At 36.6% G+C, this 72,089-nt stretch overlaps 5 protein-coding genes, 1 long non-coding RNA gene, 1 other non-coding gene and 1 pseudogene across 8 annotated transcripts; 3 read left to right on the forward strand and 5 right to left on the reverse strand.

The window, feature by feature from the left end:
- Positions 1-1,167, reverse strand: part of LOC130590652 (uncharacterized) — a 3,165-nt pseudogene extending 1,998 nt beyond the window's left edge.
- Positions 244-350, forward strand: LOC125496151 (small nucleolar RNA R71). The gene has a single exon (XR_007272854.1). It is a non-coding gene; the product is annotated as a small nucleolar RNA R71 (small nucleolar RNA).
- A 22,474-nt stretch (positions 1,168-23,641) lies between the features above and the next one.
- LOC125495925 (uncharacterized) lies at positions 23,642-24,525 on the forward strand. Its single transcript, XR_007272311.2, has 5 exons — positions 23,642-23,671; positions 23,867-23,911; positions 24,019-24,084; positions 24,240-24,284; positions 24,481-24,525. It is a non-coding gene; the product is annotated as an uncharacterized LOC125495925 (long non-coding RNA).
- A 9,008-nt stretch (positions 24,526-33,533) lies between these two features.
- On the reverse strand, positions 33,534-37,842 carry LOC130590653 (protein FAR-RED IMPAIRED RESPONSE 1-like). Its single transcript, XM_057393149.1, has 4 exons — positions 36,861-37,842; positions 35,651-36,528; positions 34,285-35,293; positions 33,534-33,916 (listed from the first exon to the last, which is right to left on the reverse strand). The coding sequence occupies exons 3-4, from the start codon at positions 34,843-34,845 to the stop codon at positions 33,722-33,724; spliced, it is 756 nt and encodes a 251-aa protein (XP_057249132.1). The 5' UTR covers positions 34,846-35,293; positions 35,651-36,528; positions 36,861-37,842; the 3' UTR covers positions 33,534-33,721.
- LOC130590842 (protein FAR1-RELATED SEQUENCE 5-like) lies at positions 36,157-37,762 on the reverse strand. The gene is made up of 3 exons (XM_057393420.1): positions 37,645-37,762; positions 36,861-37,072; positions 36,157-36,528 (listed from the first exon to the last, which is right to left on the reverse strand). The coding sequence occupies exons 1-3, from the start codon at positions 37,760-37,762 to the stop codon at positions 36,157-36,159; spliced, it is 702 nt and encodes a 233-aa protein (XP_057249403.1).
- A 461-nt stretch (positions 37,843-38,303) lies between the features above and the next one.
- Positions 38,304-41,989, reverse strand: LOC104884151 (shikimate O-hydroxycinnamoyltransferase). Of its 2 annotated transcripts, none has more exons than XM_010668748.4 (2): positions 41,200-41,989; positions 38,304-39,088 (listed from the first exon to the last, which is right to left on the reverse strand). In XM_010668748.4, exons 1-2 carry the CDS (start codon positions 41,861-41,863, stop codon positions 38,421-38,423), a joined length of 1,332 nt encoding a protein of 443 aa, XP_010667050.1. In that variant the 5' UTR covers positions 41,864-41,989; the 3' UTR covers positions 38,304-38,420. The 2 variants fall into 2 exon arrangements, with proteins under 2 accessions (XP_010667050.1, XP_010667049.1); XM_010668747.4 differs by having other exon boundaries at positions 41,191-41,988.
- An 8,246-nt stretch (positions 41,990-50,235) lies between these two features.
- On the reverse strand, positions 50,236-52,226 carry LOC104884152 (berberine bridge enzyme-like 8). Its single transcript, XM_010668749.3, has one exon. It carries the CDS (start codon positions 52,084-52,086, stop codon positions 50,524-50,526), a length of 1,563 nt encoding a protein of 520 aa, XP_010667051.1. The 5' UTR covers positions 52,087-52,226; the 3' UTR covers positions 50,236-50,523.
- Positions 52,227-54,018: 1,792 nt separating this feature from the next.
- LOC104884164 (uncharacterized) lies at positions 54,019-54,901 on the forward strand. Its single transcript, XM_010668763.1, has 2 exons — positions 54,019-54,135; positions 54,542-54,901. The coding sequence occupies exons 1-2, from the start codon at positions 54,019-54,021 to the stop codon at positions 54,899-54,901; spliced, it is 477 nt and encodes a 158-aa protein (XP_010667065.1).
- Positions 54,902-72,089: the final 17,188 nt, after the last annotated feature.

Here is a 72,089-nt window from a genome sequence, read left to right on the forward strand (position 1 = left end):
AGATACGTGTTATCAGAGACATTATACAAGCCACCTTTAGCACTAGAAATCTTGGCAGGAAGGTTACTACTATCAGCTCTAGTGGTCTCCCATTGCAAAGTCTTATCAGCTAAATCTTCTAAAAATTCCCATGCTTCATCAATAGTTTTACCCAAGAAGTTCCCCTGACACATAGATTCAAGCATGGTTCTAGAGTTAGGATCTAACCCTTCATACACAATTTGACACAAACGGGATTTTTCAAATCCATGGTGAGGACATTGAGCAAGTAGATCCTTAAATCTGTCTAAATATTTCCAGAAACTTTCACGTTCTAGTTGAATGAATTGGTTAATTTCATTCCTAAGTCTTACAGTCTTACCATTAGGGAAATATTTTTTTAAGAAGACAAATACAAAAGCATCCCATGAGTCAATTGAATTAGGTGGAAGACCATACATCCATTTTTTAGCATCAGTTTTAAGAGCAAAAGGAATAGCCCTTAATCTTAGACCATCATTAGTTACTCCAGGATACTGCATTATAGCACAAATTTCATCAAATTCTCTAAGAAACAAATAGGGATCTTCAACACCAGAAAACTTAGGGAGTAGGACAATATTGTGATGTTTAAGCTCAAAATTAACATTACCACGTATAGCAGGAAGTACAAAACAGGATGGTTGAGAGGACCTAGCGGGATAAAAGATGTCATTTAAGGTACGAGGGGGTGTCTCATCTCCCATGTTATCGTTTCTTAAGTCACTAAAAAAATTATCTAAGTCTTGATCCAGTTTGGTACTAAATAAGCGAAAGGTTTTAGGATCGGTACTCCAAACTTTCATAAACTAAATAAAGCAAAGTGGCACGAATTAAACCAAATATATTTTTTTTTTTTAAGAAAAAGAAAATAACACAGAATATGAAATGAAACAGATTAGAATAAAATTTAATTGAGATAATATGCAAAGTACTAAATAAGTAATAGAGCTAGAATTCACGCAAACAAACGATGACTTAAATCAAGTAGGTAATATAACTCAATACACAACATCCCCGGCAACGGCGCCAAAAACTTGTATGAATAGAAACTAATACCGCAAGTGCACGGTGTACAATATAGTATCACTAGCAAATACGGGTCGAACCCACAAGGATATTGTTATTAAATCGTATTACCCACTTAATTATATGAATTTAGCCACTTAGAGTTACTTAAAATTGCTAGAAGCAGAATAGTAGATGAAGCTAAAGCACGTAATTAAAGCAAACTAACTAGCAATAAGACTAAAATATCAATATATGAAATATTATGAAGAAATAATGCTAATGCTACTAATCCTACTGTAATTCAAAAAAACGTATGAGTACTAACATGGCAAAGGCAATCTAACATCATCATAAAAGCAACAAAACTAATTAAAATATGACAGAAGCTAAGACAAAACTTATCAAATACTAAACTAAGATATTAGAAAGAAAATATATTTGACTGGGATGGGTGATGATAGAATTGGAATAAGACAAATTAAGAGTGAATTGAACATCAGTGCCTAATGCGATAATCAACCCAGCGAATGATAAAGTTTGTTCAACAACAAACAATTGCAATATCTAAACAGACAATAAAAGTTGGCGCTAAACATAGAACTAAAGAAATTAAACAGATTGACAATTAAAAACAATAAGAAAATTGCGGTGAATTGATGAACGGAACAAAATTACCAGGATCTTGCAATTGAATTGGTAACAAAGAACAAAAGGCAAATTAGACCGAGTGTAGTATATAATCGCCACTGTCACCGGCGGATTACTTAACAACACAGGCTGAATTAAACTAACCCTAAACTATTGTTTGTGTTGTGCCAAATCTGTCACCTTCCGCCCCCCCTTAGTATTATGGAATTAGGGAGATTTATATCCCCACTAATGATATCCTCCCAAGGAAAGAAAATAATCTCCTAATATAAGCTTGATTGGTATCTTGAGATTTTTGCTTGGAGATGGAGTAAACTCTTAGACTTGGGCTCTTATTTTCTTGTATCCTTTTGACTTGGGTTGTTTATTACTTGGTCTTGTACTTACTTTTCCTGAACCGAACACCTATCACAAAATAAAATACTAATTAAGCTCAATAGGTGATAAAAAATAATAATAAAAAGAATAAGTACGTAATAATAGAAGTCATACTAAAAACCCAATTATAAATATAAAATATATTCAAATAACTCAAATATAGGGGTAAAAATATGCAATATAATGAGCTAATCATTAATCCTTCTCAAAACGGGAAAATGTGATCCCAGTTCTTTCACAATATCATTCCCAATCAAAATTAAAGCTCATAAAAGTTAAGAAATGGTAAATTAAGAATTTAACATTTCAAGTCAAAATTTTAAGCCTCTTGTTGTATCTTTCAGTTCGTATCCAATTGAAACAAAGGGCAAATGGGCTTGGAAGAAGCAAGATGGTTTCTCTATTTTTTATTTCTATCAAAACTGTTTGGTCTCACAAATAAGATTTAGGAGGTTTCAATTAGTATTTAGTAGTTAAAGAAATTGATTCTTCTTGACACTCTGTTGACATTATAAGTTGGTTGGAAGTTAGGAGGAAATCTAATTAAAACTCTTTATGTGTTTGCTATGTACATAGAATAAAGAATATAGGGGTTTAGGTGATATTTGTTCAGATTATATAGGAATTTGGTAACAGTATGAAAGTTGATCATTTTCATTTTTTTAAAAATGTTAGTACTTTCTTATATGTAAAGAAAAAGTTGTACTCTGATTTTCATGTATTTCTGAATTTTAATGTTGGATCTTTCTATGTTGTATCCATTATGTTTAAGCCTTTATTATGTTGTAATCCAAATGTTTATAGTTTCCAAGTTGTACCTTGAACCTTCTATCTATTCTATATTATACCACTCCATTAAGTTAACATAAAATTTAAAGTTTCTTATTTTCAGTTATTTAAACTTACGTTTCAAGGACATAAAATTTTCCAGCTTCAAAAGGTTTGGTTACAATGAAATAAGGATTTCTTTGCTAATTAAGTCTAACGAACTGAAAATAAGAAACTAGATAAAGAAGGGTACAACATAGAACAAGTAATAAGATCAAGGATAGAACTTGGATGGAAAAATTATTGGGGGTAGAACATTGAAATGCTAAGCTAATATACTGGGATAGCTTATAAAAGAAACCCTTTTGTAGTTTGTTGTTTATATTTTTCGAAAGGCCTAATTTTTTTTATCAGCACATGGCCCCTAAATGATGTAAGACAACCCTAATATTCTTCCTGATCAGATTATGAATCGTAGTATCCCTGTAATGATGCAAATTCTGGTTTGTTTTATATAAATGATCATATAGTGAACAAATGGTTTTGTTGTTGTTGTTGTTGTTATTCGGTCATTGTGGAGTCATCATGAACAAAATGAACAATTGGGGTTTGTACTCAGGATTGCTTGCTCCTAGAAGAACGTGTAACAGGAGGAGGAACAAGGGGGTTGGGGTCATGATCTATGACCAGAAAGAGGAAAATAAGGACAATGAAAGTGGAGAGAGTGATGATGAGGTCACCATCATGGAAGGAGATGGATATTATGTTGTAGCTGATGACTGTGATGATGATAGGACCAATTCTTATGAAAGCGACGAAGATGAGGTGATAGAAATAGACAGTGATAGTGGTAGTGACGATGAGGTTCCCCCAAGGAGCTTATTTCCTATCCGGTTTGCATAATCCAGGGCATTACTAATCCCGGCTCAGTATGTGTTCTTAGTTCTCACCCTCCTTTATTTCTCTGAATTTTATACTAGAATTTCTTCATAATATACTAATATTGTATTGATATTTAATTGAGTGGTTAATGGAGGATTCTTGTTTACTAGAGCAAAGGTTAATGGAGGATTCTTGCTTGCTTTCTTTTTTGTAGGTGTTTTGCTCTAACAAGAATATTGGCAGTTAACATATATGGTATATTATCATTTAACCTGATTACAATGGTTATCTATTTTATGCATCTATTTTGTTACTAAAATATTTGTAAGTTTTTCCTATTTGCAGATTTTTTTGGAAGATGTACAACAGTTTGGAAGATGTACAATAATTGCATATTTTGGAGATCTTTTAGGCATAGACTTTTGGGAACAGATTGGCAGACATGGTGCGTTGACTACCTAGCTTAAGTTATGAATTAGTAAAGCTTAGATTTTGCCTCCTTGCCGGGACTGATTATGTTAAAACCTTTTAGGTTATTATGTTTCCTAGATTGGATTTACTGTTGGCCATCTGTGGATATTATTTTGGATTGTGTACAGTTGTCATGTTCATATATATACATATTTCTTTCTTTAATAAATCTATAATTTTTTTTCTTCCATTTATGTTAATTTTCAGAATTATTTTGCAAAATTAGTAAATAAATAAATAATATGAAAAATTACGTAGCATTATTAAACATCATTATAACAATTTGGTGCATCTAAAAAGCTACTTTATAAAATTTCACAGTTGCATCTAAATATAATTAGGAGCAACATGTATAAATGTCCCTAAATGTGTTTTGAACCTACGAAATGTAATTGCCTCTAAATATATTTAGATGCAAAAGAAGTGGTTGCCTTAATTTAGAATCTGCGGCAAAATTTATAGTTGCATCTAAACATTAGTGGTTTTAAAAACAATATTTGTGTGCCCCAAAAACTAAGCAATAAATGCAATTTAAAATTAGAGACAAACTTATGGTTGCATCTAAATATAAATGGTCTTACCACCAATGTAACATGTGTGCCCTAAACATATGGCATTAGGGGCAACCTATAATTAGTGACTGAATGACGGTTGCCTCTAAATGTAAGTGGCTTTAGCAACACTTCAAGTTTGTGCCTCAAAAAGATGGCATAAGGGGCAACCAACAATTAGCGACAAGCATATGGTTGCCTCTAAACATAAGTGTCTTTAGCAACACCATAACTTGTCTGTCTCTAAAAGAGGGCATTAGGGGAAACCTATAATTAGCGACGAACTAATTAGAGGCAGCGAGAAAATTGCTTCTAAACACCGTTAGAGGCTACAAAAATATATATTTAGATGCAATTTCGGATTGTCTCTATATATGTAGTTTTAATTTTTTTTGTAGTGACAGTTTTCCCTTCATTTTGAAGGAAAATGGTTTTCCATCATTGTGAGAGTAATTTTACCCCAAAGCAAAATGGTTTTACACTCTTTTGCCAACCAAACAATGTAAAACTGAAAATAGAGAAAAACAGTTTTCCAGGAAAACGTTTTACGCCCTGCCAAATGAAGCCTAATTGTCTAATTCTAGTAAAAAGAAAAATAAAGAAGATGAAGCATAATTATAGAAGGATGTTTGTTTTTTTGATTAAGTTGTTTGATTGAATTGACTACATGAGAATATGGCAAAATTTGATTAGCTGGCATAATTGGTTAAAATACCCCACATTTTCATTTTTAAGTACTTTGTTTAGATGTAATATTTTTTTGGAAAATTTGCTTGGAATAATCCCACCTTTGACCGATCTTCCAAAAATTATCCTACCTTTGGATTATTCTGGAATAATCCTACCTTGGCTTACTAAATTGAGTTTTTGGTCCCAAGAACATAGTGACCAGTAATAACAAGTTACCTGCCCCCTTTTCCTGTTGCCCCACCCCCACCCCTACTCCTACCCTCTGTTGCAGCTAGTCTCCCCCTCATCGCAGCCCCCCTCCCCCTATCGCAACCCCCCTCCCCTCCCCATGTCACAGCCCCCACCCTTTCCCCCTCCCCCCATCGCAGCCTCCACACCCTCCCATTCGCACCATCTCACCAACATCAAGTCACCATTTGCACCATCATCTCCACCATTCGCACCACCATCTCCACCATTCGCACCACCTTGAAATCCGCAAAGAGGAGAGAGAGAAAGAGGAGAGAGACAGGAGAAAGAAAGAAGTAGCGACGGGTAAAAAGAGGGGGTGAGGGTCTGGTGGCTGGGGAGGGGCCTGGTGGATCGTGCGGGGTCTAGGAGGGAAAACTTACCGGTTTGCCAAGTTACAGGTTATTGGGACCAAAAAAATGATTTAGGGCCTGTTCTCTTCGGCATAAAACAACTGAACTGAACTGAACTTATTGCAACTGAACTGAACTTATTGCAACTGAACTGAACTGAATTGAACTTATTGCAACTGAACTAAACTAAACTGAACTTATTGCAACTGAACTGAACTGGACTGATTATATATAATAAGATTATGTAATTCAATATTTGTCAATATTTGTTAGAGAAAATGGGGAAATACATTCTCTGTTTTTATATATAATCAGTTCAGTTCATTGAAACGATTATATGTAAAATTTATTGTGACATTATAGGATTAGTAAAATATTGATTGTTATCAAATGTAAGTGGATCGAGATGACTATTGAGGTTGGTTGCATAGGATACATGCACATAAATAGATCATTATTGAAAAGTAGGTTCCTTTGCTTAAGTAGGTGGATGAGTCCTAGAAAGTATTACTTCATCCGTTTCTAAATAATTGCAACGTTTGCATAGTGTTTACTAATCCTATAATATTACACTTGGTGTTCGTAAACTTGGAGATCAAACATAAATATAGTATAAAAAAATGGACATCCTTTATTTCTCATCAAAAGAGCCATAAGAATTACATGAAGTCGAAAATTACATATGGATAAAAACAGAACGTCATATGAAACCGAAACACCTAATATTACCACATCTTTTCCTTTGGTTGCACATAATAGTAATAATAATATAATATTATATTATTTAATTAATAATAAATTCATAATAATGATAAGTTATTAAATAAAAAAATGATAAATCGCATCTTACAACCTAGACTTTTCACTTTTTTAGAAACTCACCTTAATGAGTTTTTTTTATAAATTTCCACCTACCATTTTCAATTTTATTAAAAACTCCCACCACTTAACAATTTTTGTTAAATTCCATTAATAAAACCGTTAAGTGGGTCCCTCATATACATTTTTTTAACAAAATCGAACTTGAAATAGTTGCAAGTCTCTACAAATAGTTATAATTCATTCCAAACTTGCTCCAAAATTGTTGAGATTTTGCCCTTAAATTGATGAAATTGACTTCGATTTCAACGTAAATTAATAAGAAAATGCATATGTGAGGTCTACTTAACGGTTTTGTTAACAAAATTTAACAAAAGTCGTTAAGTAGTGGGAGTTTTTAATAAAATTGGAAATGGTAGGTGGAAATTTATAAAAAAAATTCATTAAGGTGGGAGTTTCTAAAAACGTGAAAAGTTTAGGTGGTTTTGAACAAAAAATCCATAAAAAATTATTAAAATAATAATAAATTATTTTAATAAAATAGTAAATAATAATAAATTAGGTGATAATCACTTGTTAAGAATTGTTTCCTAAAGTTATGAACTAGCTAGTGTAGGGTTTTTTTGCCGGGAAATTTGTAAAATCAACTCTATATATATTGATCATCACCCGCAAGTATAGAACTTGCCTCCCTGCATGCATCAACAGGTTCGCGAACTATTTCACCATCATCAATCACTAAATTGCTTCGTATTATTTCACCATCATCAACGTAACTCTTTTTTTTTTTTTTTTGCAGCACCATCATCGACTCGATATCTGCTTCTTTTCACAATGAACTCATCCAAGTAAGTTGTAAAATTGCTGTTTTTTTATTTCAACTTCTGTTGTTTAAAACTCTGTTTTTTGAAACTCATCCAACGAACTCACAAAATTTATGTTTTGTTTAATTGAACAAACTTCTTTTTGGCATGAATTCTTTTGATGGAAAGAAGCAGACAATTTGAGTAAAAAAATAAAACCCACAAAATAATTCATATATCATACTCAAACAACAAAATTCAGGAGTAAATTGAGTAGAAAAAACGAAAAAAAATTCAATTTTTCTGTGAAAGAAAAGAAAAGAAATTTTTTTTTACCATATAGTGAGATGAATATGAAGGATTTGAAAATTTCATGGTTATCGATTTACACAAATTTTTGGTGGTTTAGGGTGGTATTTGATTTACTCGCCGGAGAGAGAGGGTTTTTTTGGTGGAGTGAAGTTGATGAAGGAGAAAGAGAGGTTCTGACGAAGGAGAGAAAGGGTTTAGGCGGTGGAGTGGGGTTCTGAATTTCTGATGAAGGAGAGAGAGGGGTCTGATGATCTGATGAACGAGGAAGTTTGACGGTGATTTACGGCGGAGAACTCGTTCTCTGACGGAGTTTTCTTTCGCCGGAGAGAGAGCCATTATGTTGGATGTTGCATAGTGGATTATGGTGTCTGATAAAGAAGGTGGGATTGAAGTTTATAGCAGATTGAAGTTTCAAATTTGTCCCTCTCATTTTCCTTTTTTCCTTTTAGAAGTGAGAAATTGGGTGTTTCGGATGCAATGTGTAGAAGTGACTTTTTCTTCTGTTTTCTGGGATTCAAGGGGTTTTTGTAAGAAAACAGGAGAGTAGAGAGGTGTTTGTTTGGTGGCAACAGAAAATGACAAAGGAGTTGATCATTATATTGGAGTATGGGACCTATGTTTATGTTAGTTCTACGTTACCCAATTGCATGAAGATGATTGGTTGGAAATAATTTTTATTACAATGGTCAAAGGAACCAATTTTCTAACTACGACGTTTTTTTAGTACTCATATTTACAATATCATATTGGATTATCACCGCAACTTCCTGATTTTTTTAATGATATTTGAGTTATTAAATAATATAATCGAAATAGATTTAGTTGATGGTTGTATTGATTCTTTGTGTTTTGTCATTTGAGGCATGTTTTCTTTGTGATAAAACAACGGAACTGAATTATATGCTTAATTGAAATGATTGCAACTGAATTGAGTTGAACTTTTGATTGTTTATCCTCCTCAAGTATCTAGTTTGCAATGAGTAATTCAAAGGCAAATTTCACTATGGATGTTGTTACCATACTTCTGGGAATCCTGTCCGAATATGTCTCTCCTGCGGGTGGGAGAACTAGTTGGGACCGTGTTGCAACTACATTAAACACTCGGATAGGAAAGTGCATCACAGCATTGTCCATTAAGAATTGGTTTACCAATATGAAAGAAAAACACAGGGCTTGGAATGAACTAAAAAAATGGACTGGTATCGGATGGAGCGAAGATGGTTGTCCTGTTGTTGATACGGAAAGTGAAAAATGGAAGGGTTTTGTAAAGGTACCTGTTAATTTTTTATTTCTTTTTGTTTTAGTATAATATTTACATTTAGCGTTTTCATTATCTTATTTATTTTCTTTGTACTATTATTTTAATGCAGCGTTACAAATCTACAGCAACTGTGTTTCTTAAGAATCCATTACAGAATGAGGCTGAATGGGATAAAATTTTGCGTAGTGGTTATGCAAAGGGTGATAGATCTTATACACCAGCATCTACAGTCAAAGGAAAGGAAGTAATTGCTATTGAAGTTGAAGGTTCTTTTACCTCTAAAGACACTCCACCTGATGATATTCAAACCCCCAATACTGAAAGCAAGTCTCCCATTATCTCTAGTGATATTAAAAAGCGTAAAAGCAGTGAGACTCGTAACATGCCCAAGAAAAGTACAAGGGCTGATGATATTGATACATGTCTTGATATTTTGAGGAAATCGTCTGTGAGTCAACCTCCTAAACCCATAAATAAATTTGATGAAGTTTATGATATCTTGGAGTCCATGGGGATTGCTGAAAAGTATGGGGATGTTTTGTTGTGATATTCTTGATAGCTTTCGCAGTACTCGGGTGCCAAGATCTTTTCATCTCTTTGCGTAGTGATGGAGGCAGACTTCATTTCTTGAGGAAGCATTATTGTGCACTTTCAGATGATGTCTATAGGCCAGATATGTCTATAGATAATGATAGTATGTTCTACGACTAAGATGGTTGCGAAGGATTCTCTAGTTAAAATTGCGTGACTTTATGTTAGATTGCTTTTAAGTTAGTGATTTTATGTTTAAGTCTATTTTGTGAGCTTTAATTATTATGGAACTTATTTGTTATAACTTTTAGTTATTTTAAGTTTAAGTTAACTTAACGGCTAGTTATTTAATGGTTATGTGCTTTTACATTTAGTTATTTTATCTATTTTATATGTTTTCTAGATGAATTGCATTAAATATATATGTGCCTATGTAGAATGGATGAAGATTTGGTGCAACAAAGTTTGACACGTTTAGCATTGCATGAGCTGAGGAGATTGACAACCCAAGTTGAACGGATGCCTTTGCATTTGGGGGAGAACGGGGCATCATTTCATACATAGGATGTTGACAGGCCATCGTAATTTGTGTAAAGAACAACTTCGGCTAAGTAGAGAGTATTTATAAGTCTTGCTAATATCCTTAGAGAACAACAACTCTTAGTAGCTGGTAGATTATAAGCATTGAAGAGCAACTTGGGTTAGGTTTGTACATGCTAGCTAAACCTGCTTCTGTTCGTGATGCTGCTGAAAGATTTCAACACTCAACATCAACTATTTCGAAGTATTTCAAAAAGGTATTACAAGCATTGGAAGCATTGTCGAGTCAAATAATTCGACCACATAAAGTATGTATGAGACACTCCTGAAATACAAAGCAACATCAAATACTGGTTTCTTAAGGTACTCATCCTACATTCATGACATTTATTATTAATTAACATAATTTAATATAAACATGTATAGTCTCAATGTAATGAGATATATACTTTTGTTTTTAGGATTGTGTTGGTGCCATAGATGGTACCCTTATACAATCATGTTCAAGATGATGTAGGCAGGGCTTTTAGAGATCGTCACGGGGACAAGACATGGAATGTGATGGTTGTGTGTTCACTCAATATGTTGGTTACTCACATCAATGTGGGCTACGAAGGGAGTGCACATGATATACAACTGTATGGAGCGAAGCTTAGGAGATGCCAGAATGGGATTCCCTCATCCACCATCTGGTACTAGCTAACTTATATTGCATGAATAATATGAGAAAATTCCTGGCACTTTAACAAACTAACATTATGATTGTTGTACAGGAAAATACTATGTAGTCGATTCAGCGTATCCTAATACACTCGGGTACTTGAGTCCATATCTAGTACCTGGGTTGAGGTACCATTTGCCTGACTTCAGAAGAGGGACTCCACCACAGGAATGTATGAGCAATTCAATTACCGACATTCTTCTTGTCGAAATGTAATTGAGAGGGTCTTTGCGTTCTCAAAAATAGGTGGAAGGTGCTAAAATCGATGCCGCAAATGGACGAGGCTAATCAGTTGAAAATTATTGTACTTGTTTTACCTTACACAATTTTATTCGTTTACATGATCTAGGGATTCCTTTCACACACCAAATTGAAGTCATGGAACAAAGAGCTGATCATAATATGTACGATGATAACAGAAAAATAGCTATGGATAGTGTGCGACAACAAATAACTGAAGAAATATGGGACTCAATGCAGAATAATCCCGAGGTGATGGAGCAAATATTTGGACAAGAAGAAGACGAAGAATTAACCGATTATGAAAACTAGTTAATGATTGATATTATTATTATTTTGCCTAGTACTTCACTTATCAAAACGGGTCTTCTTTTGTCATTTCAACAATGAGAAGTATTATTGTTGTTATTATTAATATTATTAGTGTTATCATCTATTAAAAACTTTGTACTTTGAACAATGACAAATAATATTGAAATGAATACTTCTTAGGCTTGAATTATCATTTCAATATAATTAGCCGAATCATATAGGAAAAAAAAGTATTTACAAAATAATAATTAGCAATATTTATATAATAAGAATATTATTATTATTAATAAAAATAATATTAAAAGCAATAGTAACAAGAGTAATAATAACAATAATAGTAATATAATAATAATTGTAATAATGATATTAATATTTATAATTGTAATAATAGTAATAATAATAATGATAATAATAATAATTATCATTGTTTTATTATCAGAGAATTAAATGACTGAATTGAACTGAACTGATTGCAACTGAACTGAACTGAACTGAACTGATTGGAACTGAACTGAACTGAAAATAAGCTGGGGAGAACAGGCCCTTAATAAGCAAAGGTATGATTATTCTAGAATAATCCAAAAGTGGGATTATTTTTTAAAGATCAGCCAAAGGTGGGATTATTCCAGGCAAATTTTCCTATTTTTTTCTTAGTAAAGATTTTGGGTCATTGTGGCCATTTTATATACTCTTACTTTATCTACCCCACATTTAAAAAATATGGAAAATTGGGCAAATTTTACTCTCTCAATCCTTAATTTTTTTTGAAGGAAATCATTACTTAATATTTGTGCAAAAGGGCATTTGTTGCAATGAAAAAAACACAAAGGTAGTATAAAATTAATACTTATCACGTATGAAGTTCATAATGGAGCGGAAAATGATGTCCAAACACTTGATGACGGGAAAACCAAAAGCCTATTTGACATATTCTAAATCAATTACTAATCCAACAAAAATGATTTACCTTTAAAAAAACTAAAATGATTTAAATTCGTCATACTTAGACTAAAAATAATCCATTGAGGTATGAAGTTGACCATATAAAGATAAATTTTAAGAATTTAGGACTAGCATTCAGAAACAAAAATCCTCAAGTCAAGTCATCTTTGGTCTCGCCCGACCAACTTATTCTTAACTTTATCGACTTTTAATAAGCTAATGATTGGCTAAGAACACTTGCAGCCAGTCTGCTACCCAGTGTTAGGATTCACGGGAGCGTCTAAGATCCTAGAGGGAATAATCAAGCTGTTGGTTAAAATCGAAGGAAAAGAGATGACCAGAGATGCAATGGCAGAATTCTTAGTAGTAGATATACCTAGGGCGTACAATGCCGTTGTAAGACGTCGATCCATTCACGAAGTCCAAGGAATCATTTCAACATATTGCTTAACCATGTTGTATGTATCCAATTAGGGTACGACAACAAAGTTGAGAGGAAATCAGGAGACAACAAAATCTCTTTCACAAACCATAAAGAGATAATTCACTAATAGATCGAAGGATAAGTAATTCGACTTATTCACATCCAGATCATGAATGTCTGTAATTGGAAGAGTCAATAAGAAGAATTTCAATAGAAGATTTGGCCAAACCCACAATGATGTTTGGGGAGCTAGTAGTATAGGTAGTACCCAAGTACACTAGCGGACACATATCATGTATGTCCGTCCACCAGCACCATACCAGGTTGCGGCCATTATACGATGATTGAGATCAGGTCCATAAGTGGCCCGACAACATTGTTGGCCGTCACCTAATATAGGACAAATAGGGGAATCTTTCCCCCAAGTCATGCTCATCATAGCCATACACGTGGATAGGGATTAGAATCACTAGACATCCTTTCAGAACAAGAATACTAGTATAAATAGTCATTTGGTACTATTCTATAGGTACATTCTAAACACACACACACACACACACACACACACACTTTGTCTTTACTTTCTCTTTCTAAATCCTTCATAGGCAAATCTCTGACTTGATCATTGGAGGGAATTTGCCCGCATTCCCCCCCCCCCAAGAGTAGTTTATGTTTGCTTCCGTGCAACTATTCCATAACAACAACCCATACCACTTGTTAGCGAAACACTTTTAATGTTTTCTTATTAAATAATCCTTGCTAATGACTCTTTTCCCCTAAAAAAAAAAGAAGTTAAACAAAATTTATACAATATAATTATCGGTTTTTTCACCAAATACCCCCGACAAATCAACAAATTCACAATATACCCTCAATGTTTCAACAATTCACCATATACCCCTGACTTTTCATTTTTGTGCACCAAATACCCTTTTTTTAACTGCCGTTAACTTACCGTTTGCATTATTTACGATATTGCCATTATTAACCCTTAACCCTAACTTCTAAACCTAATTCCTAACCCTAATCTAAAACCTAATCCCTAATCATAATCTAACCCCTACCCCACCCCACCCCCACCCCCACCCCTTCCCCTCCACCCCAGCCCATCCCCCACTGCCCCACCACCTCAGCCCCCCCACTGCCCACTAGCCTGCAACCCCCTCCCCCGTCAGACTCGCAACCCCCTCCCCCTCTGCCTCGCAACCCCCTCCTTCTGCCTTGCATTTCTGACGGACCAGCAACCCCCCTCCCTCTGCCTCACATTTCCGATGGACCCGCAACCCCTCCCCCCCTCTGCCTCGCATTTTCGACGGACCCGCAATCCTCCTCCATCACAATCCCTTTTCTCCCTTCAGACCTGCAACCCATTTTCGACAAACCCCCTCCCTCTGCCTCACATTTCCGACGGACCCGCAACCCCCTCCCTCTGCGTTGCATTTCCGACGGTTGCGCGTCTGACGGGAGGGGGAGGGGTTGCGCGTCTGACGGGAGGCTTAGAGGGTGGAGTGGAGGGGAGAGGGAGAGAGGGAGGTTGGGCTACGGCCTGCGCCGGTGGGGGAGGGGTGGGGGAGACCGGTGGTGTGGCTGGGGTGGGGTGGAGGCTGCCAAGGGGTTAGGGTTAGATTTGAATTAAGGTTAGGGTTAGATTAGAATTAGGGTTAGGGTTTAATGATGGAAAAATTGTAAATAATGCTAACGGTGAGTTAACGGCAGTTAGAAAAAGGGTATCTGGTGCACGTTTTCGAATAGTCAGGGGTATACAGTGCATTTCTGAAACATTAAGGTTATATTGTGAATTTTGCGAATTGTCGGGGGTATTTGGTGAAATAACCGTATAATTATTTATGTAATTGTTTTTCTTTTTGAGAAAAAATTTATAATAAAGTTTACAGGTTTTAGTCATCATGAAAATTTATATGAAAAATTATAGTGTATAATGTTGATTATATGCTCGTTCATCTTCTTCAATATATGTATATTATTGACGGGAGTCAATTAGTTGAATTCGAGTGGCATTAACTTTCTAATGTTGGGTCTTACATTCTATTATTGTTGATCTTCAAAAGATTCAAGGGAAACATTTCTGAATGAAGAAAACCTCTTAAAAATAATAACCTTGTGGGATTAGGTTTGTAGACCAAAAATATATGGAGGCCTTTGGATTAAAAAATTTCACACCTGTGTTAAATATATAGCTAAGAGAAAGGAAGAAATGAACAGTGGTGGAATAACTGATAATGAAGGTTGTATTTTCCACTAACTCAAGACACCAAATACAAGCTTATATAACATAAGCAATAATAAAGAAAACGCAAAAACAGTAACAAGTATCCCATAACTAAAGATCCACTAACTTCATTAAAAACCCACTAAAAACATGAAGCACAACCACGCTTTCCTAATATTCTGCCATAAACCCACTAACTTAGCCATTGACTTTTGAGTTAATTAACGAACAAACTTGCTGACTTAGATTAGCCTTAGAAACTAACACCCTAAAACAATGCAACTAATATTTGAATCATTATTCCAACACTCTCCTTAGATTCAAACTCTCATGCTACATAACTCAATCATTCCATATTACCATGAAATACAACAGCTGCCACAAATAAGGTACCACGAACACGACCCCATGAATAGGAACATGACTTTAGAACAGGTTACTCTTTTCTTCCACGACTTTTTGAGTGAAGTTGCTTTGTGTACCTTGCTCATATCTTTGCTTATCCCAACACCTATCTTCTTTATGCCCATACTGTTTGCAATAGTAACATTGGATGCTACTCATAAATTGATGTTGTCCTTCGTATTGACCTCGTCCTGCACTTTCCTCGTAACCTCGACTACTCATACCACGATCCCGACCACGACCACGACCATCACCACCACCTCTACCTTCTTCATAATGCCATTCATTTGACATTTCCCCCTTAACTTGGAAGGCTTTCTCCATGACATTTTCATTCGACCTTAAAATTTTATCTTCATAGGTTAAAAGAGAACCCATTAACTCATGAAAACTATAAGAGGACATATTTTTTGACTCCTCAATTGCAGCAACAACATGGTTGAAATTTTTTTGTTAGGCTCCTTAAAACTTTTGCACCATTGTTGAGTCACGAACATTTTCACCAAATGACCTCATTTGATTAACTGTACTTGACGCTTTAGACAAATAATCTTGCACATACTCTTTTTCTTTCATTTTAAGTGATTGAAAATTACCATGGAGGTTTTGCAACTTGACAGAAATTACCTTGCTATCTCCTTTATACTCCATTTTTAGGATTTTCCAAGCTTCATTTGCCGTCTTCACTATTGAAATCCGAGGAAATATATCATTATCCATTGCAGATTGGATGATAAATAAAACTTTCACATTTGACTTGCGATTGTCACGTAACTTCTTATCGGTTGCTTCCGGTGGCTCCTATGGTTCCTCATATCCGCACTCAACAAAATTCCATACTCCAGGGATTGAAACATAGGTTGCATCTCGATACTCCATAAATGATAATTCTCACCCTTAAAAATTGGAATTTGGGGCGAATTTGAATGAATACCATTAGTGGACGTGTACAAACACTTTCTCAAGATTTGTTTTATTTCGAAAAACCTTATCCTCCTTCTCCTTTTTTTTGTTGGAAAAATTGATTTTATCAGTCCCAACTATGGGCGCCCTGATAAAAACAGTCCCAACTTCAATTTATTATTGTTCAGTCCCAACTTTTGGGGGTATTTTACAATAATGGTCCAGGTTAACCAGTAACCGGTTTAAGAGGTTACCTCCCCTTCCCCCTCCCTTGCCACCTCCACTCCCCTCCCTGCTCTAACCCCCCTTCCCACCTCCCCTTCCCCTCCTTGCCACCTCCCCTGCTCCAACCCCCCCTCTCTCCCCTAACCCACCACCCCAACAACCCCATAGCCCCAACACCCGCCCCCCTCCCCCTCCCGCCAGTCGCACCGCCCCCTCCCTTCCCCGCTGTAGTCGCGCAACCCCTCCCCTTCCCCGTCACTCGCGCACCCCCCTCCCCTTCCCCGTCACTCGCGCAACCCCCCTCCCCTCCCCGTCCCTTCGCGCACAGTCCTTGTCGGCTCTTCTTAGTCGTCGGTCTTCATCTCCTCTCACTCAGCCCTCGTCGAGTCGTCGCCTCCTCTCGGTGTTCGCCTCGTCGCTTCGCCGCCTCGTCACCGTTGCAGCAACGTTTGCGGGGGAAGGGGAGGGGAGGGGGGTTGTGCGGCGGTTGCAGAAGAAGGGGAGAGGGTGTTACGATAGTTGCAGGGGAAGGGGAGGGGGCTGCGGAGGGTGGGGAAAGGGGGAGGGGGTGCGGCAGTTGCTGGGGAGGGGACTGCGGGGGGTGGGGGAGGGGTGGTGGTTGCGGGGAGGGAGCTGGTGGTGTTGGTGGTTTCGGGGGAGGGGGCTGGGTAGCAGGGGAGGGGGTTGGGTGGCAGGGGAGAAGAGGAGGAGAGGGAGCAGTGAAGAGAGGAGGGAGGAAAGAGGAAGAAGAAGAGTTTACCTGCTACAGCAGGTTAGAAACCTGCTGGGACCATTATTGTAAAATACCCCCAAAAGTTGGGACTGAACAATAGTAAATTGAAGTTGGGACTGTTTTTATCAGGGCGCCCATAGTTGGGACTGATAAAATCAATTTTTCCTTTTTTGTTTCCCTCCCTCGAATCTAACGTAAGGCTCTTGATACCATGTTGAATATATAACTAAGAGATAGGAAGAAATGAACAATGGTGGAAGAGATGATAATGCAGGTTGTATTTTCCACTAACTCAAGAAACAAAATACAAGCTTATATAACATAAATAACAAAGGAAACATAAAACAAGAACAAGTATCCCATAATTAAAGACCCACTTACTTCATCGACAAACCCATTAAAACATGAAGCACAACCACATTTTCCTAATATTCTGCCACACACCCACTAACTTAGCCATTGACTTAGAGTTGATTAACTAACAAACTTACCAACCTTAGATTAGCCTTAGAAACTAATACCCTAAAACAATGCAACTAATATTTGAATCATTCCAACAACTAGAATAATGTTGCTATTGGAGAATATGTGTGGCAGGTTGCAAATAAGGAGGATGTACTTTGGATAAATGTTGGAATATTATCCTTTAGAGTTAGTAGGAAGCTAGTTGTAGTAAGTAGCTTCCTAGTTTTACGTTGATCCGTCCTAAGAAGTAAGCTGCTATAGTTTAGGATTTGTTATTTGATTATGAAAAAGTAATTGTTTTAGTGGATTAAATGTTGAATCATTGTTTACCCGGCCACATTGCTTGTTAGTTGCTAAGTAGTTGTATATGTAAGCTTAGATATATGGGCCTAGTAAATTTTCTGATAGTTTATGGAGATGGAGGAGAATAAGAGAAAAATACAGAAAAACTGGAAAGTATTAACTCAAGTAAAATACTAATGATCTCCATAATGAAGTTCGACATACACAATGCATTAAATAGGAAAAGAAATTGACCTAACAAATAGTCCTATAGTTTAGGAACACAAACCCACTAACACTACTCCACTAACTTTCTGATACTTAACCACGTACTGATATATGTTCCAAGCTATTGACTTCCTAATTAATAGCAACTAACTTTGACTAATTTATTCCACGCAATACATTATTTTAATTAAGGAACTAACTCTCTTTGAAGCACAACCAACATTTTCCATTTAATTGAAGCAAGCAGAGTCGTACGTTCATTTGCAATTGTCTCTTGCTTCCACTTCTCTTATTTATTCAACAATATAATCGGTGCACTGTGTTTACTTGAGAGATAGAGATTGGTGGGAGTATAAGCCACCAACAAGTGCGAGCTCGTGTGAAAGAAAAGCTACAAAGTGAAGAATATGTTTAGACCTGCTTACAACAATAATAAATGGCTTACAGCTGCAAAAAATTAAGGAAGGTTATGCCTGGTTAGAAGATCTATCAGAGAAGGGGTCTGGCCAATATTGGGTCTGAAATTCTCTTAATATTCCTAAACGTGCTTTTATTTTCTGGTTAGTTGCATTAGGCAAGCTGTGAACTAGAGAGCATTATAGGAATCTATAAGTATTATAAGCGGAATTTCATGAATCTAATTCATAAGCACTTAAATCAGGATCGATCACATGCATATACAATTAAGGATCACATATAAGTTTAGAAATAACCTTTGTAGCGTGAATTCCACAAAGCTTGAGTAATCCAGATAGAGAACCTCACATGCGATTCCTCTACTTGGTCCACCAACCCGGATCAACACTCCACCAATGCTAGTTGGAAAGGAAGAAAACTTCTTTCTTTTTTCTTGGAGTTATACGTGACTTTGAAAGAGAGAGAATAGGAGAGAGAAAATAATAAGAGATATCTGATCATCTTTTTTCTTTTCTGCCTAACCCAATATATAAAAGTATTTAGGACAGAATTTTCTCTCCTTTTCCCATCTCTTGGCCGGCCACCCTAAGGCTCTTTCTTGGGCTCTAGGCTTATTTCGTTGATCCAAGTTTAATGTGTGACCTTGGAGGATCCGTTACATTGGGCTTCGGGTTTATTATTTACTCATCCGAAGTTATATAGCTTTCTCTAGCAAGGCGTATAGACGACCCAGTATAACGAATTACTCCCTCTGTTCCAATTTATTTGCTACATTTTGCCATTTAGGTATGTCCCAATTTATTTGTTACATTCGCAACTATTTCCATATATAGTACATAGGTCCCACACTTTATTTACAAATTTGCCATCACTCCCTCCTTGGTTTTTGTAAATATTTTCATGTATAGTACATAGGTCCCACAATTTACCTATTTGCTTTTTTGTTAATTCTTGTTATGGCAATGGTCCCCACTCCCTCCTTGGTCTTTGTGATAAAGCAAATGTAACAAATAATTTGGGACGAAGGGAGTATTATCTCCATAATACGATCCAATATATATTAGTAATTACATTTAAGTCGAGGACATAAATCCTTCAAACATCTGATTAGACCTGGTGTTATTCTAGACAAGGAGTGCTTGATTTGTAGAGTTGGTGAAGATTCTTGTCTCCATCTCTCTTTTATGTGTCCCAGTAGTCTTAATGTGTGTAAAGCTATTATGGCTTGGCTAGGAATTTGTGCTTCTCCACAAGAAATTCTTTATGTTTCATGGAAGAGATGGGGAAGGAAAAACAAGAGCAAGAGACAACAAAGTGTCTGCTATACTGCTTTGACTGCTCTGATATACTACATTTGGAGAAACAAAAATTTTGCGTTGTGGAATGCTGCTGTAAAGAATCCAGATGGATCACAAAAAATATTCGATGTAATGTTTGTGGTAGAATTAAAAGTTGTGTAGAGATTGAATAGTCAAATGAAGAAAAAAATCGGCTGAATACACTTGTTAATAGCTGTGTATAGTGTTATGTTTAGTGTTGTTTGAGAAGGGTTGTTTCTCTGCAATTAGTAGATTATACACCAAGGTGTAGGATGAGCATCCTGCACCTTGTACAAAACGCAGAAAAATAAGCTGAATGAAACGCACGCTTTTCGGGAGCGGTTTAGGCGTAATGTACAAGCCCTTGTTCGCAATGTACATGGGAAGATTTAAAAAAGTAACTGATTTGACCCTTACTGTTCACACATTAATAACTGAAGTGATGTCAACTGCTAATCACGTCGCCCAATATACTTTTCACACTCAACCTCCATATTTTTCATTCATCACTTTCTCTCTCTACCATTTTCGCTCTCTACCGATTTCCTCTCTCTTTCAGTTTCTCTCTCCGCCATTTTCTCTCTCCATTTTTCAAAAAGAACCAAACTTCTTACAATTCACACCACACAAACTCCGATTACCACCCAAAAAAATTGAATTGCACCACCACAAAAGAAGATTGGGCAGTAGTGTTTATGGACAGTGGCGAGAAGAAGAAACCAAGACAACGAAAACAACCGCAATCAAGGCAACCTAGGCAACGAAAACTTCCTTGCCCAACACCTCTGAGAATCATTCCTCCATCTCCACAACTAACAATGGGTGAAGATATTCTATAAGTTTCTTTATTGTAATTTGGCTTCATTTGGGAAAATCGTCACTTAATTTTGCAAATTTGGTCTTAATATTTTTGGCGGTTACAAGATGCACAATTCAAATTGGCTTGTTCTATTTTGGCCTGTTCATTGTGTGACTCCAATTGTACTTTGCATGTATATTATTGCATGATGGATTTTGATATAGAAGGCGAACAATTCCTATGGGTTAAATTCATATAATCATTGTACGATGCATTAATGCTTTTTGTACACCCTTGTACAATTCATTGTTCATTACCAAGGCTGATCTGTACAATGGACCTGTGGTTATTTATTGTACATTTTGTGACACACAATGTACATTGAACTTGAACTATACTGGTTGTACATTACAAAAAAAGAAGTATTCACCCCTGTCCATTGTGAATTAGGCTTCTTCATTATGTTCTGAATTGTGACAAATATCCTACTTTGGCTTGTACATTGTGTGACTCCAATTGTATTTCGCATGTCGCTTATTGCATGATGAATTTTGATATAGCAAGTAACAATTTTTATGGATAATATTCATCAAATCATTGTACATTGCATTATTGGTATTGTTCAGTACCACTGCTATTATCTACATTGGGCCTGTTATTGTTTGTTGTACATTTCGTAAAATTGCATATATTGGTTGTACATTACCAAAATAGTATAGTGCCTTTCAAGTGACTATTCTATTGACATAACAAGAATAAATATTGACTTCGAAATGTTAATTCTACAGTTGTGGTATATTGACTTCGAAATGATTGTTCTAGTGCACTGTATATAGTAGTTGTAATTTGTTGTACATTGCAATGCAAAATGCACCTAGTATCCCAAAGTGCACAGTTTCTATAATTTTGATTATATGATTGTTCAATAACTAACTGGACATGTACAATGACAGCCCTCCAATAGGTTCCACCCCTTCAGGTCCTACTGACAAGCAAGCTGATAGGCCCACCACTGCTGAGAAGTAAGTTGACTACTTCATATTAGTGTTGTACACTTCCCTATATACAATGTACATTGTTGTTTTGAATATTGTACATTTGTATATATTATGATAAGAACTACAACTACTATCCAAGGTGCATTGTTTGTACAATCTTATTTGCTTGATTGTTCAAAGACTAACTGACCATGTACATCAATAACTAACTGGACATGTACAATGACATCCCTCCAATAGGTACCACCCCATTAGGTGCTACTGACAAGCAAACAGGTCCCACACCTGTAACTGTTGAACAGTGAGTATTTATTCCTTTAGTACTAGGTTCTACTTTTGTCTTTGCATGACTGTTCATTTTTGGAATGTTTTGCCCACAAATGATAGGCCCACAGCTCAGAAGGACCCCATACCTACCAAACAAGCTGATCCCACCACTGCTGAGAAGTAAGTTGACTACTTCATATTATTGTTGTACACTTCTCTAAATGCAATGTACATTGTTTTATTCATGTTTGTACATTTTAATATATTATGATAAGAACTACAACTACTAACCAAGGTGCATAGTTTGTACATTCTAATTTGATTGATTGTTCAAAGACTAACTGACCATGTACAATGACAGCCCCCTCCAGTAGGTTTTGTTAAGACATGTTGTACACTGTCGGAATAGCAATGTACATTGCTTCAGACTTGTTTTGTACATTGTTCAACTTCCTATTAGTGTTGTACACTTCCCTAAATGCAATGTACATTGTTTTTTTAAAAATTGTACTTTTGTATATATTATGATAAGAACTACAACTACTATCCAAGGTGCATTGTTTGTACAATCTTATTTGCTTGATTATTCAAAGAATAACTGACCATGTACATCAATAACTAACTGGACATGTACAATGACAGCCCTCCAATAGGTACCACCCCATCAGGTGCTACTGACAAGCAAACAGGTCCCATACCCGTAACTGTTGAACAGTTAGTACATTTATTCCTTTAGTACTAGGTTCTACTTTTGTCTTTGCATGACTGTTCATTTTTGGAATGTTTTGCCCACAAATGATAGGCCCACAGCTCAGAAGGACCCCATACCTACCAAACAACCTGATCCCACCACTGCTGAGAAGTAAGTTGACTACTTCATATTATTGTTGTACACTTCTCTAAATGCAATGTACATTGTTTTATTCATGTTTGTACATTTTAATATATAATGATAAGAACTACAACTGCTAACCAAGGTGCATAGCTGGTATATTCTTATTTGCTTGATTGTTCAAAGACTAACTGACCATGTACAATGACAGCCCCCTCCAATATGTTTTATTAAGACATGTTGTACACTGTCTGAATAGAAATGTACATTGCTTCACACTTGTTATGTACATTGTTCAACATTTGTCTTGACATAACTGTTCATTTTTTGCATGTTTTGCCCAAAAATGATAGGCCCACACCTCAGAAGGACCCCATACCTACCAAAGAACATGATCCCACCACTGCTGAGAAGTAAGTTGACTACTTCATATTATTGCTGTACATTTCCCTAAATGCAATGTACTTTACTCTATTCATGTTTGTACATTTGTACATATTACAATAAGAACTCCACCTTCTATCCAAGGTGCATAGTTTGTACATTCTTATTTGCTTGCTTGTTCAAAAACTAACTGACCATGTACAATGACAACCCCTCAGTAGGCCCACTATTGAGAAGGAAACAAGTCCTACGAAGGGTGCTGATCCCACAACTGCTGAGAAGTAAGTAAACACTGTTCATGTTCCCACTGTTCATAATTCTGTTGTACACTCTGTTAGCTTTGTCTCAATTGTACATTTATATCATCTTATATGTAAGTAATTGTACATTAGATGACTGTTTGCGTTCATTGCCTTCATTGTACATTGATATTACATCTAATGTTCATTGCGTTTTCATCTAATGTACACTATCAGTCCCCCTATTCTTGGAAGTGAGAACATCCCAACAAACACTGATATGTAAGTGCTTGTACATTGATATTATACATATGATCATTGTATGTCATAATTGTTCCTCCTACATTGATATTATACTTGTATGTCGCATTTTTTTGGTACAATGCCAGGCCACATATTACTGATCCAAGCACCACTATTCCTGAAACTGAGAACATCCCACTCAATCCTGATATGTAAGTGCTTGTACATTGATATTACACTTGTGTTCATTGTAAGTCATAATGTTCATTGTTTATTGTACATTGGTTATTGCATAAATGTTTATTAAATATTGTACATTGGTAATTTCATGAATGTTCACTTCGTTATATTTGATGTACAATACCAGGCCACCCATTACTGAATCTGGCCCCATTCCACAAAATAATGAGATGTAAGTCGTTGTACTAATTGTCTTATTTTCACCACATACTAATTGTACTTGTGTTCATTGGATGTAATCATGTTCATTGGTAATTGGATACATGTTCATTTGTTTTGTACATTGGTTATTGCATAATGATCATTGAATAATGTTTATTGCTACTTCCACAAATGTTCATTGGGGTATATTTGATGTACAATGGCAGGCCCCCCATTAATGATTCTGGCCCAATTCCATAAAATATTGAGATGTAAGTCGTTGTACACTTCTAATTGACATTGTCTCCTTTTCACCTAATACTAATTTTTCCAGTTTCTGACTCTGTCACTCACAGACCAATTTCACAACCATCATCACCCCATCACAGTCCTGTAAATATACCTGCAGAAGATGAATCAAAAAATGAAGAAGAGTAAGGAATATGTTATATTATATGTACTTGCTGTACAATGTAAATATATTATTTGATCATTAGTACTGTATGCATGTTCATTTCACTTACTATAATGTACATTAATTATTGTTGTGCAGGGTTCCAATTGCTACTTTGAGGGCAAGGTTAAGGAAAAATGTCCAGCCGTAAGTTCTCCATGTACAATACAGTTATTTTATGTCAATGTTTACACCTACCTAAATATTAACCTAATTATATCTTGCAGCACCCAACCCAGCAACAGAATAAAGATCACAATGGCTGCAAAGGGGAAAGAAAAGATCCCTGAAAGAACTTCCAAGGCCCCACTTGAAGCAGCTCCAAGAAAGTCTGGGAAGAGGAAAGCCCCAGAGCAGGCCCTGAAGATCAAAATAGGAAAGGGTAAGGACAAAGCTACTAAGTCCAGGTAAGGTGCTCCATGCATGTACACTTGTATTCTTCTGCATGTACAATTATATTGGGTGCATGTACATATGTGTTCTGTTTTTGTACATTATTACTCTATTGTATGTTCACTGGTATTCCATGCGCATGTACATTAATATTAGGTGTATGTACATTGTGAACTGTAATGTACATTACCTTATTGTCACACATTCCTATTCAGTCTGATTCCATGTTCACTTATATCCTATGCATGTACATTCCGAACTGTAGTCTACATTAATTTATTGTTACACATGCATGGACACTATGTTATTCTGCATGAACAACAGTGTTCAGTCTAATGAATAATACTATGTTGTCACATATTCCTAGTCAGGATGATTTGGTACATATGTGTTTTTTTATGTCATTATTATTCTATTGCATGTTCACTGGTATTCCATGCGCATGTACATTAATATTGGGTGTATGTACATTGTGAACTGTCATGTACATTAACTTATTGTCACACATTCCTATTCAGTATGATTCCACGTTCACTTGTATCCTATGCATGTACATTCCGAACTGTAATCTACATTAATTTATTGTTACACATGCATGGACACTATGTTATTCTGCATGAACAATAGTGTTCAGTTTAATGAACAATACTATGTTGTCACATATTCCTAGTCAGGATGATTTGGTACATATGTGTTTTTCAATGTACTTTATTATTCTTTTGCATGTTCACTGGTCTTCCATGCGCATGTACATTAATATTGGGTGTATGTACATTGTGAATTGTCATGTACATTAACTTACTGTCACACATTCCTATTCAGTCTAATTTCCAACTGTGTACATTAGACTCTGCTTAAATGTTCAATGTATTTTTTACACATGTACAATGTAGTGATTCACCTCCTGATGTGAAGCCCCCACCAAAAAAAAAGAAGGGTTTTTCTACATTATGCCCTTGTGTTTCTTCAATTTCTACGTTTTACCCCAACTTTTTAAAAATTCTACACGGTACCCTCAAACTTACCTTTTTTAATGCATGATACCCAAACTACTGATTATATGTCATTAATTTCATTTATTTTTTTAAATTTATTGGATCTAATTTGACTTATACATATTTTAGCCCTTAGAAAGTTATTCACTAATTAGATTCGTTCCACCGGAATATAAAAAAAAGACGAAATTAAAGATGTATAATCAGCGGTAGGGGCATTGTCCGTTGAAAAAGGTAAGTTTTAGGGTACTGTGTGGAATTTTGAAAAGCTTGGGGTACAACGTAGAAATTGAAAAAATACAAGGGTATAACGTAGAAAAACCCAAAAAAGAAAATCCCTGCTGAGCCCTGTGTCAAAGTCAGGCAAAGTACTGCTCCATTCAAAGCCTTCCTTGCTGCTATTGCTAATCAACCACACAAGAGGCAAGCAATCATTGATATGGGCTTCGGCGGTCTACTGGAATTAGACATGCCAAATAATGACCCTATCTTCAGTGCTAGGCTTCTTAGCAGATATTCTGTTGGTAGTGGCTCCCTCATGCTTCGCCGAGGCAGGGAAATTGAAATCAAAGATATCGATGTGCACTTGGTGTATGGGATTACACTGGGAGGCTTGTTGGTTGATGACAACAAGGATAATGATAATGTTGACTATAGGCTTATGCTGGAGGAGTGGAGGGAATATGTTGGCGTCCAGAGGGGTTCCCCATACGTTTCTACGATGGCGACGCACCTTGCTGATGCTGCAGTGCCAGTAACGGACAATTGGAAGAGGACCTTCCTAGTCGTGGCCGTTAACTGCTGCATTAAATCAACGCTCAACCCCCAACCTCTCACAAGTTTCTTGTCAACTACCATTGACGTCAACAACATCCCAAACTACAACTGGTGCAAGTACACCATTGAATCATTGCTTCATTCAGCTTATTCTTGGCAAGAGGACACCACTAGATTCTTTGCTGGTCCTCTGCCTTTCTTACAGGTACACAATATCCCACTAAAAAACAACTTGATACTGTACATATGTACATTGCTTCATAACTAATTGTTCACTGTTATTATCCTATTGTACATTTATCTGAACATTAATCATACTTGTTCACCTAACTGTTCCTTGTACAGTGCCATGAATCTTATTATACCCTACAACGTCCCTTGTACATTGTGACTTACCTGATTGTTCAATTTTTTCCCCCCTAATTGTACATTGTTTTTGTTTCATGTGTTCTGAATTGTGATTATCCAATTACTATACTGATTTAAATGAACATTGTTGTTCTTTCATGTTCTCATTTGATTGTACATAATGATTGTTCACTGTTATTATCCCATTGTACATTACTATGCACATCTACTTGTTGTACATTGTTGTTTGCTTGCTTGTTCATTTGTCAACTATTTTATTGTTCATTGTGGGCAACCGCTCTTTTAATATACATCTACTTTCATGTACATTCGGATGTCAATTGTCTTATATATTCCAGTAATCATTTAATTGGTGCAGTTCAAACATTTATACTTCTACTATTTTCTAGGTCTGCTATTTCGACAGTCTACAGAAAGAACTCCACAAGCCTCCCCGTGCATTCTCGCTCCTCTCTGTATGGAAGCGGGAAATTATCCGCAGCAGGATTTCTTACGAGTTCCGGTCGGGACTTGGCATGGGGACTGTTCTGCCAAGGATCCCTGCTCCCATGCACGGGCAGCAAGATGATGAAGAACAACAACAACAAGTAATGCATCCTCTCTGCTCCTATTCAAATTGTGTTGTTTTTAATTGTACATTGTCCTAACAATATTCTACTTCACCAGCAAAACCAACAACAACAAGATGAACAACAACAACAACAAGATGAACAACAACAACAACAAGATGATCAACAACAAGTAATGCCTTCTGACTGAATAATAATTCTGCCTTATGTTGTGCACTAAACAATATATATATATTTGTACATTACCTTCCTTCTAGTGTACATTGGTGTCCAACTGCGTGTACATTAAACAATATACACTTCGTATATATTTGTACATTGCCGTCCGTATATTGTACATTGTGAATTTATGGATTGTATATTGTACATAACCTTGTTCTGCATTGTGATTGTTATATTGTACAAATTATTTATCAGGTTGTACAATGTTTATAATTTTCCGTGATGTGCAATATTTTACTTACAATATTTGACTTCTTAACTTCAGCAGCAACGTGACCAACAACAATAACACCAACGACACCAACAACACCAACAAGATGAACAGCAACAGGTAATGCCTTCTGACTGAATAATAATGCTGCCTTCTGTTCTGCACTATACACTACATATATATGTGTACATTACCTTCCTTCTAGTGTACATTGGGTTCCACCTGCGTGTACATTCAACAACATACACTTTGTATATATTTGTACATTGCCGTCCCTATATTGTACATTGATTATCTACTGTTTGTACATTGTGAATTAATGGATTGTATATTGGCCTCTTTCATTACCAACAGCAACAACACAGACAACAACAACAACCACACCATGAACAGCAACACCAACCACCCACTGACCTTGAGGTGGGCCCTTTCATTAGTACGAACTCTACATCTTACATATTTATCACAGTTTTTTTATATCTAACGTTTCCTTATCTTTTTTCAGACTTGGAAATCAAACTTAATGAATGTTTGTTCCAAGTTCACGGCAAATCTCATTGAGTTGACGGCATTACTCAACCAAGGCCCGCAACTCACTGGTGATCCCATGGTCAGAGCTTTGCCCAACCATTCTTCAGGCGATTTGCACTCGCTATAGAATGCCGCACAACCACCAAAACCATTCCTCTCCCCCTCTCAATGATCAAGACAATCCCTCCATTATGAGTCAAGACAGCGCTTTCTTCCTCTCATCACGACTTTGGGAAATTGTGGACCAACCTGTACAATCACGTCTCAAGCCAGAAGAACCAGTATGTGATATTGAGGCCCCAAGTTTCAACCTGAACTTGGAGTTGGGTGTCGGGAGGCCATCAGCGCGACAAGATCAACCATCTTCATCATTTTCCCCAATCCTATCACTGGCTAATATTTTCAAAGATCACGACGACATACATGTTGATAAAATCTTCCACACCAACAAGCCTAACACTGATCCGCCTATGGGGTAATCCCTATGTGGACTAATTTTCCTACTGTACACTTGACTCATTGTCCCCGGATTTTACTAATTTCCTAACATGAACTAGTTACTTTGTTCCATGACTATTTCCTTTGTGTGAGTGTTTTTCTAAGTAAACATATGCCAGTGATTTTTAATATATTTATGATTGAATTTACACCAGTTCCAACGCTGAAGTAGATGAAATTACACAACAGCCTCACATCCAATCACATGAAAGGTATTAATGTTTTTTTAAATTGTTGCTTGGAATTGTACATTCTTCTATTATATTATGTTCATTGGATTACTATGGTTGTTCACTGGGCTGTATGCTAACTGCATCTCCTGTTGTACATTGTGTTGGTTACTAATGATCACAAATATCTTGGTTGATCATCTTGGTTACTGATGTTCTGCATTATGATCATAATCTTATGTTGTACATTAAACTCCCCATGATGTTCACTTTGTTACCTTGGTTGTTCATTGTACTATTTACTATCATCTCACACAAGAATGGTGAATTGTGGTTGCTCAAAAAGGTGCATATGATCAATTTATTTGATCAATGTACCCTTCCTACTATACATTGTGTTGGTTTTCATGATCACTGTAATCAATTCTCTTGTCCCGAAAAACTACTAATCATATAGTTTTGTACATTGACCTTCCTTTCATGTTCATTAGATTATTAAGGTTGATCACTGTACAATGCTTAGTGTGTTAGTATGGGTTCTCTTGGTCATTGCTAATTTTAAACCCATAGTGTTGTGTATGATGATCCACTGCGACTGGAGGATTATCCAGCTGACTCGCTTCTGAGTAGTTCAATGAGGTATGCATTTGTTATCATTTTCCAATGCCACGTCATACGTTCTTCCTTGTCGCATCATAACTTCAACTACATGTGTTTCTTTATCAAAGAAGTGACGAGTCAGGGTCAGAAGATCATTCCCCCCCACCTCGGTAACTCATCTTCCCTTGTATCTCTTGTACAGTACCAAGCTGAATTTACTTGAACCCCAATTAACTCATCATCCCTCGTATCTCTTCTGTTTGAATATGCATAATCTAGAAATGAAGAAGCCTCGAGGCCACGCCGCACAATCATCAAACCCGCAATATTCTGATCCCCATATTTGGTCAAGTACTCCGACCTAATAGAAGAGAAAAGAGGAAAGCGACAAATAGACAACACCTACTTGGCAGACTTTGCTTTTGATGCTGGAGATAATGAGTAAGTTATAAACTACTCGCCAAACTACTTCCTTTTGACTGATTTACATTGGCTAATATCCACAACCTACTTACAAAATAATTTCACGTACTTTCTGTTATTCTATAATGTACATTGTCTACCTTCTGATGTACATTGCATATTTTTGTCTTCAATGTACACTAGCTAGTATACAACTAATGATATATGATGTACATTGGATTTGTTTTATCTATGATGTACTACTATTAAACCATTGGTATAATTTCCTTGTACTGAATTATTGATCAACCTCAGGGACTTGCTCTACGATGACGGTAACACATTCCTCAACAGATCCCATTTCCTTTCTTTGGGGGATGACGTCGAAATTTGGAACGGCTTCCTTGATGCATGGGCACGTATCCTCAACCAAAGGAACTCGGATCGAATGGCCGGCTCAACTCAGCGACTTTTCTTCTCATCCATAGCACATGTACATCTCTTTCATTTATTTCTTATTTTTTTTATATACTTGTATTATCTATTATGTATTAACAAATATTTTTATAAACTTGTATTTTTTTTATAAGCACTTATTGTTCCCCAATGCTTCAAATCCTCCCCCGAGCACCCCTGAGCAAGAGCAAGAAGATAGAAAGATTGTAAGGCTCACTGAGAATACAAGGATGGAGCAATTTGTTGAAAGGCTCACCTATGAGTGCAGAGACCAGGGCATTACAAATGTCAACCAGTTTGACTTGGTAAGCTCTTTCAAAACTGTCATTGTGTTTTACTCTACATTGCCACATAGTATTATGTACATTTTCGTTTTCTACAATGTTCACTGGTATTGTCTATATGTACATTGCTTTTGACACTTCTGTGAATATATCACCTCAATTACTTGTTGTACATTGACATTCGCATCATTGATCACTATGGTTCAGCACCTGTCTTACATGTTATCTTCCCTGTTCCAATAATGTCAACTGCTTGCTGTACATTGTCATTACTTAGTTGTACATTCTAGTATCCCATATGTACATTACTCTATCATTACTCTCATGTGTGTGAATTATTTACTTATCTTTTTTGCTCTCATACATGTCCACTTCCCTGCTCATTCACATGTTATGCTGTACATTGTGACTTACTTAATTGGACATTGTATTTAGCCACATGTACATTACTCTGTCCAGTATTCTCTACTCCAATATTGGTAACTGAACATTGTACATTATCCTTATATTGATTGTTCTCTGCATGATGTTGATTGTACATTCTTATGTCGCAGGTTTTCTTTCCTGTGTGCGCATCAGACCACTTCTATGTCTTTTGCTTAAACTTCACCAAGATGACTTTGGATATACTTGACAACAAAATTTTACCAGAAAATGTCTCCATTCACGACAAGTATAAAGACTACCCAGCTAAAATTGTAAGTTCCCACCACTTATCTCAAGCACTGACTCATGTTTTTACAGCATTCTCACCTACTGCTTGTGTGCAAGCAATTGCTTATGGTAGGTTCCTGGTATCCCTGGGCTACAACATGATAAGCAGCCCTCTAAGGCCTCGCATAGTGGAAATGTCATGGAGAACGAACGTCAACACTTATGACTGTGGCATTTATGCGATGCGCCATATGGAAAAATACAACGGCGAATGGGAAGCCAACTTTGAAACTGGCCTCACAGCTGATAATGTAAGAAATTATTTGTCTACATATGTCTTTATTGTTCACACAAAATATACTTCTTAATATGCTCATATCCACTGCATGTCTTTTACATCGAAATTGTATTTACTTAGATGATCATTGCATATCTGGTTCATGTACATTAAAGGTTTATATTATGTTCACTGCTTGTTAACTTTCACACATGCCTTATGTTCATTGTATGTCATATAAGGTTCATGTTCACTACTTGTTAACTTTCACACATGTACATTGTAATAAAGTTTATGTTCATTGTATGTCATATACATGTACATTGTTCTTACTTTGATGTTGCTTGTATGCCTTGTGACATGTACATTGCTTTTACAATGATATTCACTGCAAGTTTGGTAGAACTGCGCTGCATTATATTACTCATATTTTCTTAGATGATCATTACATATCTGGTTCATGTACATTAAAGGTTTATATTATGTTCACTGCTTGTTAACTTTCACACATGCCTTAGCCTCACACACAAATTTGCCAAGTCTTTGTCAATACAGGTCCATATTTTTTAGCCAAAAATATACTTCTTCATATGATCATGTACATTGTATACACTTACATGTACATGTCTCTTACATGTACATTGTAAAACGGTTTATGTTCATTGTATGTCATATACATGTACATTGTTCTTACTTTGATGTTGTTTGTATGCCTTGTGACATGTACATTGCTTTTACAATGATATTCACTGCAAGTTTGGTAGAACTGCATTATATTACTCATATTCCAAGCCCTCACACAATTAAGTTGTCCCCAGTTTGACATGATCAAGCAACTGAGAATTCAGTACTGCATTGACATTCTCATGAGCATAGTCAACAACCGTGCTTCGTGGGTTGCTGATCGTGCCAAGGCGCAAGCTAAAGGGAAGTCCAAGGACACATAGCTTCACCTCCGCGCTTTTATTAGACATTTGTAATGCTCGCTTTTTATTGAACTAAACAAAACATATGATCCCCCCCAGACATTTCTAGTAATACTTTTGTATTAGCAAAACAATACCATTGCTTGATACTTCTTCTCTAGAATACTTTTGTATAGCAAGACCTACTAACTTTTGCGCAGGTAAACATTCCAATGTTTGTATCTGCTAACTTCAATATATTTGCCACATATACTATCACATGTGTGATTTGCACATTACTATTCCTTACATGTTCACTCAATTTCCTTAGATATTCAATCGTAATTATACACATATTCAAGCATTTCTTCAAATAAAAACCTCTCTACTCATATTTTTATCATGTATATTATCAATTCTTTCATGTTCACTACCTAAAATTAACATATAGAAGAATTATAAGCATTGTATTATCAAAATATTCTTTCAAGAGGAATTATATAAAGAGGAATTATATACCTCTTTACTAGAAGAATTACAAGCACGTTTTTGGGTGTTTTGGACAAAGTACAATGTGAATGAGCTACATGAATTACAAAAAATAAATAGTGTATCAACAACTCATTCACTGTGGACTACGTTTCATTCCCCCAAAAGAGCTCATCAAAATATTCATGTTAGGTGACAAAAAATATCGATTCTCAATTACCAAAAAGCTTCTCAGAATATTCATGGTAGGCTTCCAAAGCGGCTTTATGATGCGGCTGCTCAACATTACTACCTTCCCCAGGGATGTGGTTAATATGGAAATAATCGTCAGGTCCATACACATCAAGAAGAAACTTGTTGTGTGTTGAGTGAGCTACATTACACTCTTCAGGTATATCAATGTATTCCTGTATTAGCCAAGGTTAGCTGACTAAAACTAATTATAAATTAATTAACATTTTATTACAATGAACATTCACCATATACTTATTGGACAATGTCACCAAGACACATAGAACATTCCCATATATACCATATATATCTTGTTAGCATGTCCACTCAAATATGCCATGCTCGTATCCTATTATACATACAATCATACAATGAACATGTACCAATAACAGATGAACACACATAATACCAGTGTACATCAATACAAAAAAATATTATGCACGCAAAAATATGCATCATGTTATCCTACTATCCAAATAACTAGATAATAAACATGCAACTTTAACCGATGAACATTTGTGCAACTGCAATGTACACATAGTACCTGGATAGATTTTTGCGCTTTTGCCTTGTTCCTCAATGCAGCTTTCTCAGCAGTTTTCTTCCACCCTCTTAACCTATTAACCTGTTTTTCCACAGTGCTCTTCAACCTTACATTCCTAGCTCCTTTCTTCCTCTTTTTAGGTGGGTCTTTCACAACAGGATATAACAAATTTTTCACTTCATCAATTGTGATAGATTCATCAACCTTCTCAATAAGCAACCCAACCTTTGACTTCAAATCACTTAAAGCATTTTCCACAACCTTCCTAGCAGCTATGTCATGTTGGGTTGAATTGATTATTGATAAAGCATCCCTAGTAGTTTGAACACGCCACACCGACGCTTGAACAATGTTTACATTATCCTTGCCCACGTCATCGTCAACTCTTGTACACATAGCATGTTTTGCCCATCTACCCAAAATGTATCTTTCGGGGATTTTTTCAACATTATGAATGTGAAAAATCCTCAATGAATGCGAACATAATAGACCCATCTTAGTGAAATACTTACATGTACAATCAATTGTCATATTTTCTTGGTCAAATCTAACAAGATGCATTAAGTATTCTTTCTCAGTGCGACCCACATGGTATTCAAAAATAGGGGGATCATACTTGACTAGTTTCTGGCAAAATCACGCACCTCTAATGAAATTTTCCTCGAATGTCAGATAAACAGCCACAGTGTATATCTTCTTTGCCTCATTGAGTAACTTAACATCTACAAATAATGCTAGATGTTTGTTGCCATTAAGTGCATTGTAATCTTCACCATTCTCCCTATCCCTCCACTCCTCAACAACATCTATAAACACCTTGTAGAAATCGCAAAGGCCTTGCATACTATGGAGCCTTTGATTCAAAGAATGATTTGTGGTCTCACTTCTTTGAGAAGACAGCACCCCCCCTGAGAAGTAATCCTTGGAGTAGACAGGACACCACATCTTCCTTAACTTATACAACCTAATCAACCAAGGACATGCAGCTCACTTGTACTTGGTAGTCATACTGCATACATAATACAGAGACCAACTGTTATATATCCAGTGAGCATACGCTTTATTTCAATGAACAATGCATGTCAATCAGTGAACATAGATTTCTAAACATACACAAATATAATGTACATTACATCATGACATTTACTGAGCTACAAAATCATAATTACTATCAACTACTTACTGTACATTGTCATTTAACAACTTGTACATTGAGTTTGTCACTATGTACATTACTTTGTTAATTTAATCAACAAAAATATCATTGATCAACAAACCACCAAATGAACAAAAATCTATTATGAGTGAACATTGACTGACAACAATGAACAATATACCACCAATTCAACAAATAAAACTCCTTTACCTTGTCCAATAGTGCTTGAACTCACTCTTGGTCTCACAATGTTTTAAAACATAATTGAATAGATCCACAAATCCAGCCTTCCCCCTCAAGCCTTTTATATTGTTGATGGAATTTTTCCCTATGTGCCATATACAAAGACGATGTATAACATTGGGAAAAACAATGCTTATAGCCTTCGCCATGGCAGCATCTTGGTCAGTCATTATGGTTATCGGCGACCTACCTCCCATACTTTTCAAAAAAGACTCAAACAACCACACAAACGAATCGGTGTCTTCATTTAGTAGGAAACCAACTCCAAACATCACATTCCTTTGGTGATGGTTCATCCCAACAAACGGACCGCAAATCATCCCATACTTATTCGTTCGGTACGTCGTATCATGAACAACCAAATCTCCAAACACTTCATAATCCCTTTTCATTCTTCCATCTCTCCAAAAAAAACTTATTAAGTGGTCAATAGCATCTAGTCGAACGTCATAGTAAAAATCACATTCAACTGCTTATCTTTGTGTAAAGTTCTTAATCAACTGGTTACTGTCACAACCATCAAGTTCTTTCTTTCTTTGAGCAGCAACTGCATCATAAGTATCCCTGTGCGCAAACCCAAGATTGGCAGATCCCCCAGCTTCCTTCCTCAATACACGCACAGCTTCAGCAACCCCAACTCCACAACTTCTCAAATTATTAATCATGTGCAATTGTTCAACAGTGACTTTCCTATGAGATCTTATTAAATGTCTTTGTATCAATGGCACCATGGGGTGATTGTGAATCATATGGTGCTTAGTAACAATGAAAAGTCCAGACTCTTTGGATACATCAAATTGAATATACGCTTTACATCCACAACGTTGATCAAGCTTAGTATATGCCTGTGCCAAAAAAGAACATCAAGTATACTCCATTGAACATTGGGTTTCCAGTAATGATCATTACCATTCCACAACACTATTATATATATTTAGCCCAATATACATCTTAACCCCAATATTTTTTAAACATGATCATTTAAAATCACTACATCATCTTTACTAATATCATGACCTACATATAATGATCATCACTATATATACCAACTACCTCAAGTACACTCCAGTGAACATTAGCTTTGAATTAATGATCATCACAACCCCCCAACACTAATATATCAAATTAATGTACACATTATCATGACTTATATTAAACACACAAACATAACACATACCTTAGGCACACCACTTTTTGTGTCTTTCAATCCTGCACGACTACAAACCAAAAAACGTTGTCTTATGGTCTTCGTATCATATCTCCAACACACTTTGCCCTTACGGATACCAAATCCGCATTTAAATGCATAGTCATTGTATAACTTGTAAGCTTCTTCATCATTAACCACCTCTTTGTGTATCAATTCAGATGTCTCGCACTTAACGTATTCTATAGACACATAAAATAACAGTTATAACATAACAACATGTACACTTTGCATTTTCACACACCACCAACATAATACTAACCCACATATAAACGTATGTACATTGGATGCTAATGGATTGATCACTGCATTACCCTAAATGTATATTCCTAGTTATCTTCTAATTGTCAAAGTGAGAAACATTAAACACATCACACATTTACATATGCAAAACAGGAATACATACATAATTTCAACTTTTCGGAATTTATGATAGACATACATGAAAATAAGGGAGACTTCAATGAAGAACACAATAAATGAAAAATAAATGAGAGACATTCAATTGTTTCTACCACAATAAATGAGAGACAAAGTGAATGATTGACTTATGTAATTACCAAAGTAAAAAAATGTCTGCGCAAAATGACATTTCATGGGATATCTGACGTATCTAACTAAAAGCACAAAATGACACTGTACATTAAAAGTCAACACTTTGAACATTTAAAATCCCCATATGTACACTCCTATACTCTTGCACATCATCCAACACGCATTTGTACATCAAAAAAAAAACTTCGTAGCTAAATACCATTCTCCTTAGCTAATTCATCTTCTTCTCTTTCTCCTTCATTCCTTAAATCTTCCATTGCATTATGAAGACCAATATTGTCTACTGAAACTTCATCATTTTTAGTTATATCCTCCATTTTCCAACTTATGTACCATGAAACTTGTAAAGATTTACAAAATGCAAAACCGAAAATCAAACAATCTTAAACTTTTGGCAAATTATGAAACTAATAGAGAAAATCAGTGAAGAAGAAAAAAATTGAGAGAGATTTAAATTGCTTCTTCTAAAATTAATGAGAGAGAAAGAGAGAGAATAATTGATTGATGTAAGTTACAAAGTGCAACATGACTTTGCATGACATAACACAAGCTGGCCCATTTTCACAAAAGGCGCCAAAGCCAAATTTTGGCCCCTCCTAAAACACACAATACGCCGCCGTTTTGCCCGAGGTGCAGGATGCTCATCCTACACCTCGGTGCAGGATCTAATTTGCGGTTTCTCTGCAGTTTAGGGTGTATTTGGGTTGCTCTTCCTCTGTTTTTGGTAATATATGCTTATATTTTACCAAAAAGATAAATATGAACTTCGTATAAAATTTCATTAGGCATTCCTTTAAATGACGATGTTTAACAAAAAAAATCTTCGAATTATAAAGTTATATTTCACCATTTGGCAGATATAATGATATATAGATAAAGATTATATATTTAATTTAGTACAACATATGAATACTATTTCAGTGTTATTACATTGCATATAAGAATTGTTAAACATTGAAAAATGAAAATAAGACCCTAGACATCATACAAGTATTTCTCAAAGAGAGGGATATGTATGGTGAAAAGCTTAATGTTCAATGAAAAGTTACCTTCCCTATTTGGGCTTGGAACAAAGTAGGCTTCACCCTCAAATCTAATACCACCACGACCTACAAATTCGGGCTTTCCCCACCCGAAATCGGCTTCATATAAAGGCAACCTACCCCATGAGTTTATTGAAAGGTTTGGACATGTAACACTAAGAGCTCCACGAGCTGAAGTTGTTATATCCGACTGCAATTCTAGGTAATCTATTGCTGATCTCAAGTACTCTTCATTTTCCACCTTTTGTAGTGCCTCGTGCACTTTACTTGCGGCATATGATAACGGCTTGCGCATGATATCACATGCTTTAGCACTACAAGTTGTGAAGAAAAGTACATTTCCAAAATATCCTTGTGGTAGATTTGGATCCTTTAATCTGGATCTTCCATCAGTTGGAATGTATAGTTTCACGATTTCATCACCTGTTAAATCCCGCGCTTTGCATGCACTTCGCCATACATGCCCAGCTAGCACCTCATATGTACTTAGTTTGTAATTCTCTTCTTCTACGGGTACAGATGTTGTTGCTTCTGACCTCAAGGTATTAATTTGATCTTTATAAAGTTTGAACACGCACTCTCTTGCGGTTGCCATCTCACCTGTATTTGAGAGCAAAGAAATAAAAAGTTGCTATCTATAATTATGTTTAATCTAAACAGCTATTTGACTTTCACATTTAATAATGTCTCTAATGTAAACAAGTAGAAATTATAAAAAGTTTATATATAAAAAATTTATGTTGAAACAAATCCAACAATATTTTATACGATTATGTTTTTTCGTAAGTATAAATCACACAAATGATAATTAAAGTAAAATAGGTAAATTGAGACAAATTACAAAGTGAGTAGATTAATAATAAGAAACGAAAGTACGATTCTGCTAAAATTTGAAAGGTTTGTAACAAAAGAAAACAACAAATAAAAGGCACGCCGGGTACAAGTAGAGATGAGTCTAGGCTTCTTCCTAGCGAAGAAAACTGGTTTTTGGAGATGAGTCCAATGTTCTTTTGCTCGTTACCTACTCGCTTAATTAGCGTCCTTAATTATCTTGTGTTATGAGATGGAGATAAAACCCGACTTTATTTTGGTAAAATTCTTAAATCTGCTAGTTAACTATGGACATCCGCTAGCTATTATATCTTACTCCCTCTGGTTTTTATCATTCTCACTTAGAATCTTGACATTATTCATAGTTAGAGAGAATCTTCTCAATGTTTTTCAATTTATAAGAAAAAATATAATCATGTGGGGTCTTGTTTGATTCGTCTCAATTAGTACATTATTAATATTCAATCGTTATAATTTTTACTAATATATAATAAAATATATTTGAGTTTAAAAACGTGCATTGGAAGATATGCACAAAAAAGTGAGAAAGATAAAAAAAAAAAAAACAGAGGGAGTATAAATTAAATCATTCTTGTTTTATACTCTCTCTGTATATATTTATCTTTCTCACTTTGAATCTTGACATTATTCACGATTAGAGAGAATCTTCTAAATTCTTCACAAAATATAGGAAAAAATGTAGTTATGTGGGTCTTATTTGATTCGTTTTAATGATTACTTTATTAATATACAATTGATATAATTTTTACTAATATGTAGTTTAAGATATTTTAGAGTAAAGAAGTAAAATGACAAACACGCACAATAAAAGTAGGAAAGATAACAAAAATACAAAGGGAATACATTATAACATCTTAGTGCTAAACTTAAAATTATAATCTATATATGATTACCTTAGTGAAATTAAAAGTCATACAATGCCTATATTATTTCAACGTTTTAGATTCTATACTTCCTTTAAAAAAAAAAACTAGTTATTAGGCCCGGGCTATGCCCCGGGTAAGAGAAATTTTCATTTATTAATATTGTACTTTGATATGATAACACTAAATACAACTTGGTCTAGTGGTTAAAACATTAGTACATGAACTTGAGGTCATGGGGTCAAATCTTATACTATGTAATTTCTATTTTTTTTAATTGTACATGGATTACATGAACTAAAACTCCCTAGGGAGAACGTCACGTGGCACCGTTCCTCGTTTACGCACGCCTTTTAATATATTAGTATAGATTACACCAATTTATTTTTACATTTGTTGAGACGCTTCTTTGGATGTCAATATCTCTAATTGAAAAAAGAAAAAAAATATAAAAAGTTTCATATTTGGAATACTTGCATTGAGACGAATATAACGAAACTCTACTCGGCTATGTTTTTTCTTATATAATGATGTGAGATAGTTTAACAAAGTTGGTTGACAGCGTAAAAAACGAAATGGTATATTAATAAAAGGGAAGTGATATATAAAAAAAAATTGAGAAAGCTAAGTAATTTAATCTAGGCAGTTAGCTCAATCATTATAGAAGCGATATCGGATATACTACCTCCGTATATTTTTAGTTGCAACATTTGGTTTGTGGCACTTTTCATCAACCAACTTTGATGAACTATCTCACATTATTATATAAGAAAAAACATAGTCAAGTGGGGTCTTGTTAGATTCGTCTCAATGCGACAACTCCAAATATCAAATTTTTATAATTTTTACTTACACCCAATAAGAGATATTAATGTTCAAAGAATCGTCTCGGCAAATGTGAAAAAGCAAATGTTGCAACTAAAAAGACAGAGGTAGTATATAGAAGCCAAAAGATAACAAGAGTAGATAATTAGCTGACTCGATCACCTGAATAACCTTTGTGTGGCGAAGGTGGCTCGTACTCCAAATGCTGGAACTTGACCTGAGGTGGTTTACGAGGCGCTAGATGAAGAGCCCTATCATGAAACGGTTGAACATCAAGTTGAAGCCCCTTAGCAAGTCTTGCCCATGAATTAATGAAGTATAAATGTCCAATTCCATCAGCTACATGATGATGCACGGCAAAGCAAATGCACACACTACCGCACTCGAAGCGGGTGAGTTGTACCATCAGTAAGGGGAACAACGAGAGACCCGCAGAGTAATCGCACGGAGGAGGCATGACTAGCTTACGAAGCTCGACGCTAGGCGGCTCGAAGCCCCCAAAATCACCAAGAAAATGCGGCGTTTCCGCATCGATAAATAATGCCCCTGCCGCATTGCAATCTATCTCAATGCGATTATTGATGTTATTCTTCTTTAATCTCCCCGCTACCGGATAAAATGGCACTAAAACTCTACTTAGAGATTCTCTCAGAACTTGTGAATTGACAAATTTTGAGTTCTTTTGTTCCTCATTTTTTGGAGTATAAATATATATAAAAGGAAGGTGCGCATAGGGCGAGGGCCTGACTAAGTCTATGCTTGAGAGCCAAAGCGTCTTTTTGGGGGTTTCTTTGGCCGGGAACACCATTATGGACTCCTTCACATGGATGCTCATCTTCCTTCTGCTTTCTTTGAGCTTTATTTTTCTTTATATCTTTTGATATTGGTTTCTCTTTTTGTAAAGCTGCAATAATGACGATATTAAGTAAGATATAGTATGAGGGGAGGGAGTGCAATTTCATATTATTGAAGTAAGAAAATATATTTTTTTTGGTTGCCCATCTGGTTCACCAGAGTTTTGCTCCGACTACCTCCGAGTTCAACCCGGGTCGCACACATGGCTTTAGTAGGAGAGTCTCCCAACAAGAGTTTCTAAAGGCTCGAACTCGAGACCTTCTATAAGCGACAGCAAACTGCTTACCACTTGAGCCAGTTATTGGTGGTGTACGTTAAATATTAAGTTGTGATTTTCTGATAATTTTTATTAGTATGTAATTAAAGATATTTGTGGTCAAAGTTGTGCATTGGAGACGTGAAAACTCAAATGTGGCATTATTTATGGAGCGATGATGTATAACTAAGAATTCACCACAAGAATATTTACATATACAGGCAACACTTTGAGGCAACCAATTTTATATAACCTTTAAATGTGATATTTAGTATTAGTTAATTTTGCTTGCCTCAAAAAGTGGTTTTTAGCATCAATGAAATTTTCATCCCTCTTTCATTTTCACTAAGTTCAATTTCACAGATTCATCCCTCTTTCGTTAGAAAAAAATGGTTGTGGCAGATAGTTTTCGATGATTTTGGAAACTTTTATACGAAGTAGCCACACTGTTAAAAAGTCCCAATGAGAAAACTTTTATATGAACTAGCATCACGTAAGTGCTTGAAAATGTGTTAACAATAGTGAGACTTCAATGATATGAGGTTGCTTGGTACGTAATATGTAGGTGGCATTGTTGAAGAAAGAAAAGCATTAAACGGGTACTGGATCCACAACTCCAATGATTTTGATTATTGATTTTAATGATCAAAGGTTGCTCGGTAGGTAATAGCATGTACTATGTACTATGTGTTGTTGAAAAACTTAAAGGCTCCGTTTGGTAGGGCGTAAAATATTTTCAGTGTGAAATGATTTTCATGAAAAACAATTTACAATGGAAAACACAATTCCGAAATTAGTTTTCCGGTGTTTGGTTCCATGGAAAATGATGAAATGAAAGGAAAATAAAAGGGAAGGTAAGGAAGTAGTGAGAGGAGTGTACAAGAGAGATAGTGAAAACAGTTTTCCCTTCATTTTAATGGGAAAATGATTTTCCATCATTAGGAGAGTAATTTTACTCAAATGAAAAATGGTTTTATACCATTTTGCCAACCAGTCAATTTAAAACTGAAAATAGAGGAAAACAATTTTCCAGAAAAATATTTTACGTCCTACCAAATGGAGCCTAAATGTTATATTGGATCCACTCTAAATCCTCCATCAATAATATTACCAAGCAATAATTGCTCATTGATAAAAATGGTAATACTTGATTACTTGGTGAGGAAATACAGAGCAGATATAGTACACAGACACATGCAAAAATGAAGTTTTGTTTGATAACCAAGTACAATTTCACATGTGCCCAGTAGAGGTGGATGAAAAATTAACATTCCGTATGTGTGTAGGTGCCAGCAGAATTCTCATCCGCTTGTATGGTTGTACACTTGTCCTTGTACCTGGGCACTTTATCGTTTATCTCCAAGTCGGTAATTGATCTCACGTTCTCGCAACTAGGTGCTGAAAGCCAATTGGAGAGCAAGAAAGCTGCAGTTTAGATAGATGATATTGGAGTTTTTTTTTTTTTTTTTTTTTTTTGAGGGGAAGATTTATTTGAGTTAAACATAAAACTACGATCCAAACTTAAGTAAAAGTTAAGGATCTAAAATTTCAAAAGTTTGAATTAAAAACTTTTAAAGTAACTTCCATTCGTTTGGCTTAAATACAATGGTTAAAAAATTAAAATAATGGAAAATTTGCACAAAATCACCTTTAATTTTCACTTATTTAGAAACTCACACCTTTATGTTTTTTTTTTCCTAAATTTCCACCAAAACTTTACAAAACCCTTATAAACTCCCACCACTTAACGGGTTTTGCCAAACTCCATTAGTAGTGGGACCCACATCGGTTATTTCTTTTGTTTTTCCCTCAAAACAACTCACTTCCCTCATTCATCTCTCCAAAAATGATGTCGTCTTACTCTTCCCACCATTAAGTTCTCCCTTTTTTTTCCATTCTCTCTCTCTTCATTCATCTCTCTTGAAATCTGGGTAAATTTCTGGGTTCCAGACAACATTTTTGTAGAGATGAATGAGGGAAGTGAGTTGCTTGGAGGGAAAAACAAAGAAATAACTGATGTGGGTCCCACCACTAACAGAGTTTGGCAAAAACCGTTAAGTGGTAGGAGTTTATAAAGGTTTTGTAAAGTTTAGGTGGAAATTTAGGGAAAAAAATCATAAAGGTGGGAGTTTCTAAATAAGTGAAAACTTAAGGTGGTTTTGTGCAAATTTTCCTAAAATAATAGAAATACTTCTTTTATCTCCCGGAGTCTCGACTACGATCATCCTCTATTACTCCATTGAAAGACCATAGTTTGTTGCCTTAACTACCTCCTTCACACATCCCTATTACATATGGCAATATATAAGAAATACTAAAAAAAATAGAGGGATAACTCATTTAATCGAAAAAAGAGGAGAAAAAATAAAGAAAAAATACTACATTTAAACTAAAAGCCAATTTTTTGGAAAAACAATATGCAAAAGATAGTCCTTTTTATATGATTTCGCATTCATTGCGTGCATATATAAGAGTAGTTAAGAATAATTAAAGGATAATTTATTTGGGTTTGAAATAAAATTAAAGCCATAAAATTTCCTTTGCATGAATTCAGTTCAATCATAAATAATATGTCAAGATATTAGCAAGCAACAGAAGAACACAAATAAAATTGGATTAGAGCGTGTTCGGCAAATATAGCTGCGTTGGTAGTTTTTAGTTGTGAGAGTAGCTTTTAACTGTGCTGGTAGTTGTTAAATGGTTAGTGTATATTTAACTGTTAGCTGTCAAAGTAGTGGTATAATATGTTGATGTTCGGTAAAAGAAGCTGTCAAAGTAGCTTTTTACAAATAACTAATCAAAACTCAAATGAAACTTTAATATAAAATTTATACACTACTAAACACTACTTCAAAAGTTACAAATTATAGCTTTTGACAAACATTACAAAAAATTACTTCTACCACTAAAAGATACTCATACCATGGCCACTACTTAATGAAACACTCCTATTTTTCTTAATTATATTAGTGTTTTGACTGAGTCAAAAAAACTAAAAGCAAACTCAAAAACTTGAGCTAAACACGTCGTATCAGCAAGTGGTTATTTGGTGTACATGTGGGAATTTAACTCCCATGGGAATTCGTTTCCTATGACGTTATTTCACTTTTGTAATTCCTAGGAAATTGATGAATGTGTTTGGTGTTATCAATTTATAATTTCCATTAATTGATGTGGGAATTTTGAATGACCAACGCGTGGTTCGGTGAATAAATTCCAACATTTTGCTGGAATTTCAATTTTCCAAGAGTTTTCATTTCCCCCATTTTCCCAATTTCCTGTAAGACTAGCAATAATTGACCCCATCCTAGAACCCAACCCGAAACCGATCCTAAATAATCGTGTTGGGATTGAAATTCTTGACCCGTTTAACTAAATAGGTCAACGCAAACCCGACCTGAAACTAAACGGGTTAGGTTCAGGTTGAAAATCTCAATTCGAAAATTACACGTCTAACCCGTTTAAATTAATTGTAAAGCCATATTCACGAAGAGATATAGTGTGAGAAAGAGAAAGTGGGAAGAAGAAACTAATAAATTAGCCTAATTCATATAATTGAAAATGGAAGTCGTTGTTGCAGATTCAAGTACTAAAGAAATCGAAGAAGAGACATGGAGACTATACAAAAGGACTCAATAAATTATTGCTAAAAGTTATTTGTGTTGAATGCCCCCAATTAATTATATAATTTTTCTTACATAATTTTCACCATAGAAAATTTGTCCATCTATTCTTAAACCTCGAAATTGTCTTAAAAAAAATCATGTTAAACGGGTTGGGTTCGAATTTGGAGGTACTGACTCATTTATGTAAACAACTCGACCTGAATTTGACCTGACCCAATCTGATTGTCATCCCTAATTTCCTGTTAACCAAACAATTACCCAATCTAAAAAAAACCATGAGAATTTATATTGCGTAACTAATTTACTAAACCACCCCAAAGTGTTTTTTAAACTAAGTGAGCACTCAAATTCAGTTTTCATGAACGAAAATTTGTTGTTGTAAAGTTGAAATTTCTGGGAATCATTTGAATTCTTCAAATAAAAAGTTGCAAGAGTTGAAAAGAAAAGTGGAAGAAGTGAGGAGAAAAAACCAAGGGTTACAAATACGTAAAAGTTGAGCGCACAAGTGATTTCAATGGAAATATTTTCAAGAATTTAATCAAGATATCCATTGGTAAACTGAATTCCTCTGATAGTGGTTCTAAAATTGATTTTGAGCTTTTATCAATTTCGTGAGGTTGAAAAGTTGTGATTCTTCTGGTTCTTTATGGTATGGAATTTTGCTAAAACTTTAGGTGCGAAAATAAAAATTCAAGAGAAATTTTTATGTGCCAAATTGAAAGTCTGTCTGATTCTTGAATGTATGGTCCAGATAGATAATTTTTACGGTTTTTTCATCATGTTTTCCTGAGTTTTCAAAAAATTCATCAGTATCATCACACTTTTCAAATTCACCAGCTAATCCCGAGTTTATGATAATACACCAAAATGCTCTTAATGACTAATGACGGTTAACTGTCGTTAGTCATTAATCCTAATTAACTCCTAACCCAAACCACCTAACCCCTAACCCCTAACCGTAACATCACCACCACCCAACCCCCACCCACTACCTCCCCCCATCACATCCTTGCAGCCTCCACCCACCATTCCCTTTGACAAAATTCCGCAGCCCCCACCCGTCCCCCAACCTCATCCTTGCAGCCCTCATCCACACTTCTTGTAGACAAAATTCCGCAACCCCCCACCCTCCCCCCCTTTCAATTTCCGCATCCCCTTCCCACCCTCCCCTACTCCCTTTGACGAAATTCCGATTCTGTAGCCCCCCCCCCCCCCCCCCTTCGATTTCTGCAGCCCCCTATCCCCACGCAGGTCGTAAGCCCCTCCCACCTTCCCCTCAACCAAGCAGCAACGCAACCGCAACCGCAACCGCAACAACCACATCAACAATGCCGAAGATTTCGACAATATTTCTCGCTTCAATGCTGTCCCCACATGGTCCATTCTCTTTCTCTCCTCTTTCCAGGTTTATTATGATGGACGATTGATGAATTTCATCTGAGACGAGTCATTTCAAATGGAACTTCAACCAATTTAGGTTTTCACTTTCTTATTTTTCTGCCGCGATTTTGATGAATTTCTAGCTAACACTTTAATTGGAAATTGAAGGGGAGAGGGGTGGGGGTTGCCGCTTCTGGGTGCCTAGGCTGGGTTGGTGGTGTTGTCGTTGCTGGGTGGGGCTACAGGGGTGGGGAGGTGGTGGGGGTTGGGTGGTTAGGGCTTTAGAGTGGGGTGGGGTCAGGTGGTTGGGTTAGGGTTAGGGAATTAGAGTTATGGTTAAGGATTAATAAGTTAATTAGGATTTTTTATTATTCGGGTTAATAATTAACAACGGTTGATGTTGTTAGTAATTAAAGGCATTTTGATGTATTATCATAAAACTCGAGGGTATCTGGTGAAAATTAGGAATTATTTGGTGAGAAAAACATAACTTTAATTGGTAGATGAGAGATAAATTACGATAATGGGTTAGAGGAGAGATTTTTTTTTCTGTTTTTATTTATTTTGCATTTATTAAAAGTTTTACTTAACCATAAACTAACTGAAGTTGCTCTCTTTTTTTTTTTTTTTTGATAGGAACTAACGGAAGTTGCTCTCTAATATTCTAGGGGATTATATATTTATAATGTACAAGAGTACATTACGTGGTATTTTGCTTGACCGCAAAATCTATTCTACAAAAGTGAGACAACAAAGTACGTGTGTGTAAGAGTCTAAGAGATATACTTTGCTCTTCCTGCTCCAAGATCTACGCTGCCCTTGTGTCGCGGTTCGATAATGTGGTGTGTCAGCCATTAGAGGGACTTCAAGTGAGGTTCTCAAGAAAGTAACCTAATCGAATCTGCTAATTGGAGACGCGCTACGAAGGTATATTAATATGTACAATAGGTTCATGAATTAATGTGTGTAGTTCCGATTTTGATATATTTTCGTAAACTATATATTCTTATCAAAACCCTTCAAATATATCCCTAGCTAATTCTGTTGTAAAAGTATATTAAATATATCTATACAAATATATTAAAAGGCGTGCGAAAACAAGAAACTGTGTCACGTGGCGCTCTCCCTAGGGAGTTTTAGTTCATGTATTTCATGTACATAAAAAAATTAAGAAATTGCATAGTATAGGGTTTGATCCTGAGACCTCAAGTACATGTACTAAAGTTTTAACCACTCGGCTAAGTTGTATTTAGTGTTATTATCATAAAGTATTGTGTTAATATATGAAACTTTTTCTTACCCGAGACATAGCGCGGGCTTAATAACTAGTTCTCTATCAAATAGCGAAAGGACAGTTAAGCTAATTGTAAGTGTAAATATTATAGTGGTCCAGGTAGACAATTATCTTTAAGGTGAGTGGTTAGAGATAGATGTAACGATAAATGAGAAGCCAATTAAAAAGTGTTGCATGGCTAATATAAAATAACTTGCTTAACAAATTAATCCAGGTAATAAGAGAATAACTCGAAGGCTACCCTAATAATTAGGTTATTCTGAAATACTTGACACTTAAATTATTAATACTGGACTGACTCCAAACAGTGTCATATTTCTTAAGAACAAACTAAAAGTGACACTTCACGAATGGATGGAGAAGTTGTTTATTACTCCCTCCATTTCTTTTTGATTGTTAGATTTCTATTTTGGGAAATTAAACTACCAACTTTAACATATTATTTTGATCGTTTCATAAGTAAAAATGAGTCATATATAGTCTTGTTATATTCATCTTAATGTGTAAATTCATAATATCATTAAATTTTTATAACTTTTATTAAAAGAGAATAGGAGATATTAAAGGTTAAAAAACGTTTTAAAAACTGTGTCAAAATAGTGTAACATAAAAAATAAAAAAACAAAGGGAGTACTGATAATAAGTACTCTACAACAACTTGAAGTGTCACTTTTAACTAAACAACTTCTACCTCCCCTACTATTTGGTGAAGTGTCACTTTTAACTAAACAACTTCTACCTCCCCTACTATTTGATGAAGTGTCACTTTCTATAAGTGGACAAACCTTTTCTTTTTTTCCATGAAAATAATTTAATTCAAATTAAACCTCAACAATAAATTTTCATTTGTAAGCTTCTCATAAATGGACACATTTTTTTCATTATTTTTTAAATTTCAATAGTTTGAATCTACGATTCAATTAATATTTAATCCATTAATGTTTTTAATTAGTCACAACATTTTTGACTTTTGCGTAAATATATTTCTGAGTATTTTTCACCATATACCTTTGATTGTCTCTAAAATCACCATATGTCCTTAATAACTAACAAGCACCGTTGTTTTTCTATCATAAACTATTGATTTCGTTACTACGCCATAATTAACTTCTATTTGACCTATTTATTCAAATATACCACCATCAAAACACCCATTACGACTAAAGAGGAGAAAGGAGAGTTATGGAGGAAGAGAGATAAAGGTCCATAAATGATGTTTTATTGATGGTCAATGGGCCGGGTTCAGTAGAGGTCCATTAGGGTTTGTAATATAATTAAAGCTACTAACTAAATTAGTTGATAATCATTATTTATTAAGACCATATGACAAACTTTAAAGAAATTGAAAGGTGTTTTGGTGAATTTTGAAAAGTTGTTTTCAAAATAGGTAAGGTAACAATGTCTAGATGACATAAATTTCCTTTTGAAAACTTATTATCATTTATAATAAAAATGGGAATTAAAATGAGTTTTCAATGAGAGACAACGGATATACAATTTTTGTAAGGGAACTTATGTTATTTTAGTTTTTAAAAACCTTAATTAATTCATAAACAAATCTTTTTCCAATTGTTTATATCAAAAAATGATTAGCAATGTCCCATTATCAAGTGTAGCAGAAAAACACGGTTATCATTATAATTCAAATTATGTTTGGTTAGCAAAGTGAAAAGTGTAAACTTAGGGGTATTATAGTTGAAATCAGCCAATCTAGTATTATTTTTCTAAGTATCAGATCTACATAATTTTTTCATACAATAATGATTAAGCTATGAAAAATACTAGATAGCGAAATGTGAGGTAGAGTTGTAGTGAATTCCATAGCCAATGCATTATTCAAATGGATCCTACACAGTACACATAATTATAAAGGATGGTAGGCCTTTTTTTTTTTTTTGACGGAACAATAGTTGAAAATCACTATTCAGATTATCTTGAACAAAGCGCTGATTGCAAAAGTAAAGATTATATTACTATTGTTCTAGCATCAAGAACACTCACAAAGAGAAGCTGACTTAAACGCCATCTTTAGCACATGTTACGAGCTTATAAGCCCAAGAGACATTGTTAATTTGTTCAATTGTCTATGTGGGAAGAACTGGGATGCTTTGCTCATTCTTGAAGAAATTATTGGGATCAACCATAGTCTTAATCTTCACTAACTTGTCAACATTATCCTTGAAATACTTAATCCCGTAATTCATTCCTTCCAAATAGCTACTGATACCATCATGTTTATTGATCCCCAAGTCCAAATCCCTATAGTTAAAAAATGCTTGCCTTGGACTTTTGGACACATAAGATGTCATGAAACTATACAATTTTCTTGTCAAATCTATAAAATATATCTCTTTCTCTCTCCCTTCTTCATCCCAATTTGTTTTGTATTGAATCTTGTACAAGGTTCCTTTCCTATGGGGGAAAGGAGTCTCGTTTTCGGCGATTTCACTCATCCTCCCACCATAGGGGGTGAATACAAGACTTGGGGTTCCTAGCTCAATCATCTTTTTCAAAATAAACTCAAATCCTTCTCTTGGAATTGGTTCTTTCACATAATCAGACTTCCTTGTTTGATGCCACAATGTTGTAGGTTTTCTTTCGAGGAGAACCTCAACCGGAGTTGTACCAATAGGGTATTTCGCCCAAAATAAAACAGATTCAATCCAACTCATTTCATGACAATCAGACTTTTTCAATCCGAGTTCAGGAAATTGATCACTCATCAACGACATAAGCCTTTTAGAGCCGCCTAGAAACATAGCAATGAATGTCCCTTTCACCTTCTTTTCTCCCTTTGTCGTACCTATGACATCCATAGATAATCTCAAGAAAAGGTCATTATCTACGCTACTACAAATCTCTTGCCATTGAAGGACTATGTCGAGATTACTTTCTTCTATAGTTCTTGACACTTGAAAAACTGTCACCACTTGAAGCACTCGAACCAACTTTATCTTGTAAGAAAGAATAACCCCAAAACTAGCTCCTCCACCACCTCTTATAGCCCAAAATAGGTCTTCACCCATGGTCTCGCGATTTAGGAGCCTACTATTGGCATCAATGAGCTCGGCATCGACGATGTTATCAATGCTAAGTCCGTACTTCCTCATCATAGTACCATATCCTCCCCCACTAAAGTTTCCTCCTACGCCAACACTAGGGCAAATCCCAATAGGTGAGCCATGCGTCTTACTCTTCTTAGCGATTTCATAGCACATTTCGCCTAGAGTTGCACCCGCTTGCACCCATACAAATTCCTTGTCGATGTCGACATCAATGGATCGTAGGTTAAACATGTCGAGAACCAAGAAAGGGACATTAGACACATAGGATAAGCCTTCATAGTCATGTCCACCGCTTCGAATTCTCATTTCTAGGCCTTGCTGTTTTGCCCATTGTATCACCCCTTGTATGTGGGATGCATGTGTAGGGGTTACAATAAGAAGTGGTTTCGGGGTGGTTGTCTTAATAAATCGAAGGTTATGAATCCGAGAATTAAGAATAGTGGTATAATTAGAGTTTTTTTGGGTGTAGATTAGGGGGGATATTGGAGAACTCGAGGTGGAAATGTTGTTTTCAAGGCATTGAATAAAAGATTCTTCAGCTTTGAGGGCTGATTCCTCCGCCTCACTTTGCTTCATGTTCATTAATTATTTTGTTAAGTAGAGAAGTAACAGAACCTTACTAATAGATTGAAACAAATATAAAGAAGTGAAGGAGAAGTGGATACAATATCATACAGTCATGTATTTCAGGAGACTAGTGGTGAATTTATGCTTCCGCGTTGGTATACTACTACTGGTTTTTGTTTTGGTGAGTTTATAAAGAAAAAAAATATAAAGTTAATTGGGGTTGTTGGTGCCACTCATGTGTTTAATTATCGCTTAGCTTAGGTGTTTTTAATAGTACAAACTTCAAAATATAATAACAATAACAATGTTAATGGTTAACTTAAAAACCGTATGAAAAAATCGATTAATCCCTTAATTAGTTACTAGTTTGAACAATTACAGTTCATGAAAATGAAGAATCAAAATATTCAATTAATGAACAAAAACGTTGTTTATAAACAGTTAGCCAGAAGGATAAAACCCTTTTGGGATAAGAGGATAGAAAATCCACGGAGCCAAAATTGCAATGGAACAATAACCTCCATTGATTGAGAAGATTTAATTAGTTGTATTTTCTCTCGGTGTTTTGCATCGTTGCCATGACAAGAAAATCAGGTGCGCATTCTCAAGGAAGCAGTAATGAAAGAGGGAAGGAGAAAGCTAAAGGACCTTCTTCTGACTCTCAAGCTCTGCGAACACGATCTATGGAGGAGATTCTTGGAATAGAGGCGTTGGACTTTGGTTTAGGAATAGGGCAACCTATGACGCCTGAAGCATCAATTCAGGACTTGAGGAATCAATATGACATTAGGCACACCTTCAATGAATGGCTCCAATCCATTCATGATAGCTCAAGGAAACCTCATCCTGCAGTTGTTTGTGAAAAGTCATCTATGAGAGGTAATAGTACTATTCCAGTACTGCAACAATTTCATAATGTAGTTGATATTGAGTGTGAGTTGGAGCATGAGTTTCAAGGTGCGAATGCTGAGTTGATGAATCAAGTTGGTGTTCTGAATGAGAATCTGAATAGTAATCATATTGAAAACTTGTACGTATTGAGCTGGAAGACATCCAGGAGGAAATTGATTACTGGAGTTCAACTTTGATATGTTATGTAGTAGGAGCTAATCCTCCTCTCCAGGTTATGGAAGGTTTTTGAGAAGAATCTGGAAAAATTATCAGGTGGATAAGGTAGCAACAGTGAAGAAGGGTATGTTCTTAGTCAGATTTAAGGCTATGGACTCCAGAGACAATGTTTTGGTTAAACATTACTTTTTTTATAATAAACCTCTTATTATGAAACAATGGAATCCTTAGATGGATTTTGAGAAGGAGGATCTTAAAACCGTACCAATTTGGGTGCAATTAAGGTTGAATTTGAAGTATTGGGGAGAAAAGTCCTTACATAAGATTACAACTCAAATTGGTGACCCAATCAAGAGAGATGAAGCTACTAGGAATAAAGACAAGCTACACTATGCCAGAATATTAATTGAGGTCAAAATAGTCCAGGAGCTACCTGAGTATGGTCAATTCTGGAATGAAGTAGGAGAACTCACTCAAGTACAAGTTCTATTTGAGTGGAAGCCTATACAGTGCCAGCGGTGTAAGGGGTTTGGTCACTCAGCTCAAGAGTGTAGAGCAAGAAAAGTGAAGCAAGAGTGGGTTCCAAAACAGATACACAAAGCTAAACAACAAAAGTTGAACATTGTTGAACAAGACAGTACAGTTACTGAAGCAGGGCCAGTACAAGAGGCAGCGCAATTAATGAACATAGAAGTGTGACCACTGATGTGGACCGTGATGGTTTTCAAAAGGCCTTGAAACCAATTAGAGTCGGGAATTCAAGTGTTGTTCCAACAAGTACTCAAAATCATTTTCATCTCCTGCATTCAGAAGGCAGTGGAAATGATAATGAGCAAATGGCAGATGTAATTCAAGGAGGGGGAGAACCTCCTCACCCTGATGGATAGAGTATTGTACTGGAATGTAAGAGGCCTCAACAACATTAAGAAGCAGAATGATGTGAGGCAATACATTCATAAGACTGTTGTTGGTGTTGTGGGTCTCTTAGAAGCAAAGGTAAGGGCTTAGAATCTAGGGAGTCTTTACCAAAGATTGTGCAATGGGTGGTGCTTTACCTCTAATTCAAGTATGATTGATAGAGGTAAGATTTTATTAGCTTGGAAACCTAATAGTTTTCAACTCACTATATGTGAATGTTCCAGTCAATACATTCACTATTACCTGAAACCTATTAATGGTGGAGCTAGTTTTTACATCACCTTTATATATGCCTTCAACGAGAGAGAAATAAGGGTGGAATTGTGGATTGATTTGGTGAAAATCAAGGTTACTAAGCCTTGGATACTTTGTGGTGACTTTAACTATATAATGAGTACCGAAGAGATATTAGGATCTTTTATTAGAGAGATGAGATGCATGATATAGTATGTTGCATGACACATTATGGATGCATGACATTAAGAGTTCAGGTAACTACTTTACCTGGAATAATAAGCAACAAGGTAACAGTCGAGTCTTTTCCAAGCTTGATAGAATGCTTGCAAATCAAGCTTGGATGAACATCTTTACATCTGCAGAGGTATCATTTCATAATGAAGGGGAGTTTGATCATTCTCTTGCCTTGTTAACGATATATCCTATGGATTTTGGTGGCAAAAAACCATTTAAATACTTTACCATGTGGAAAACTTCTGCAAAATTTAAAGATATTGTGAGAAATGCTTGGAGTTTGGACATTCAGAGAACCAAAATGTTCAAGTTAATGAAGAAATTGAAGGTTAACAAGGATGGTTTGAACAAATTGAGTAAGAAGGACTCCTAGATATTCAAGCTATGGATCTTCGAGCTTATGAGAGAATGATGGATGCTCAAAAACAAAGGCATAACCATCCTGGTAATGCACAGCTAGCTGCAGCTGAATTGATTAAAGTGCAAGACTATAGAGCAAAGCACCTGGCATACACTACATTCCTATCACAAAAGTCCAAGGCTGCTTGGATCAAAGATGGTGATGATAACACCTCCTTGTTTCATCAAAGCATTAAAGCAAGAAGGCTGCAGAATCAAATTTATATCATTTATGATGAAAATGGAGAATGACATGATGATCCTAATTCTGTTACTAATGCTTTTTTTATCATACTATGAAAATCTGATTGGTAGAAGTCCAGACAGGAAGACATCAGTGCTGCAACAATTGGTTAAAGAAGGGCCAATCATCACAGAGCAGCATAATAACATCCTCAATGCACCAAATACAGCACGTGAGGTCAAAAAAGCTTTGTTTTCTATTCCAGGGTGTAAAGCACCTAGAACTGATGGCTTTGGGACTTTCTTTTACAGAGATACATGGTCAATTGTGGGAGAAGATGTGGTTGAGTACTATATGCATTGAATGGAGGCAGAATTTTGAGGGAGGTAAACACTACTGTTATCACTTTGATTCCTAAAACAAAATACCCTCAAAATGTTACTGAATTTAGACCCATTCTTGTTGTAATACCATTAATAAGTGTATTACCAAAGTAATATGCAACAGACTGAGGCAAGTTTTACCTGCCCTGATTATGGAGAACCAAGGAGGTTTTGTGCATGGAAGATATATCATACATAATATAATGGTAATTCAAGATTTAGTTAAACACTATGGTAGAAAACACACTCAACCTAATTATTTACTAAAGATTGATATACAGAAAGCTTACGATACAGTTAATTGGGATTTCATTAAGGAGATGCTTGATGCCTTAGGTTTTCCCTCATCCTTCACAACTTTAATTATGGAATGTGTCACCACCCCCATGTTCTCATTGATGATAAATGGAGTTACGAAAGGATTTTTTAAGTCCTCTAGAGGGCTAAAATAGGTTGATCTCGTTTCCCTCTTACTATTTTTATTATGTATGGAATATCTTTAAGGATATTGAATAAACTTGGAGAATTGGAGCAATTTCAGTACCATCTCAGATGCAAGGAAGTTAAGCTTACACACATGTGTTTTGCAGATGATCTGATAATATGTTGTAAGGGTAATTTTCCCTCTTGCTATCTGTAATTAAGAGCATTTAAACTCTTCTTTGATACTACTAGTTTGCAAGCAAATGTGGGGAAATCAGCAGTTTATACATGTGGCATGGATGATAGCGAGACAAGGAGAATTATGGATGTATCTGGCTTTGCTCATCAGTCATTACCCTTCAAATATCTAGGGGTTCCAATCTGTGCCAAGAAAATTACAGCAGCACAATGTGAAGCTCTAGTTGAGAAAATGGTTGCCAGAATTAGGGTTTGGAGCTTTAGGAACTTGTCATATGTAGCTAGAGCTCAACTCATTAATTCAGTCTTACTAAGCCTACATCTTTATTTGGCTGAGGTATTTATCTTACCAAAATAAGTTTTATATGAGATAATCAAAGTGTGCAGGGCCTTCTTATGCAGTGGTGAATATTTCAGTCAAAAACCTGGTTTAGTTGCTTGGGAGAGGGTGTGTACTCCTAAGAATGTGGGAGGGCTTGGCTTTAGTCATGTTATTTCTTGGAATATGGCAAGCCTAGGGAAGTATGTATGGACTATCTCAACCAAATAGGATAGTGTCTGGTTGAAATGGATTAATGCAATGTATCTTAGAGGAGCAGAATGGTGGGATTATAAGCCTAGCTCTAGAGCAAGTTGGTATTGGAAAAAATTGTGCCAAATTAAAGAACAAATGAAGCAGCTATACACACAAACTGAGCTCAATGCCATGAACAAATATTCAATAAAGGTTGTCTATGACAAGATGAAAGGTGATCAAGTCATAGGTGTCTTATGACACAGCAATATGGAGCAGACTAATCTTGCCTAAACACAAATTCATAAACTGGTTAGCTATCCAAGATAAGCTTTGAACAACAGATATATTGAGACAAATTGGAGTAAATACTAATGGACTATGTATATTGTGTGCTGCTCATTATGAAACTCGTCATCACCTTTTCTTCAAGTGTCATCTGAGTACTGAATGTCTTAAGCATCTTAAAGCTTGGCTAGGTTAATCTGCTCTTACTGACAATCTCTAACATTTGGTAAAATATGTACAGAAGAGCAAGAAATCTAAGTTCAGGAAGTAGGTAATGTTAGTTGGGTTTGCATGCCTAACTTATTTGATTTGGTGTAGTAGGAATACTGCACATTGGCAACAATGGGTCCCTACCATTCCTCAAATGATGAAGCAGTTGAAGAACATTGTTAGAGCGAGAATACAGGCTGTTTTACCTCAGAAAATATCTAGAGTGGATCACAATTGGTTTGAAAATCTGTAAATATTGTGTACAAGTCAAGTAGTGGTTCTTGAAGCTTTTGCTTTGTTCTGATCTAACTTTTGAAGGGGTCCAATCTAGTTGGTTCGCTTCTCATTAGATTGGTTTGGTTGTAATAGTTTGGAATATCAATATAATGCACTTACTTGCTTAGCAAAAAAAAAGGCTTAACCACCCATATAAATACTCCTATCTTAGGCTAAGTTGGGTTTAGGCGTTTAGCTGTGAATATAAGCATACATTATTAACAATACTCAAACATCAGTCGTCATAAAAATTTAGATTTCTTTTTTGACAGGATCATAAATATTTAGATTGATCGTACACGGCCGAACATATGCAAAATTAAAGTTTCATGTGTGGATAAACTAAGGGGTTTGCTAAACAACGCCCTAGAATTTCCTAGTAACGTCCTAAATACGGTATTTTTATACCGTATTTATATACTTGTATTTCTTTCTCTCTCCTCCCCTTGACTCACTCCCTAATTTTTTCAGATTTTCTACCCTTCTTCATTCACTCCCTAATGTGGTGGAGCGCCTACCATGGGAGCCTCCACCGGTGGTGGGGCGTCCATGGTGGACGCCTTCCCTTTTAAAAAAATTCTAAAAAAATTTAGAAAAAACAGGAGAGAAGAAAGGGGTGGTGGTGTCGTGATGGTGTGCCGCCTAAGTCACTGCTGCCGCAAAGTCAGAGTTCTCCTTGCCAGAATCCTTGTCGCCGGAATTCTTGTCGTCGGAGTTTTCGTCGCTGGAGATCTTGATAATAAATCCTTAAAGGAGGGTGAAGAGAGTGAAAAAGAGTGGGAAATTAGTGATGAGAGTGAAGGAGAGTAAGAGTGGGAGAGTGGGAGAGTGAAAGTATTATAATACACAAATACATATATATGTATTTATACAGGGCATTAGTAGGATATTTCAGGGCGGCGTTTAGCAAACGAGTAAACTAATGCTACAATTCTACATGTGCCCCGTAGGAGGTGTTTGTAAATCTCGTATATGTCTAGGCGCGAGCAGAATTCTCATCCGCTTGTATGGTTATTGTACACTCATCCTTGTACCTAGAGATATCAGTTTGGTTAATGAACTACTGGTTGAATTGAACAAATTGAAATTTAAACTGAATCAAACTAAACTGGGAGTAACTATAACTGAAATTAACGGAAAAATGTTGAACTGAAACTGAAATAAATTGTAAATGAAAAAAAAAAAAAGCAAAACTGAACTGTAACTGAATTGAAACAAACTGCAACTGAAAATAATTGTGAAAAACTAAAAAGTTGATCGATCAATAGAACTGAAGTGAATAGTTAACTTAATTAATAGAACTGATCTTAGCTGAAACCTAAACTGAACTAAACTGAGACCAATATAAACCGAAGTTTTAAACTAATTTTTAAATGTAACTGAAACCATTCAGAGCATGTGGCGGCGATAAACTCTAGAGGAGATTGTTATCAAGGGAACCAAGGGTATAGAAGCAATCAACAAGGGGGTTGGAAACAACCTCAACAAAACTACGCCCAAGGCTTCAACCAACCTCAACAAGGATGGAATCAACCTCAACAAGGGTACAACCAAGATCAACATCAAGGGTGCGTGCAAGGGTATAACCAAAATTATAATTAAGGTGGTTCATCCTCACAATGGTCCAACATTTACCAATCTCCACATCAAAGAGCCAATACCCAAAAGCTTCCCTCTAATCCTCCATTCCCTAAACAAAATCCTGAACCCATTCCATCTCCCAATCATACCTCTCTCCAAATTCTCCAACAACTCCAATTCATGAACGAAATTCTCCAAAATCATGAGAAAAGATTTCAAGAGTTACAAGCCCATAACAAAATGCTTGAAACCCAAATCACCCAAGTAGCCAAGAAAAACCCCTCTACTCCCACAAATCAACTTCCGGGCCAACCCATCCCTAAACCCAACCTCCATCAAGCCAAAGCCATCCATTTGAGGTCGGGAACAAGTTATGAGGGTCCTAAGATGTCTAATGGGGAGTTAGAGAAGGAAGAAGAAGTTGAGGTTGTTGAGAAGGAAGATGAAGTTGAGGAAAGTGAGAAAAAAGAAATATTGGAAAGAGATGAGCCACAAGTCCAAGTTGGTGATAAAACTCCATTACCATCACCTCCATCAACCAAGACCTATGTGCCTCTGGTTCCCTATCCTCAAAGGTTGGTAGAGAGAAAATTGAGTGACAAGTTCACTAAATTCCTCAATGTGATGAAGAGCCTACAAATCAGCATTCCTTTTCTTGAGGCTATCTCTCAAATGTCATCCTATGCTAAGTTCTTGAAGGAGATCCTCTCCAACAACTCACTCGTCAGGGTATTGTATTGTCTTCTTCATGTGATTTGCATCTGAGTGCTTGGTGTAATTTCGATTGGGGGAGTTGTCCTCTCACTCGTCGTTCTGTTACTGAATGGATGGTTTTTCTGGGTTCTTCTCCTATCTCATGGAGGACTCGCAAACAACATACAGTTTCTCGCTCTTATGCAGAAGCTGAGTATCGGTCTATGGCTGATGTGACCGCCGAGCTAAAGTGGCTCCGGGCGCTCCTTCGCATTCTTGGTGTTTCGTTTTCAGGCGCTTGTTCTCTCTTTTGTGACAGTAAGTCCGCTCTTTATATTGCTCAGAACCCGGTCTTTCATGAACGGACAAAACATATTGAGGTTGACTGCCATTTTGTCCGTGATGCCATTCAAGCGGGCCGTATTGCTACTTCACACGTTTCTACTACGGAGCAGCTCGCGGATATTTTTACCAAAGCGCTCGGAACTCGCCAATTCTTGTATTTACTTGGCAAGTTGGGCATTCGTAATCTCCATGCTCCAACTTGAGGGGGGGTGTTGGACTATATATGTATTGTATTGTAGTGAGTTTGGGCTAGCGGTTTGGTGTGTACATGTTGTAACTTAGGCCCATTTACTATTGGTTTTGTATTATTAGGGCTGTAGATATTCAGCGAAGATAACACACGAAATATACGAATCATTGAATATGGAGATAAAACCTGACTTTATTTTGGTAAAATTCATCATATAATCTGCTAGTTAACTATAGACATCTGCTAGCTATTATATCCAATAAATTAAATCATGCTTGTTTTATACTCCCTCTGTACATATTTATCTTTCTCACTTGGAATCTTGACACTATTCATAATTAAAGAGAATTTTCTAAATCCTTCACATATAAGAAAAAATATAGTCATGTGGGTCTTATTTGATTCGTCTTACTTTATTAATATTCAATCGTTATACTTTTTACTAATATGTAGTGAAAGATATTTTAGAGTAAAGAAATAAATTGACAAATGCGCACAATAAAAGTAAGAAAGATAAAAAAAATACAGAGGAAGTAGATTATAACATTTTAGTGCCAAAATTATTATTATAATCTATTTATGATTGCCTTAGTGAAATTAAAAGTCATACAATTCCCATATTATTACAGTGTTTTAGATTCTATACTTCCTTTTTTAAAAAAAATTGCACCATTTTATTTTTTACGTTTGTTGAGACTTTTTTTGGATGTGAATATCGTTAATTATTGCGTATAAGCAAATATTATAAAAAAATCGTATTTGAAATCCTTGCATGGAGACGAATATAATGAGACTCTACTCGGCTATATTTTTTCTTATATAATAATGCAAGATAGCATAACAAAGTTGGTTGATACAACGGCGAATCATAAGAGGGGCGGGGGAGGGTCTGGCCCCCCATAGAGTTAAGTTAAAAAAAAAAAAAATACAACTAAAGTAATAAAATGATCTGTGGCATAGTGCTTAAAGGAATTACATTATTGTGTGCAGGTGTAATGTTCGAAACCCCACAATTCACCAAGTTGGCATTCTTTTAATTTGCATATTTGCTTCATTTATTATATTTGTCCAACTCTAATCAATACTCTTTAATTTATTTTTTTTCTCAAAATATATTCCTAATAATTACTCCCTCCATTTCAAAATATAGTTCCTATCTCTATTTTGGGAGTTAGTTTAAAAACTTTGATCAAATACTCTCACTATGTCATCCTATGCTAAGTTCTTGAAGGAGATCCTCTCCAACAAACGCAAACTTGAAGATGAGCTTATCACTCTACCCTACCAAGTGCGTGCTCTTATTCAACGAACCATGCCCAAGAAGCAAAAGGACCCCGAGAGTTTCACCTTACCGGTGAAGATATGTGATTTAGAGCCTAAGGGTGCATTGACCGACTTAGGAGGGAGTGTCAATTTGATGCCACCATCTACTGCTAAGCACCTTAATTTTTCTCTATATCCTACGCGAAAAACGATTCAATTAGCGGGCCGCACTGTGATATTCCTTTATGGTGTGTTGGAGGATGTACCAATCCAATTTGGGCATGTGTTTGTGCCATGCAATTTTGTGGTAATGGATATGGAAGAAGATCCGCAGACTCCTCTTATTCTTGGAAGAGAAGATCTAAAGACATTGGGTGCCATGATAAATTGCAAAAATGATACAATCATGGTTGAGGTGGTCAATGAGCGGGTAGTATTTAAATTCTCTATGACTTTGAAGAGGCCTATAATGGAGAGAATTTGTCGCGTAAGTCTAGTAGAGGATGAGATAGAGGATGTCGCGAGTGAGGTTCACACAGGGGATGAGTTGTATGCTTCTCTTACCGAATCCCTTAGCTTGGACATGGAAGAGATGGAAAAATTATCCATGCTTCTTGACACTAGCATTAAGGAGACACGAGATAAAGCATTTGAGATTATAACTACATCCACTAACAAAGAGAAGTGTTCTAAGCCTCCTCCGAAGGTAGAGTTTAAACCCCTTACCTCCTCTCTTAAATATGTTTTTCTTGACACTACTAGAAAAAGGACGATTTGCGTCGCCCCAAGTGCGTCGCATGGAATCCCAAACGGCGCAAAAACGTAATTTGCATCGCCCGCAAAGGAGAGTGCGACGCCTAACATTGGTCCATAAGCACCAGATACGAGCTATATGCGTTGCACGTGCCTTAGGTGCGTTGCAAAAGTTCAATGTGCTTCGGACCCCTTGATCATACGACGCAAATCGCTGCATACGGATGACAGAATTTGACGCATATCTACGTCGCACGTCTTTAAGATGTGTTGCAAAAGAATGATTCGCGTCAAACCTGTAGGCCCATCCGACGCAAATTACTTGGGCTATCTATCCATCTGCGCCACCTAACCCTAAATTTTTTAAACCCTCACACGCCTCACCCTCTCTCAACTCAGCGCCTCTCCCTCTCCTCTCTCTCTCTCTCAACTCAGCGACTCTCCCTTTCCTCTCTCTCTCTCTCAACTCAGCGCCAAGGTATGCAGCGATACCTTATAATTAATCACGTCAAAATCGCCATTGCAAGTAAGGAAGTTACTCTACCGAAATCGCCATTCGTCTTATAATCACGTCGCACAACTACTCTATTTGTCTTTTTTTCGGTGACTACATAGGTATGATTTTTTTAGGTTTTTTTTAGTAGAAATCGCCATTCGTGTGCTGATTCGTTTAAGGTTTCATTTTTTTTAATTTCTAGATTTGATTTTCGATTTTAATTTTCCGATCTAAAAAATGCTTTTTTTTCATTTTTAGATCTAAAAACTAAAAACTTTCTACTGATGACCTTTCGTTTTTTTCATTTTTTTTCATTTTTTTCGTTTAAAAAACACAACCAGCATGAGGAGGAAGATTGAAACCGAGCGGCAGTAGCGGTAGCGGCAGCAGCCACGAACAAATCTAGAATGCGGTTTTGGTCGTTCATGAAACAGAGCAACGAGCACTAGTAGAATACAGACTATTTGTATTTCGCTCCTTAATTCGATTCAGTTAGAACAATCTTGTATTTTCTTGTAATTTCGATTCAGATTTGCGTTCCTCGCTCATTTCATTCTTGTACTTCTTTCGTTGTTTTGATTCAGATTAATGCATTCATGGTTTTGTTCTTGTATTTCTTGTTTGTATGTAAAATTACTGTGTATTTTATTTTTAATTTGGATATGAGATTTTTTTTTTGTAATAAAATTACCAATTTGCGTCACACATTAAATGCTATGCGACGCGGGTTCTATTTTTTTTATGATTTGCGTCGCACATCGCATACAGTGCGACGCAGATGCCTGATTTGCGTCGCACCCTGTGCAATGTGCGACGCAAATTCCCCTTATATAGTTTGTAGTTTGTGGACTGCGAAGAGCAATTTGCGTCGCACCGTATACAACGTGCGACGCAATTAGATAAAATATCTACATCGTTTTCGCATACGACGCAGATTAATAATAGGTCATCTGCGTCGAGACCTGTGTCGTCGGACCCAAGTCCGACGCAAATAGGGGTCCCAGGTCCGATGCAAATCGACTTTTCTCTACTAGTGTGATGATGCATGTACTTATCCCGTTATTGACAATTCGAGTCTTGATGACATCTCTATATCAAAAAATGTCATTGGGTACTCGATTGATGACCTTAAGGGGATAAGCCCTTCTCTTGCTATGCATCGTATCCATCTCATCGATAGTAATGCCTCATCCATAGAGCATCAGAGAAGGCTCAATCCTAACCTCAAAAAGGCTGTAAAAAAGGAGATCATTAAATTGCGTGACGCGGAAATCATCTACACTATCTTCGATAGCAAGTAGGTGAGCCCGATTCATGTGGTTCCGAAAAAAGGAGGCATGACTATTGTTGAGAATGAGAAACAATTTCCACTAGAACTGTCACCGGTGGAAAGTTTGTATTGATTATAGGAAGTTGAACAATTCCGCCCGCAAGGACCATTTCCCTCTTCCCTTCATTGACCAAGTGTTGGAGAGGCTTGCTCATCATTCACACTTTTTCTTTCTTTATGCTTATTCTGCACTCTTTCAAATCCCTATTAATCTGGATGACCAAGAGAAAATCACATTTACTTGTCCGTATGGAACATTCGCATCGAAGATGCCCTTTGATTTGTGTGATGCCCCATCCACTTTTCAAAGGTGTATGACAATAATCTTCTCTGACATGCTAGAGGATTCTATTCAAGTGTTCATGGACGATTTTAGCGTGTGTGGTTCGTCTTTTGACACATGTTTAATCTTGAATATGTATTGAAAAGGTGTCAAGAGACGAACCTCGTCCTGAATTGGGAGAAGTGTCACTTTATGGTCGAGAAAGGCATTATCCTTGGTCATAAAGTGTCAAAGAAGGGCATTAAAGTGGATCCGACAAAGGTTTCAGTTATTGAGAAGCTTCCGCCACTGAACTCGGTGACGGGAATTTGTGCTTTCCTTGGACATGCGGGTTTTTACCGGCGTTTCATCATGGATTTTTTCTCAAATAGCCAAACCAGTGACGAATCTACTCCAAAAACATGTAGATTTTGAGTTTGATTAGTCTTGTATTAAGGCTTTTGAAACTTTGAAAAAGGCCTTTATTTCTGCTCCCATTGTGCAAGCTCCAGATTGGAGCTTGCGTTTTGAACTAATGTGCGATGCTAGTGACTTTGCAGTGGGTGTTGTTCTTGGGCAACGAAAGGAAGGAAGGTTACATGTGATAGCCTATGCAAGTAGGACCTTGGATGACGCTCAAAGGAATTATTCAACTACGGAGAAGGAGATGTTGGTCATAGTCTTTGTATTTGACAAATTCCGATCATACTTGACCTATAATAAGGCCATTGTGTATACGAACCATTCTGCGGTCCGTTATTTGATGAGTAAGAAAGATGCAAAGCCTCAACTCATTAGGTGGATGTTGCTTCTTGAAGAGTTTGATTTTGAGATGAAGGAGAAGAAGGGGACGGAAAATATGGTAGCTGAACATCTTTCTCGTCTCCCTCTTGATGAGTAGCTCTTGGACCCTTACGAGGTCCCTATTGAATAAGATTTGAGAAAAGAGGCATTATTCGCCATTCTGAACAATGAGATTCCATGGTTCGCAGACTATGCAAACTATTTGGCTTGTGTGGTTGCACCTCTTGGTTTTAATTCCCACCAAAGGAAACGATTTTTCAAAGAAGCTTTGAGGTTCTATTGGAATGACCCACTCTTGTTTAAGAAGTGCGCCAATGGGGTGTTTATGAAGTGTGTGCCCAATCATGAGATGACGTTGGTATCGAACCATTGTCATACCTTGGCATGTTAAGGGCACGGTGGAGCAAGCAAAATTGTTGCTAAGGTGCTCCGGTGTGGTTTCACTAGTAGGAAAAGGTCAATTTGCGTCTCCCCATTTGCGTCGCACAAACACGGAAACGACGTTAAGATACCATTTGCGTCGCATGCAATAATGAATCGACGCACAAGACGAACGATGTGCGTCGTATGTAATTAACGTGCGATGCAAATCATTTATGTGCGTCACATGAAGCCCATAGTGCGACGCACATAACAAAGTAATCTGCGTCGGACCCTTGGCCCATCCGACGCAGAACAGCCCAAAATCCCCAAACTCTTAAACACTCCTCACACTAGAACGGAGCCTCATTCTCTCAAACCCTAAAACTCCCTCTTCCTCTCGCGTCTCTCTCCTCACACTAGAACAACCTCATTCTCTCAAACCCTAAAACTCCATCTTCCTCTCGCGTGCGTCTCTCTCCTCACACTAGAACGGCGTCTCTCTCCGGCGACTTCTGAACAACAACGACGAAGATCTTTCCGTCTCTCTCCTCACCATTTGCGTCTGATCTTTCCGCGCCCATCAACATTTTTGTCGCAGCCACTACGAACTCAACCGACGAACTCAATCTTTCTCCGGCGTACATTCGACTTCGTCTCCGGCGTCTCTCTCACAGGTTCGTTTTTTTTTTCAATTTTTCAATCTACAATTTTGGTTTTTCGTTTTTTCATTGTTTAGATCTACAATTTCGTTTTGTCATTTTTTCATGTTTTCAGATCTACAATTTTTTCCTTCGTTTTTTCATTTTTACATTGTTTAGATGTAATTTTTTCATTTTTTCATTGTCTTCGAGTTTTACTCATCTGAAATTATTTTCTTCTGTTTTTTTTACTTTTTAAATCTGATTTTTATTGATTTTTTTTGTTACTTTCATTTGCAGATCTGTTTTTAGAGATCTCTGGGAGTTTGCTTCGTCGGACTACTATAGTACAAGGTCGGAAGTATTATATTCTACTGTACAAGTTTTTAGAGATCTCTGGGAGTTTGCTTCATTTGTTGTGTTCTATTCTACTGTTCGAGAATTGTTTTTAGAGATCTATTTTTTAGATGTAATTTTTTGTTACTCATCTGAAATTATTTTGTTTGTATATTTTGTTGTGTTCTATTCTACTTCGATTTCAGTTGGTATTTTTTTCTCAATCTTCTACTGTTCTAGAATTGTATGTGCAGTATAACCTAGTTCCAAAAATAATTTTTTTTTTACTAAAATAGTAATTTGCGTCGCACATACCCCGAGGTGCGACGCAAATCACTAATGTGCGTCGCACTCTAGGCAATGTGCGACGCACATTACCCTCACATTACTTTGAATTGGGCTGGGATAGCCATCTGCGTCGCACCGTATACGAGGTGCGACGCAAATAGGTGAAAATGTGCGTCGGATCTGCAATCGACGCAGACCATTGATACGCGATTTGCGTCAAGGGCTGTGGCGTCGGACCCATGTCCGACGCAAATAGGCGCCTCACATCCGACGCAAATTGCCTATTCTGTACTAGTGTTTGTTTTGGCCATCATTGCAAAAAAATTCTCGGGAGTTTGTTTTGAGTTGTGATAGATGTCAAATTAGTGGTGGCATCACAAAAAGACATGAGGTACCTCAACAAAACATTCTTGAGGTTGAGTCATTTGATGTTTGTGGAGTCGACTTCATATGTCCATTTGTTCATTCTTTGGGCAATATGTATATGCTTGTTGCGGTTGACTACGTAACTAAATGGGTTGAAGCCATTGCCTCCCCCACCAATGACCACAAGGTTGTAACCAAGCTCCTTAAGAAGATCATCTTCCCACGGTTTGGAGTGCCCCGAGTATTGATAAGTGATGGCGGTTCACACTTTGCCAAGAAGCAACTAGAAGCACTTTTGAAGAAATACGGGGTAAATCACAAAGTCGGTCTTCCTTATCACTCCCGAACCCAAGGCCAAGTTGAAGTCTCAAATCGACAAGTAAATAATGTCCTTGAGAGAGTGGACAATAAGACAAGAAAGGATTGGTCATTGAATCTTGATGATGCTCTTTGGGCTCTTCGCACGACTTTCAAGACACCTATAGGAACCACTCCCTACCGTCTTGTGTGTGGCAAAGCATGTCATTTGCCGGTTGAGCTAGAGCACAAAGATTAGTGGGCAATCAAAGAGCTCAATATGGATCTTCACTTGGCGGGAGACGCTCGAAAAGAAAGTTTAGTTGAGCTTGAGGAACTCCAATTTGACGCATATGAGAGCTCGAGATTATACAAGGAGCAAATAAAGAAATGGCATGATCACCGGATTCAACAAAGAGAATTTCGGGTTGGAGACAAGGTCTTGTTGTTTAACTCAAGACTAAAATTCTTCTCCAAAAAATTAAAGTCCAAGTGGTTGGGGCCTTTCCAAGTGTCCAAGACTACCCCTTATGGAGCTTATGAGATTTTCGAGGAGAACGGTCCATTTTGGGTGAATGGACAGAGATTGAAGCTCTATCATGATAATCACGCCATTGGTTATGTTGGTTGTTTGATGCGTCGCTCACCCGAGCACATCATGTGAAGAACTTATCCTTTCTAGTCCAGCTAATGACTAAAAACAAGTGCTACACAGGAGGCAACCCGCTTCTCTTTTCCCTTTCTTTTATTTTATTTTATTTTATTTTTCTTTGGTTGTTAGTTTGATTTTTGCTTTATCAGCTAGCCATGAGAGCTACATTGGGAAATATGATTCTTATGAAAAGTTGAGTTAAAAGGAGTTAGAAAAACAAATGAGATATTGGACAGTCTGTTTGGTGCGCCTGCACCCCGAAGTGGTGCGCCTGCACCAAACAGACCAAACTTTTGGGATTTTAATAGACAAGTTTGGTGCGCCCGCACCCTTGAGAGGTGAGCCTGCACCGTTCGATTTTTTTTTTCGAAAAATTAGAATGGTGCGCCCGCACAAAGTTTAAACAAAAAACTTGGAGAAAAAACAGAAACCTTTGGTGCACCCGCACCAAGTTGAAATTTTTTTCCGAAAAAAACAGAATAGTTTGGTGCGCCCGCACCTCGTAAAGGTGCGCCACACCAAACTTTCCCCAGAATTTTAAATCTGGCTGAAGAGTTTGGTATGCCCGCACCACTTGGGAGGTGCACCCGCACCAAACGCGCTGGGCAAAAAATAAACGCATTCTCCCTATTTTTTTCAGTCACTCTCACATCCTCTCCTCTCATAATTTCGAAAACCTCTCACCTCACTCACTTTCTCTCTATTCAAATCTCTAGATCCGGCCACCCTCTCGAGTTTTCCGACGATCTCTGACCACCATCTCACCGGAAACTTCATCACCTTCATCTCTACAACACTCAAGAGCACAAATTTTGGGGATTTAGCAAGCTTTAGATTTCTAAGGTTTTCATCTCCATGTTGGTAATCTCCTTCTAATACTTCTTTTTTATCCATAATCTTGTTCTTTGGAATTATAATTTGTTTTCTTTTTTATTACATGCTTGTTTTTCCTCTAACTTTTGATAATCGGGAAATTTGCCCAATTTTGTGCTTGATATTGTGATGAACTAGTGAGATTGTATGTTCATTGTGAAAATTTCATAATCTTTGGAATTTATGTGAAGTACATTGCATGATTTGCTAAGTGTTGTTGAGAACTTTTGCACAACAAGTGGTTGGATTGTTGTGAGGAGTTTTTGGTGCTTAATGGACAAATAATTGGAATTGTCATTCATGTATTGAAAAACTTTGGGAGTGTTTGAAAATCTTGGAGTAGCTCTAGTCTTGCTTGTTAGCCACTTTGTTGCTATTGATTGTGGGATTGTTAGCTGGTAGATTTTAGGTTTAGTTTTTTCTTATTAGTTTCATTTCTGTGTGTTTCTTTGTGCGGGGAGTTAGTTTTGCTTTGTGGTATTGAACCGGACCGCCACTTATTCTTCCCCGTTTGAAGACAAAAAAAAATTTTACAAAACACCACCATGGGCAGGAACAGTGGTGAGGGATCATCCTCTCGGTCCAAGAGAGCTAAGACAGGATCCTCCTCACAAGGACCCTCTTCTACATCTAATTCCCCACCCATCTATCCTGCAAAATTCCCCAATGCGGCTCACCGTCAAATCTTTACCAGACTTACTGAGCGTACCCTTCATCCCATGAAGTTCTACGACTATATTACCTGCACTCACCTTAGCATCGACTCGATGATAAGGCAGATGGCAGCTAATCTAAGGCTGTCGGACTTTCTCACCGTCCGTGAGCCCACTTATGATCAGCTTACTCTTGAGTTCCTCGGTACGTTGAACATAAGTCGGGAGCCGGACACGAAAGTTCTGACTATCTAATATCGTCTTTTCAATCAAGTTAGAACACTGCTTTGGGATGGATTCCAGTGCCCCTTGTGATGCCCCTTTAGGCACGATTTGGCAAGGGTACAATGAACAAGCGTGGTGGGACAAGATTACCAATGGCACCACTCCGTTTCGGACGAACTCGTCCAAAGCCTCGAAGATAATTCATACCGCTCTTCGTTACTTCCATAGGATGTTAGTTTATACCATCTTTGCCAAGCAGGAAGTCGGGCAATTGAGAAAGGAAAAGTTCTTGGTTCTTTGGTTGGCCACTAATGGGGCCTACCTTGGAGCCCAAATTAATTTTGCCGCTCTCTTTCTTAACCAATTCCAAGAGATTCTGGGGGTACTATGATCCGCAGAGATTATTTGTGGTGGAATGATCACCCGGATCGCATCTTACCTCACGTTGGATGAGGACTTGACTCGCTTGGAAGAAAGCGTGCTTTCTGTTGGTTAGTCCAACTTATTGGATGGTACAGATGAAATTTCTGCGTCATTACATGACACTTCGCTGCATTTGGATTGGGTGGGGGGGGAGACTTCTTACATGAACAACGAGTTCATCTGGAACCCCCCACTGACTGTGAAAACCGTTAGCGAGTTCCCTCTACCCCTATCGACCCTCTGACTTCTCTGATAGGACCCACATTCAGTCCACCACTATGGAGAGGGTACCACGGGTTCCGAGAGTTTTGAGGTCCGACCTCCACAATCCTGTGCGTGAGGTGGCCGAACCTTCCTCCTCCAGTCTTTCGATATGGGCTCTGTCATGGTGGTTATCGCCCAGATGCAGGCCTCTCAGGAGGGCAATCACCGTGCAGTCACTGCTACCCTTGCCAGTATCCGCGCCGACCTTGACCATGTGTCTATGGTGGCTTGGCGAACTCACCTCGCCAATGTCCACTCCGGACACAAGCCTCCTTTCCCTAACCATCCCCACTACCCTCCTACCTTCGACCCTCGTGAAGGGCCATTTGAGAAGCCTCCTTTCCGCCCCTACCCCCACTACCCGTCTTACTTCCCCGACGGGTACTCGGGTGGGTATTTCCCTTCTAACCCCCTTCCAATGGGGGTGATGGTGGGAACTATTAGGTGTTATTCATGAACCCCCACTAGTAGAATAAATGCTATTTGTTGCGTTTAAAAAGTGCCCTATTGCTGCGGTTTTGGGCGCGCAGCAATTAAGGGGGCAGCAATAGGTATTAATTATATAAATTGCTGCGGTTTTACACCGCAGCAATATCTACAAATATTGCTGTGGTTTTTAGGCCAAACCGCAATAATATTTTAATTTTTTATCTGGCTAACACGTAATATTGCTGCGGTTTCTGGCCCAAAACCGCATCAATATTATTAATTTAAAATAATAAAAGTAATATTGCTGTGGTTCTGGGCCAGAAACCGCATCAATATTACTTTATTGTTTTTTAATTAACGATATTGCTGCGGTTTTGGGCCAGAAACCGCAGCAATATTGTTAATTAAAAAATAAAAAAAGTAATATTGTTGCGGTTTCGTGCGTCTCCGGCGACTTCGTCGCAACGAACACTCTTTCTCTCTCACTTTTACTGGTTCGTTTTTTTTCCTTTTAATTTTTTAGATCTAAATTTTATGTTTGATTATCAGATCGGAAATTTTTTTTTTTCATTTGCAGATTTATGTTTGATTCTTCTCGAAGTCTTCTTCGTCGGAAAACGAGATTTGAAGAAGAACGAGGTTTTAGGCGATTTGTATTTTTTTTAAATATATTTAGTTAAATTTCTATCTGTTAATCTGGTTTTATTTTTTTAGGTTTAGTATTTTAATTTGATTTTTTGTTGTATGTTAGATCTGAATATTTACTTTTTGATATTTTTTTAGATTTTTTCCGTTTCTTGATCGACGCAAGACAATTTTTTTTAAGGTTCACTTGTTTAATTATTATCACTTGTTTCACTAGTTAGATCTGGTTTTTTTATTTCTGTCTCGTTTCTTTTTTATTATTATCACTTGTTTCCTCGAATGCAGTACTAAAAGTTATGCTTTGCAACTGCTTTTTTTTTTTTTACATTACGTTATTTGCATCGCACATGGCGTATGGTGCGACGTAGATGCCTGATTTGCGTCGCACTCCGTGTTATGTGCGACGCAAATTCCCCTTATATCCCGCCTGTAGTGTGTAGGTTGTTGGGCTTGAAAGACCAATTTACGTCGCACCATATACAACGTGCGACACAAATAGCTAAAACATCTGCGTCGT

Source organism: Beta vulgaris, chromosome 3, assembly GCF_026745355.1.
Source record: "Beta vulgaris subsp. vulgaris cultivar EL10 chromosome 3, EL10.2, whole genome shotgun sequence".
NCBI classification, from domain to species: Eukaryota; Viridiplantae; Streptophyta; class Magnoliopsida; order Caryophyllales; family Amaranthaceae; genus Beta; species Beta vulgaris.

Excerpts from the sequence above, each read along its gene's own strand:
- LOC130590653 (XM_057393149.1), bottom strand. The coding sequence starts at position 34,845 with ATGCATCTTGTTAGATTTGACCAAGAAAATATGACAATTGATTGTACA. Across the intron at positions 33,917-34,284 it reads AAGCGCAAAAATCTATCCAG|GAATACATTGATATACCTGA; the intron begins GTACTATGTGTA and ends TGGCTAATACAG.
- LOC130590842 (XM_057393420.1), bottom strand. The coding sequence starts at position 37,762 with ATGGAGGATATAACTAAAAATGATGAAGTTTCAGTAGACAATATTGGT. Across the intron at positions 37,073-37,644 it reads TGAATTAGCTAAGGAGAATG|AATACGTTAAGTGCGAGACA; the intron begins GTATTTAGCTAC and ends ATGTGTCTATAG. Across the intron at positions 36,529-36,860 it reads CAAAAAGTGGTGTGCCTAAG|GCATATACTAAGCTTGATCA; the intron begins GTATGTGTTATG and ends TTTTTGGCACAG.
- LOC104884151 (XM_010668747.4), bottom strand. The coding sequence starts at position 41,863 with ATGAGCATCCATGTGAAGGAGTCCATAATGGTGTTCCCGGCCAAAGAA. Across the intron at positions 39,089-41,190 it reads GCCACACAAAGGTTATTCAG|GTGAGATGGCAACCGCAAGA; the intron begins GTGATCGAGTCA and ends TCTCAAATACAG.
- LOC104884152 (XM_010668749.3), bottom strand. The coding sequence starts at position 52,086 with ATGAACATGAAGCAAAGTGAGGCGGAGGAATCAGCCCTCAAAGCTGAA.
- LOC104884164 (XM_010668763.1), top strand. The coding sequence starts at position 54,019 with ATGGATAGAGTATTGTACTGGAATGTAAGAGGCCTCAACAACATTAAG. Across the intron at positions 54,136-54,541 it reads TGGGTCTCTTAGAAGCAAAG|AGTTCAGGTAACTACTTTAC; the intron begins GTAAGGGCTTAG and ends CATGACATTAAG.